The sequence below is a fragment of the Triticum urartu genome, chromosome 7A (genome assembly GCF_056163025.1).
Source record: "Triticum urartu cultivar PI428250 chromosome 7A, HENAU_Tu73, whole genome shotgun sequence".
NCBI classification, from domain to species: domain Eukaryota; kingdom Viridiplantae; phylum Streptophyta; class Magnoliopsida; order Poales; family Poaceae; genus Triticum; species Triticum urartu.
Genome location: NC_141879.1, coordinates 720,881,307 through 720,953,395, shown reverse-complemented (window position 1 = coordinate 720,953,395; position 72,089 = coordinate 720,881,307). Strand labels below are relative to the sequence as shown.

Here is a 72,089-nt window from a genome sequence, read left to right as displayed (position 1 = left end):
TCTAAACAAAGCGTTATGGCGGGATCTACATGTGAAGAGGAGTACATAGCTGCTTCAGAAGCAACAAACGAAGGAGTCTAGATGAAGGAGTTCATATCCGATCTAGGTGTCATACCTAGTGCATGGGGTCCAATGAAAATCTTTTGTGACAATACTGGTGCAATTGCCTTGGCAAAGGAATCCAGATTTCACAAGAGAACCAAGCACATCAAGAGACGCTTCAATTCCATCCGGGATCTAGTCCAGGTGGGAGACAAAAGAGATTTGCAAGATACATACGGATCTGAATGTTGCAGACCCGTTGACTAAGCCTCTTCCACGAGCAAAACATGATCAACACCAAAGCACCATGGGTGTTAGAATCATTACTATGTAATCTAGATTATTGACTCTATTGCAAGTGGGAGACTGAAGGAAATATGCCCTAGAGGCAATAATAGTGTCATTATTATATTTCCTTATATCATGATAAATGTTTATTATTCATGCTAGAATTGTATTATCCAGAAACATAATACTCGTGTGAATACATAGACAAACTAAAAGTCACTAGTATGCCTCTACTTGACTAGCTCGTTAATCAAAGATGGTTATGTTTCCTAACCATAGACATGTGTTGTTATTTGATTAACGCGATCACATCATTAGGAGAATGATATGATTGACATGACCCATTCCGTTAGCTTAGTACCCGATCGTTTAGTATGTTGCTATTGCTTTCTTCATGACTTATACATGTTCCTATGACTATGAGATTATGCAACTCCCGTTTGTCGGAGGAACACTTTGTGTGCTACCAAATGTCACAACGTAACTGGGTGATTATAAAGGTGCTCTACAGGTGTCTCCAAAGGTACATGTTGGGTTGACGTATTTCGAGATTAGGATTTGTCACTCCGATTGTCGGAGAGGTATCTCTGGGCCCTCTCGGTAATGCACATCACCTAAGCCTTGCAAGCAATGCAACTAATGAGTTAGTTGCGAGATGATGTATTATGGAACGAGTAAAGAGACTTGCCGGTAACGAGATTGAACTAGGTATTGAGATACCAACGATCGAATCTCGGGCAAGTAACATACCGATGACAAAGGGAACAAAGTATGTTGTTATGCGGTCTAACCGATAAAAGATCTTCGTAGAATATGTAGGAGTCAATATGAGCATCCAGGTTCCGCTATTGGTTATTGACCAGAGACGTGTCTCGGTCATGTCTACATTGTTCTTGAACCCGTAGGGTCCGCACGCTTAAGGTTTCGATGACAGTTATATTATGAATTTATTGATTTTGATGTACCGAAGTTAGTTAGGAGTCCCGGATGTGATCACGGACATGACGAGGAGTCTCGAAATGGTCGAAACATAAAGATTGATATATTGGACGACTATATTCGGACACTGGAAGTGTTCCGGGTGATTTCGAAGAAAACCGGAGTGCCGGAGGGTTACCGGAACCCCCTTGGGAGAAGTAATGGGCCATATGGGCCTTAGTGGAGAGAGAGAAGGGTAGCCAGGGTGGGCCGCGCGCCTCCTCCCCCCTGGTCCGAATTGGACTAGAAGAGGGGGGGCGGCGCCCCCCTTTCCTTCTCCCTCCCCACTTCCTCCCCCCTCCTAGTAGGAGCCCTACTCCTACTAGGAGGAGGACTCCTCCTTGGCGTGCCATAGGGCCGGCCGGCCTCCTACCCTAGCTCCTTTATATACGGGGGCAGGGGGCACCCCTAGACACAAGTTGATCCACGTGATCGTTTTCTTAGCCGTGTGCGGTGCCCCCTTCCACCATAATCCTCGATAATATTGTAGCGGTGCTTAGGCGAAGCCCTACGACGGTAGAACATCAAGATCGTCACCACGCCGTCGTGCTGACGGAACTCTTCCCCGACACTTTGCTGGATCGGAGTCCGGGGATCATGATCGAGATGAACGTGTGCTAAAACTTGGAGGTGCCGTAGTTTCGGTGCTTGATTGGTCGGGCCGTGAAGACGTACGACTACATCAACCGCGTTGTCATAACGCTTCCGCTGTCGGTCTACAAGGGTACGTAGATCACACTCTCCCCTCTCATTGCTATGCGTCACCATGATCTTGCATGTGCTAGGATTTTTTTTGAAATTACTGCGTTCCCCAACAGTGGCATCCGAGCCTAGGTTTTATGTGTTGATGTTATATGCACGAGTAGAACACAAGTGAGTTGTGGGCGATATAAGTCATACTGCTTACCAGCATGTCATACTTTGGTTCGGCGGTATTGTTGGACGAAGCGGCCCGGACTGACATTACGCGTACGCTTACGCGAGACCGGTTCTCCCGATGTGCTTTGCACAAAGGTGGCTAGCGGGTGTCAGTTTCTCCAACTTTAGTTGAACCGAGTGTGGCTACGCCCGGTCCTTGCGAAGGTTAAAACAGCACCAACTTGACAAACTATCATTGTGGTTTTGATGCGTAGGTAAGATTAGTTCTTGCTTAAGCCCGTAGCAGCCACGTAAAACTTGCAACAACAAAGTAGAGGACGTCTAACTTGTTTTTGCAGGGCATGTTGTGATGTGATATGGTCAAGACATGATGCTAAATTTTATTGTATGAGATGATCATGTGTTGTAACCAAGTTATCGGCAATTGGCAGGAGCCATATGGTTGTTGCTTTATTGTATGCAATACAATTGCGCTGTAATACTTTACTTTATCACTAAGCGGTAGCGATGGTCGTGGAAGCATAAGATTGGCGAGACGACAACGATGCTACGATGGTGATCAAGGTGTCGCGTCGGTGACGATGGTGATCATGACGATGCTTCGGAGATGGAGATCACAAGCACAAGATGATGATGACCATATCATATCACTTATATTGATTGCATGTGATGTTTATCTTTTATGCATCTTATCTTGCTTTGATTGACGGTAGCATTATAAGATGATCTCTCACTAAATTTCAAGATAAAAGTGTTCTCCCTGAGTATGCACCGTTGCCAACCACGTGATGATCGGGTGTGATAAGCTCTACGTCCATCTACAACGGGTGCAAGCCAGTTCTGCACACGCAGAATACTCAGGTTAAACTTGAAGAGCCTAGCATACGCAGATATGGCCTCGGAACACTGAGACCGAAAGGTCAAGCGTGAATCATATAGTAGATATGATCAACATAGCGATGTTCACCATTGAAAACCACTCCATTTCACGTGATGATCGGTTATGGTTTAGTTGGTTTGGATGACGTAATCACTTAGAAGATTAGAGGGATGTCTTTCTAAGTGGGAGTTCTTAAGTAATATGATTAATTGAACTTAAATTTATCATGAACTTAGTATCTGATAGTATCTTGCTTGTTTATGTTTGATTGTAGATAGATGGCCCGTGTTGTTGTTCCATTGAATTTTAATGCGTTCCTTGAGAAAGCAAAGTTGAAAGATGATGGTAGCAATTACACGAACTTGGTCCGTAACTTGAGGATTATCCTCATTGCTGCATAGAAGAATTACGTCCTGGAAGCACCGCTGGGTGCCAGGCCTGCTGCTGGAGCAACACCAGATGTTATGAACGTCTGGCAGAGCAAAACTGATGACTACTCGATAGTTCAGTGTGCCATGCTTTACGGCTTAGAATCGGGACTTCAACGACGTTTTTAACGTCATGGAGCATATGAGATGTTCCAGGAGTTGAAGTTAATATTTCAAGCAAATGCCCGGATTGAGAGATATGAAGTCTCCAATAAATTCTTTAGCTGCAAGATGGAGGAGAACAGTTCTGTCAGTGAGCATATACTCAAAATGTCTGCGTATAATAATCACTTGATTCAATTGGGAGTTAATCTTCCAGATGATTGTGTCATTGACAGAATTCTCCAATCACTGCCACCTAGCTACAAGAGCTTCGTGATGAACTATAATATGCAAGGGATGAATAAGACTATTCCCGAGCTCTTCGCAATGCTAAAAGCTGCAGAGGTAGAAATCAAAAAGGAGCATCAAGTGTTGATGGTCAACAAGACCACTAGTTTCAAGAAGAAGGGCAAAGGGAAGAAGAAGGGGAACTTCAAAAAGAACAGCAAGCACGTTGCTGCTCAAGAGAAGAAACCCAAATCTGGACCTAAGCCTGAAACTGAGTGCTTCTACTACAAGCAGACTGGTCACTGGAAACGGAACTGCCCGAAGTATTTGGCGGATAAGAAGGATGGCAAGGTGAACAAAGGTATATGTGATATACATGTTATTGATGTGTACCTTACTAGAGCTCGCAGTAGCACCTGGGTATTTGATACTGGTTCTGTTGCTAATATTTGCAACTCGAAACAGGGACTACGGATTAAGCGAACACTGGCGAAGGACGAGGTGACGATGCGCGTGGGAAATGGTTCCAAAGTCGATGTGATCGCGGTCAGCACGCTACCTCTACATCTACCATCGGGATTAGTATTAGACCTAAATAATTGTTATTTGGTGCCAGCGTTGAGCATGAACATTATATCTGGATCTTGTTTGATGCGAGACGGTTATTCATTTAAATCAGAGAATAATGGTTGTTCTATTTACATGAGTCATATCTTTTATGGTCATGCACCCTTAAAGAATGGTCTATTTTTGATGAATCTCGATAGTAGTGATACACATATTCATATTGTTGAAGAAAAAAGATGCAGAGTTGATAATGATAGTGCAACTTATTTGTGGCACTACCGTTTAGGTCATATCGGTGTAAAACGCATGAAGAAACTCCATACTGATGGACTTCTGGAACCACTTGATTATGAATCACTTGGTACTTGCGAACCGTGCCTCATGGGTAAGATGACTAAAACACCGTTCTCCGGTACTATGGAGAGAGCAACAGATTTGTTGGAAATCATACATACAGATGTATGTGGTCCAATGAATGTTGAAGCTCGTGGCGAATATCGTTATTTTCTCACCTTCACAAATGATTTAAGTAGATATGGGTATATCTACTTAATGAAACATAAGTCTGAAACATTTGAAAAGTTCAAAGAATTTCAGAGTGAAGTTGAAAATCATCGTAACAAGAAAATAAAGTTTCTACGATCTGATCGTGGAGGAGAATATTTGAGTTACGAGTTTGGTCTACATTTGAAACAATGCGGAATAGTTTCGCAACTCATGCCACCCGGAACACCACAGCGTAATGGTGTGTCCGAACGTCGTAATCGTACTTTACTTGATATGGTACGATCTATGATGTCTCTTACAGATTTACCGCTATCGTTTTGGGGTTATGCTCTAGAGACAGCCGCATTCACGTTAAATAGGGCACCATCAAAATCCGTTGAGACGACGCCTTATGAACTGTGGTTTGGCAAGAAACCAAAGTTGTCATTTCTAAAAGTTTGGGGCTGCGATGCTTATGTGAACAAACTTCAACCTGATAAGCTCGAACCCAAATCGGAGAAATGTGTCTTCATAGGATACCCAAAAGAGACTGTTGGGTACACCTTCTATCACAGATCCGAAGGCAAGACATTTGTCGCTAAGAATGGATCCTTTCTAGAGAAGGAGTTTCTCTCGAAAGAAGTGAGTGGGAGGAAAGTAGAACTTGATGAGGTAACTGTACCTGCTCCCTTATTGGAGAGTAGTACATCGCAAAAACAGGTTTCTGTGACACCTACACCAATTAGTGAGGAAGCTAATGATAATGATCATGAAACTTCAGAACAAGTTACTACTGAACCTCGTAGATCAACCAGAGTAAGATCCGTACCAGAGTGGTACGGTAATCCTGTTCTGGAAGTCATGCTACTAGATCATGATGAACCTGTGAACTATCAAGAAGCGATGGTGAGCCCAGATTCCACAAAATGGCTCGAAGCCATGAAATCTGAGATGGGATCCATGTATGAAAACAAAGTATGGGCTTTGGTTGACTTTCCCAATGATCGGCAAGCAATTGAGAATAAATGGATCTTCAAGAAGAAGACTGACGCTGACGGTAATGTTACTGTCTACAAAGCTCGACTTGTCGCAAAAGGTTTTCAACAAGTTCAAGGGATTGACTACGATGAGACCTTCTCACCCGTAGCGATGCTTAAGTCTGTCCGAATCATGTTAGCAATTGCCGCATTTTATGATTATGAAATTTGGCAGATGGATGTCAAAACTGCATTCCTGAATGGATTTCTTGAAGAAGAGTTGTATATGATGCAGCCGGAAGGTTTTGTCGATCCAAAGGGAGCTAACAAAGTGTGCAAGCTCCAGCGATCCATTTACGAACTGGTGCAAGCATCTCGGAGTTGGAATAAACGCTTTGATAGTGTGATCAAAGCATTTGGTTTTGTACAGACTTTTGGAAAAGCCTGTATTTACAATAAAGTGAGTGGGAGCTCTGTAGCATTTCTGATATTATATGTAGATGACATATTACAAATCGGAAATGATATAGAATTTCTGGATAGCATAAAGGGATACTTGAATAAGAGTTTTTCAATGAAAGACCTCGGTGAAGCTGCTTACATATTAGGCATTAAGATCTATAGAGATAGATCAAGACGCTTAATTGGACTTTCACAAGCACATTCCTTGACAAAATTTTGAAGAAGTTCAAAATGGATCAAGCAAAGAAAGGATTCTTGCCTGTGTTACAAGGTGTGAAATTGAGTAAGACTCAATGCCCGACCAATGCAGAAGATAGAGAGAAAATGAAAGATGTTCCCTATGCTTCAGCCATAGGCTCTATCATGTATGCAATGTTGTGTACCAGACCTGATGTGTGTCTTGCTATAAGCCTAGCAGGGAGGTACCAAAGTAATCCAGGAGTGGATCACTGGACAGCGGTCAAGAACATCCTGAAATACCTGAAAAGGACTAAGGATATGTTTCTCATATATGGAGGTGACAAAGAGCTCATACTAAATGGTTACGTTGATGCAAGCTTTCACACTGATTTGGACGATTCTAAATCGCAAACCGGATAAGTGTTTACATTAAACGGTGGAGCTGTAAGTTGGTGTAGTTCTAAACAAAGCGTTGTGGCGGGATCTACATGTGAAGCGGAGTACATAGCTGCTTCAGAAGCAACAAACGAAGGAGTCTGGATGAAGGAGTTCATATCCGATCTAGGTGTCATACCTAGTGCATCGGGTCCAATGAAAATCTTTTGTGACAATACTGGTGCAATTGCCTTGGCAAAGGAATCCAGATTTCACAAGAGAACCAAGCACATCAAGAGACGCTTCAATTCCATCCGGGATCTAGTCCAGGTGGGAGACATAGAGATTTACAAGATACATACGGATATGAATGTTGCAGACCCGTTGACTAAGCCTCTTCCACGAGCAAAAAATGATCAGCACCAAAGCACCATGGGTGTTAGAATCATTACTGTGTAATCTAGATTATTGACTCTATTGCAAGTGGGAGACTGAAAGAAATATGCCCTAGAGGCAATAATAGTGTCATTATTATATTTCCTTATATCATGATAAATGTTTATTATTCCTGCTAGAATTGTATTATCCGGAAACATAATACTTGTGTGAATACATAGACAAACTAAAAGTCACTAGTATGCCTCTACTTAACTAGCTCGTTAATCAAAGATGGTTATGTTTCCTAACCATAGACATGTGTTGTTATTTGATTAACGAGATCACATCATTAGGAGAATGATATGATTGACATGACCCATTCATTAGCTTAGCACCCGATCGTTTAGTATGTTGCTATTGCTTTCTTCATGACTTATACATGTTCCTGTGACTATGAGATTATGCAACTCCCGTTTGCCGGAGGAACACTTTGTGTGCTACCAAATGTCACAACGTAACTGGGTGATTATAAAGGTGCTCTACAGGTGTCTCCAAAGGTACATGTTGGGTTGACGTATTTCGAGATTAGGATTTGTCACTCCGATTGTTGGAGAGGTATCTCTGGGCCCTCTCGGTAATGCACATCACCTAAGCCTTGCAAGCAATGCAACTAATGAGTTAGTTGCGAGATGATGCATTACGGAACGAGTAAAGAGACTTGCCGGTAACGAGATTGAACTAGGTATTGAGATACCAACGATCGAATCTCGGGCAAGTAACATACCGATGACAAAGGGAACAAAGTATGTTGTTATGCGTTCTGACCGATAAAAGATCTTCGTAGAATATGTAGGAGCCAATATGAGCATCCAGGTTCCGCTATTGGTTATTGATCGGAGACGTGTCTCGGTCATGTCTACATTGTTCTCGAACCCGTAGGGTCCGCACGCTTAAGGTTTCGATGACAGTTATATTATGAGTTTATTGGTTTTGATGTACAGAAGTTAGTTAGGAGTCCTGGATGTGATCATGGACATGACAAGGAGTCTCGAAATGGTCGAGACATAAAGATTGATATATTGGACGACTATATTCGGACACCGGAAGTGTTCCGGGTGATTTCGGAGAAAACCGGAGTGCCGGAGGGTTACCGGAACCCCCCCGGGAGAAGTAATGGGCCATATGGGCCTTAGTGGAGAGAGAAGGGTAGCCAGGGTGGGCCGCGCGCCTCGTCCCCCTGGTCCGAATTGGACTAGGAGAGGGGGGGCGCCCCCCTTTCCTTCTCCCTCCCCACTTCCATCCCGCTCCTAGTAGGAGTCCTACTCCTACTAGGAGGAGGACTCCTCCTTGGCGCGCCATAGGGCCGGCCGGCCTCCTCCCCTTGCTCCTTTATATACGGGGGCAGGGGGCACCCCTAGACACAAGTTGATCCACGTGATCATTTTCTTAGCCGTGTGCGGTGCCCCCTTCCACCATAATCCTCGATAATATTGTAGCGGTGCTTAGGCGAAGCCCTATTATGGTAGAACATCAAGATCGTCACCACGCCGTCGTGCTGATGGAACTCTTCCCCGACACTTTGCTGGATCGGAGTCCGGGGATCGTCATCGAGATGAACGTGTGCTAAAACTTGGAGGTGACGTAGTTTCGGTGCTTGATCGGTCGGACCGTGAAGACGTATGACTACATCAACCACGTCGTCATAACGCTTCCGCTGTCGGTCTACAAGGGTACGTAGATCACACTCTCCCCTCTCGTTGCTATGCGTCACCATGATCTTGCACGTGCGTAGGAATTTTTTTGAAATTACTGCGTTCCCCAAAAGTGGCATCCGAGCCTAGGTTTTATGTGTTGATGTTATATGCACGAGTAGAACACAAGTGAGTTGTGGGCGATATAAGTCATACTGCTTACCAGCATGTCTAACTTTGGTTCGGCGGTATTGTTGGACGAAGCAGCCCGGACCGACATTACGCGTACGCTTACGCGAGACCGGTTCTCCCGACGTGCTTTGCACAAAGGTGGCTAGCGGGTGTCAGTTTCTCCAACTTTAGTTGAACCGAGTGTGGCTACGCCCGGTCCTTGCGAAGGTTAAAACAGCACCAACCTGACAAACTATCGTTGTGGTTTTGATGCGTAGGTAAGATTAGTTCTTGCTTAAGCCCGTAGCAGCCACGTAAAACTTGCAACAACAAAGTAGAGGACGTCTAACTTGTTTTTGCAGGGCATGTTGTGATGTGATATGGTCAAGACATGATGCTAAATTTTATTGTATGAGATGATCATGTTTTGTAACCAAGTTATCAGCAATTGGCAGGAGCCATATGGTTGTCGCTTTATTGTATGCAATGCAATTGCGTTGTAATGCTTTACTTCATCACTAAGCGGTAGTGATAGTCGTGGAAGCATAAGATTGGCGAGATGACAATGATGCTACGATGGTGATCAAGGTGTCGCGTCGGTGACGATGGTGATCATGACGATGCTTCAGAGATGGAGATCACAAGCACAAGATGATGATGACCATATCATATCACTTATATTGATTGCATGTGATGCTTATCTTTTATGCATCTTATCTTGCTTTGATTGACGGTAGCATTATAAGATGATCTCTCTCTAAATTTCAAGATAAAAGTGTTCTCCCTGAGTATGCACCGTTGCCAAAGTTCGTCGTGCCCAGACACCATGTGATGATTGGGTGTGATAAGCTCTACGTCCATCTACAACGGGTGCAAGCCAGTTTTGCACATGCAGAATACTCAGGTTAAACATGACGAGCCTAGCATATGCATATATGGCCTCGGAACACTGAGACCGAAAGGTCAAGCATGAATCATATAGTAGATATGATCAACATAGCGATGTTCACCATTGAAAACTACTCCATTTCACGTGATGATCGGTTATGGTTTAGTTGATTTGGATCACGTAACCACTTAGAAGATTAGAGGGATGTCTTTCTAAGTGGGAGTTCTTAAGTAATATGATTAATTGAACTTAAATTTATCATGAACTTAGTACCTGATAGTATCTTTCTTGTTTATGTTTGATTGTAGATAGATGGCCCGTGTTGTTGTTCCATTGAATTTTAATGCGTTCCTTGAGAAAGCAAAGTTGAAAGATGATGGTAGCAATTACACGGACTGGGTCCGTAACTTGAGGATTATCCTCATTGCTGCACAGAAGAATTACGTCCTGGAAGCACTGCTGGGTGCCAGGCCTGCTGCTGGAGCAACTCCAGATGTTATGAACGTCTGGCAGAGCAAAGCTGATGACTACTCGATAGTTCAGTGTGCCATGCTTTACGGCTTAGAATCGGGACTTCAACGATGTTTTGAACGTCATGGGGCATATGAGATGTTCCAGGAGTTGAAGTTAATATTTCAAGCAAGTGCCCGGATTGAGAGATATGAAGTCTCCAATAAATTCTATAGCAAATGCCCGGATTGAGAGATATGAAGTCTCCAATAAATTCTATAGCTGCAAGATGGAGGAGAACAGTTCTGTCAGTGAGCATATACTCAAATTGTCTGGATATAATAATCACTTGATTCAATTGGGAGTTAATCTTCCAGATGATTGCGTCATTGACAGAATTCTCCAATCACTGCCACCTAGCTACAAGAGCTTCTTGATGAACTATAATATGCAAGGGATGAATAAGACTATTCCCGAGCTCTTCGCAATGCTAAAAGCTGCGGAGGTAGAAATCAAAAAGGAGCATCAAGTGTTGATGGTCAACAAGACCACTAGTTTCAAGAAGAAGGGCAAAGGGAAGCAGAAGGGGAACTTCAAAAAGAACAGCAAGAAAGTTGCTGCTCAAGAGAAGAAACCCAAATCTGGACCTAAGCCTGAAACTGAGTGCTTCTACTGCAAGCAGACTGGTCACTGGAAGCGGAACTGCCCGAAGTATTTGGCGGATAAGAAGGAGGGCAAGGTGAACAAAGGTATATGTGATATACATGTTATTGATGTGTACCTTACTAGAGCTCGTAGTAGCACCTGGGTATTTGATACTGGTTCTGTTGCTAATATTTGCAACTCGAAACAGGGACTAAGGATTAAGCGAACACTGGCGAAGGACGAGGTGACGATGCGCGTGGGAAATGGTTCCAAAGTCGATGTGATCGCGGTCAGCACGCTACCTCTACATCTACCATCGGGATTATTATTAGACCTAAATAATTGTTATTTGGTGCCAGTCTTGAGCATGAACATTATATCTGGATCTTGTTTGATGCGATACGGTTATTCATTTAAATCAGAGAATAATGGTTGTTCTATTTACATGAGTAATATCTTTTATGGTCATGCACCCTTAAAGAGTGGTCTATTTTTGATGAATCTCTATAGTAGTGATACACATATTCATAATGTTGAAGCCAAAAGATGCATTGTTGATAATGATAGTGCAACTTATTTGTGGCACTGCCGTTTAGGTCATATCGGTGTAAAACGCATGAAGAAACTCCATACTGATGGACTTTTGGAACCACTTGATTATGAATCACTTGGTACTTGCGAACCGTGCCTCATGGGCAAGATGACTAAAACACCGTTCTCCGGTACTATGGAGAGAGCAACACATTTATTGGAAATCATACATACAGATGTATGTGGTCCAATGAATGTTGAAGCTCGTGGCGGATATCGTTATTTTCTCACCTTCACAGATGATTTAAGTAGATATGGGTATATCTACTTCATGAAACATAAGTCTGAAACATTTGAAAAGTTCAAAGAATTTCAGAGTGAAGTTGAAAATCATCGTAACAAGAAAATAAAGTTTCTACGATCTGATCGTGGAGGAGAATATTTGAGTTACGAGTTTGGTCTACATTTGAAACAATGCGGAACAGTTTCGCAACTCACGCCACCCGGAACACCACAGCGTAATGGTGTGTCCGAACGTCGTAATTGTACTTTACTTGATATGGTACGATCTATGATGTCCCTTACAGATTTACCGCTATCGTTTTGGGGTTATGCTCTAGAGACAGCCGCATTCACGTTAAATAGGGCACCATCAAAATCCGTTGAGACGACGCCTTATGAACTGTGGTTTGGCAAGAAACCAAAGTTGTCGTTTCTAAAAGTTTGGGGCTGCGATGCTTATGTGAAGAAACTTCATCCTGATAAGCTCGAACCCAAATCGGAGAAATGTGTCTTCATAGGATACCCAAAAGAGACTGTTGGGTACACCTTCTGTCACAGATCCGAAGGCAAGACATTTGTCGCTAAGAATGGATCCTTTCTAGAGAAGGAGTTTCTCTTGAAAGAAGTGAGTGGGAGGAAAGTAGAACTTGATGAGGTAACTGTACCTGCTCCCTTATTGGAGAGTATTACATCGCAGAAACAGGTTTCTGTGACACCTACACCAATTAGTGAGGAAGCTAATGATAATGATCATGAAACTTCAGAAGAAGTTACTACTGAACCTCGTAGATCAACCAGAGTAAGATCCGCACCAGAGTGGTACAGTAATCCTGTTTTGGAAGTCATGCTACTAGATCATGATGAACCTGCGAACTATGAAGAAGCGATGGTGAGCCCAGATTCCACAAAATGGCTCGAAGCCATGAAATCTGAGATGGGATCCATGTGTGAAAACAAAGTATGGACTTTGGTTGACTTCCCCAATGATCGGCAAGCAATTGAGAATAAATGGATCTTCAAGAAGAAGACTGACGCCGACTGAGGGAGTCCTGGATTAGGGGGTGTTTAGGTAGCCGGACTATACCTTCAGCCGGACTCCCGGACTATGAAGATACAAGATTGAAGACTTCGTCCCGTGTCCGGATGGGACTTTCCTTGGCGTGGAAGGCAAGCTTGGTGATGCGGATATTCAAGATCTCCTACCATTGTAACCGACTCTATGTAACCCTAACCCTATCCGGTGTCTATATAAACCGGAGGGTTGTAGTCCGTAGGCAATCAACTCCATATACAACAATCATACCATAGGCTAGCTTCTAGGGTTTAGCCTCCTTGATCTCGTGGTAGATCTACTCTTGTACTACCCATATCATCAATATTAATCAAGCAGGACGTAGGGTTTTACCTCCATCAAGAGGGCCCGAACCTGGGTAAAACATCATGTTCCCTGCCTCCTGTTACCATCCGGCCTAGACACACAGTTCGGGACCCACTACCCGAGATCTGCCGGTTTTGACACCGACATTGGTGCTTTCATTGAGAGTTCCTCTGTGCCGTCACAATCAGGAAGGATGCCTCCTACCGTCTTTAAAGACGGCGCCATTGCTAAGGGAGCCTTGGCTATCGGCCAAACCCTCCGGCTAGGTGGTTTCCTCATGACCGCCTGTTCGGCTGTTGCGCCGACGGTGACCTCTCGGGTCATCAAAAGCAACCTACACGTCAGCTCGGAGCTCGTCGAGCAGCTAGATCCAATGGAGCTCTCTTCCGTAAACGAGCTCTTGGATCGCATCACCGCCCTGGGGGGCGCTACGGATTACGACCAGGTTGGGCTTAAACCCGATCTAAGAGAAATTCACTCTCCCCAAGTCACCCACCACGTTGCCGTGGTAGAGACGCAGTGCGGCGACCCTTCATCTATTTTAAGGACTAGCTACGTCCAAATTCCCGACCCCTCCAAGCCGGATACCCGCGGAGGGGATGATGTAACTCAAGACCTGAGCTTAGGATCAGGAAACAGGCCAGATTCACTGGACAACATCCAAGAATCCGAACTTCAGAGTTCGGAAACTCTTCGGCCTCCGAATCTTGGATTGGGTGAGGTTTCGGATTCAACGACACCCGCCCACCCGATCATAAGCGATCTCTCCCAAATCAGGCAGAGGCCCGAGGAAACAGTACATCATTACTGAGCCAGATTCCTCCTGGTCATGAACAGGATAAAGGATTGCCGCGAGGAAGACGCAATCTCAATTTTCTGCAGTAATTGCACGGACAAGGGAATCCTTAACGCTGTAAGTCGTCGTGATATCACACGCTTCGCTGACTTGGCGTCCATAGTACAAAAATACTGTGCGATGGAAAGCGCCTGGAAAACCGAAATAAATTTTTCGGATAATCCGGCCTTGAATAGTAATCTCGTCCGAACTAAGAGGGTGCATCATCACAGGACACCCGGGATAAACACCAAAAAGCCAAAACCCTCTACAGGACATGGAACCGTACTGGAAATATGGCTTGATGGCCCTGTAGAATTCACAGTACAGAGGACGCCACACCAACTCACAGCCTTAGAGCATGTTGGATACTCCGGCAGGTGGCCAAAATCGGCGAGGACCTCTTAATTCCGGAGGCTGTAGAAAGCCAGCCCAAGGACACCAGTACCGTTCTCACAGTCTTCGAGACTTTCGCATCAAACAATGTGCGAAAAAGAACACTCCGCAGCCTCGCCGAAGTCTATCAAGTTGCAACAATAAATCCATGGAGCGACACTGCCATTACCTTCAACGCAAGTGATGAACCTAGATTCCGAACAGCCCGAGCACCAGCCGCATTGGTCCTCAATCCCATAGTGGACGGCTTTCGCCTCACCAAGGTGCTCATGGATGGAGGCAGCGGACTGAACCTCATTTATGAGGAAACCCTTCAAAAAATGGAAATAGACTGGAACCGCGTCGAGCGAAGCAGCACAACCTTTAGAGGAATAATCCCCAGTGGGGAAGCGCGCTGCACAGGAAAAATCACACTAGATGTGGTGTTCGGCATGCCGGATAATTACAGGTCCGAAGAAGTCACATTTCAGGTGGCCCCGTTTAAGAGCGGATATCATGCTTTACTAGGGCAGGAAGCATTCACAATCTTCCAAGCAATACCCCATTACGGGTACATGAAGCTTAAGATGCCCGGGCCGTATGGAATTATCACTCTAGCTAGTGATCCGGACATAGCACTCCGCGCCGAAAACAAGACGGCCGCATTAGCCCTTGAGGCGCTATCCGAAGCCTTAGCGGCCGAGGAACTGACTGCGCTGCGCTCCACGGTTAACAGGGATGATGTGATACTCGATAAGAGATCCAAATCCACGTCCTTCAAGCCAGCTGACGAAATAGTCAAATTCTAGGTCCATCCAACGGACCCCAATAAAACAGCTTCCATCGGGGCACGACTGAACCCTGATGCAGATGCCGCACTGCGCGAGTTCCTATGAGAGAACTGGGACATCTTCGCCTGGCACCCTTCAGACATGCCAGGGATCCCACGCAGGCTGGCCGAACACAGCTTAAATATCCTAAAAGGATTTAAACCTGTCAAACAAGCCCTTAGGCGTTTTTCCGAACCCAAGAGACAGGCTATGGGAGAGGAGCTAGCCAAGCTATTAGAGGCCAGATTCATCAGAGACATAAAACATCCGGACTAGCTAGCAAACCTGGTGATGGTACCAAAGAAGGACAAATCCTGGCGCCTGTGTGTCGATTTTAAAGACCTTAACAAGGCTTGCCCAAACGATCCTTTCCCCCTCCCCCATATCGATCAAATTATCGATGCCACCGCAGGACACGATTTGTTGTGTTTCCTCGATGCATACTCCGGTTACCATCAAATCAAGATGGCAGAATTAGACCAAGCTGCAACAACATTCATCACACCATACGGCCCATTCTGCTTCAACACAATGCCCTTCGGGCTGAAAAATGCCGGCGCAACATATCAGCGCATGATCCAGACATGTCTGGCAAACCAGATCAGCAAAACAGTGGAGGCGTATGTGGATGTTGTGGTCGTCAAATCAAGACATGTCGAATCCCTAGTAAACGACTTGAGGCTTACATTCGATAACCTCCGAAAATATGACATCAAGCTCAACCCAGAAAAATGCGTCTTTGGCGTTCCAGCCGGAAAGCTCTTGGGCTTCATTGTATCCGGTAGAGGAATTGAAGCAAACTCAGCCAAGATCCGAGCTTTGTCACAATTGGATGTCCCAAAGGACCTTAAACAAATACAAAAATTAACCGGATGCGTGGCGGCTTTAAGCCGCTTCATCTCCCGCTTGGGAGAAAAGGCACTACCCCTCTATCACCTCCTTCGGCGCACCGAACACTTCGAGTGGACGGATGCCGCCACGACCGGACATGATGAAATAAAAGCCATATTGGCAACAAACCTAGTCCTGGCCGCGCCAAACACTGGCGAACCAATGTTATTGTACATTGCAGCAACACATCAAGTTGTCAGCGCAGTGCTCGTTGTCGAGCGGGAAACGGATGGACACAAATTCCCCCTTGAAAGGCCGGTCTACTACGTATCCACTATCCTCACTCCATGCAAATCACGGTACCCGCATTATCAAAAGATTGCATACACGGTATTCATGGCATCCCGGAAGCTACGACACTACTTTCAAGAGTGTTCCATAACAGTAGCCTCGTAAGTACCACTCAACGATATTATCAACAACCGCGATGCAATGGGCCGGATTGCAAAATGGGCCATCGAGCTTCTCCCGTTCGATATAACCTATAAGCCACGGCGAGCTATTAAATCGCAAGTTTTGGCCGACTTCGTCGCAGAATGGACGGAGGCCGAGCTCCCTAAAGAGTACGGCACATATTCAAACTGGATTATGCATTTCGACGGCTCCAAAATGTTGGCTGGACTGGGGGCTGGCGTCGTCCTGACGTCCCCCATAGGAGACACAGTCCAATATGTGCTCCAGATCATATACACGGATTCCAACAATGCAGCCGAATATGAGGCCCTCCTACATGGTCTCTGGATAGCAGTATCCATGGGTATCCAGTGCCTAGAGGTACGCGGGGATTCAAACCTCGCGATATCCCAAATAAATGGAGACTTCGACGCCAAGGACCCAAAAATGGCAGCTTACCGCAACGCCGTCCTAAAAATGTCAGCTCGGTTCGAAGGGCTGGAGTTTCACCATATATCCCGAGAAAATAATCAAGCAGCGGACATCCTGGAACACATCGGAGCAAAATGCGATGCAGTCCCCCCCCAACATCTTTTTGGAAAGATTGTTCAAGCCATCCGTAGCATGGGAGGGGGAACCCGCAAATAACAGCCCGGACCCAGCCGCACCACTCGATGCCGAACAATCTGACACAATTGGAGGCTCTGCCAATGAAATTACACCTTCAGCCCACGTAATAATGACGGTTATCGCCCCGTGGACAGAACCATTCCTGGCCTACCTTACTAGGCAGGAACTCCCGGAGGACCAAAACGAGGCCCGCTGCATAGTGCGGCGATCTAAAGCCTATAGAGTCCATGAGGGAGAGCTTTATAATAAAAGCACTACCGGAGTCCTTCAAAGGTGCATCTCCGAAGAGGAAGGGCGGAACCTTCTGGCTGAAATTCATGCCGGACTCGGTGGTCACCACGCCGCTGCTCGGTCCCTTGTTAGCAAGGCTTTCCGTACAGGCTTTTATTGGCCGACGGCCCGGGCAGACGCTCAGGACCTAGTCCAACGATGCGCTGGTTGCCAACTTTTTTCCAACCAAAGCCATATGCCACCCACCGCACTCCAAACTATACCCATCACCTGGCCTTTTGCGGTCTGGGGGCTTGACATGGTCGGACCCCTTAAAGGTGGGACCGATAGGAAAAAATACTTACTGGTCATGGTGGATAAATTCACCAAATGGATAGAAGCCAAGCCTGTTAAAACGGCCGAATCCGGACCTGTGATAGACTTCATATCCGGGGTTGTACACCGCTATGGCGTCCCCCACAGCATCATAACCGATAACGGTACAAACTTTACCGCCGACGAGGTAAAACTCTGGTGCAAAATCATGGGCATCAAGCTCGATTATGCTTCCGTCTATCACCCACAAACCAACGGCCAGGTCGAACGTGCAAATGGTCTTATCATGAGCGGCATTAAACCCAGGCTGGTGCGGTCCCTCAAGGAATCTAACACGCACTGGGTAGAGGAGCTCGACTCCGTGCTATGGGGGCTGCGGACCACGCCAAATCGCACCACCGGATACACACCATTTTTTATGGTGTACGGCGCAGAGGCAGTTCTGCCCTGCGACATAATTCATGACTCACCTAGAGTGCGCATGTATGAAGAAAGAGAAGCCAAGCTCGATCGGCAGGACAACTTGGACGCCTTGGAGGAGGAGCGTGACGTGGCAAAAGCCTGTTCCGCATTTTATCAACAGCAGGCCCGAAGATATCAAAGCAGAGAAGTACGGGCCAAAAATTACAATGTTGGCGAACTAGTTCTACGCCTGCCGGATAAGAAAAAGGAAAAACTCAAGCCCAAGTGGGAAGGTCCATTCATAATCGACCAAGTCCTGACTGGTGGGGCGTACCGCCTGCGAGATGCATCGGATAACTGACTCGAGACGAACCCGTGGAACGCCACCCGTCTCCGAAGATTCTATGCCTAGCGCCGGACCCTGTGTTCGTCTCCTTCCTCTGTCCATTTTTTGCATTTTTTTGTCTTACATTTCTCTCCTTCCCCTCTTTTCTTTTATTGCCCTTAAAGGCTCATCTAGTGACGCACCACTCGCGCTCATTAAACCTGGGGGCTTCTTTAACAGAAGCTTATTTATACGGGCTTCACGCCCAACACATGCGTCAAACTTCCGCATGTACCTTTTTCTTCACCATTATATGCATCGATATGACTTAAGTTTTGGCCAAGCTGGGTTGCCTAGCTCCTGTGCTTACCCCTACGTTCCCGATTGTTCGGCTAGGCGGTAAAGGGAGCACCTCTGCGATTGTTACTGCCGGGTCAGCCGGATGTGTACCTCAGACTGGGTGAAGCTGAAAGCTAGCGTTCTTAAGCGAATATTCGGTCGGTGAAATAAAAGATGATCTTTTTACTCATTTTATGCGCCCCAGATGCTTTTTTTTTCTGCGTCTCTTCACGCAGTCCGGACATGCACCTTAGGGCATGCCTCCCAGCGAAAGGAACCCTTAACGGAACTATTCTCTCTGGAAGATGTTTCTTACTAACCATGTAATATAACATAACTAGTTGGGCACTTGTCTGATAAAGCACTGATGACCCCTACGCCTGGTCTCCACGCATACCCCGGTTCTTATATAACCGCTAGGGTATTCGGACACACTCCGGACCGTCAGGTCCCGAGGTTGAAGCAAAAAGGTCGGCAACGACAAACGATCTACAATCCGGCTAGAAGGCATTACACATGTCAATTCAAAATTACACAGTCATTCTGACTGATTGTATTCCTCTTCTATACCATCTAACAGGCTGTCTAATTTATAGTCCTGCTGGGAATACTTCGCGGCCAATTCTACTTGGCCGTATACTAAGCTCACAGGGATCTCCTTCCCGTCAGACCCCACTGGTCCGACCTCGGCCATGTGGTTTGGGTCAGACTTCGTAAAACGGGTCTTCACCATGGCCCAGGCCTCCCTAGCGCCTTGTCGGCAGGCCGATATCTTCCACAACCGGAAGCGCCACCGAGCTCCCTTCAGCTTCTCCCCAAGCTATCCAAGGCCCTCGGGCACGGAGTGGGCAGGCCATAAGGCTTGGGAAATACCCCGCATCGCCTGCCGAATTCGCTCGTGCAGTTACAAGAGTTCGGGAAGAAGGTTACCCGTAGAACCGGGCATCTCCTCTGCAGGACGACCTGTGAGCATACCTACAGACATTACTCTGTTAGTCGACTTCCTTGCCGAACTTTTTTTTCGAAGTTTGTTCAAGCACTTACTAAAAATGCCGTGTCGAAGCCGCTGATTCTCCTTCGTGGAGTCCGAAAGCTGGCCACGAACATCTTTAAGTTCGACGTCCAGCTTGGTGTTGGCACCCTGAAGATCATTCTTCTCTCGCCTCACCTTTGTCAACGTACTCTCACCGGCCTTTAGCCGGTGTAAGAGTTGTTGCTTGTCTGGATCGAGTCTGGCGCCATCTGCAATATGATTTGTCAGATTTGCACCCACACCGCACAATACTAATCTTTCGAAGTGTATCTTACCTGAGGGGGTCTCTTTGGGCTCCCCTGCTGCGGCTAGTGCGGCCTCTAGTTGGGCCTTGCACTTTTCCAGCTCCTGGGACAGTACGGTATTCTTCTCTGTAAGAACCTGCATATTAAATGATCCTTAAATAAGTTGCTCTAACTGCTTCAAGTCTCGGGGGCTACTGGCATATATATGTTTAACCAAAATTTTCTTACCCGTATGTCTTTTACATACTGCTCCGTGGCTCTGGCTAAACCATTTTGAGCGGCACGGAGGTACACATCTCCCGAATTAAAGGCATCTAAAACCTCTTGGGAGAAACAAGCGTCGCGTAGAACTGTCCGGCGACGCCTGTGGTTCATGGCACTCTCCACTTCAGAATTTGTGGCAGACAGCCTGTCCGCATCCTCTGTCGGAGGAGCGTCCGGTGCGCGCCTTGTGCTCGCCTCTGCTTCCTGGCCAGACGTTGGAGCCTGGCTGGTGGAGGCGCGATTGGCAACCTCTCCGGATGTAGTCCGGCGAGGTCTCTTCATTCTGAAGATAGCACGAACGTTAATATGCCCTGACAGAATAACATCAGGGAAACAGAGGGTGCGCTATACCTTTGCGCCAGCATCTCAGTCCGGACTGCATTCCTTTTTGTCCCACGGGGCCCTGCGGCCCCTCTTGGCTAGCCGCCGCAGGTTCGGCCTCCTGCCTCGGAGATCTCCCCTGCAAAACACGGTTGTCGTCAGAAACACTGGAATACGTGAGAGTGGAATCTCTCTCAAGGGAATGAGACTCCGGTTTCTGTCACCTGGGAGGCCGGGATTAACCCTGGGTAATCAGTCGTGATGGCTACCAAGGTATTGTCCTTGCTTAGCTGATGGAACACCCCGTCGATAAGCTCCATCGATATGTCCGGATTCTCTTCGGAGTCCAGATCGAGGGACCGTTCTGGGTCCTCGGGCTGTGGAGGGCGGCTGTTTATATCCTTTACCTCTTGTCACAGTTCCTGCACTGAAGTCGTTAGACTACATATCTAACAGTGGGAGTATAAAACAAACGGGCAAGCGCAATTGTTCACTTACCCAACTTGGAGGATCGTACATAGTAAATCCGGCCTGCGGGTTGACGCGGAGGAATTCCTCCTTTTCTCCCTTGTACAAAGAGGATAAGATCTTTACTAGAGCGGCAGCTGAGGCCGGCCCCTTACGACTGTAACGGGTGGCGTCATCCTCCCTGTTGAAATCCCACATGGGGTGGCCTCTATATTGAAGCGGCTGCACCCCCCGCATAATGCATGCGGCCATGACTCCAATCATGGTTAGTCCGGAATGAGCCAACAGTCTTATCCGGCCCATCGGGTAAAGGACGTCTCTGCCGCTTTCTCTCTGAGAGCTCCGCGGACGCCAGCTCAAGTGTTTCTTTAATGGAGCACTGTTGAACTCAGGGAGACCGGCCCGGATAGGGTCCGGTAGCGGGACGTCATCTATGTAAAACCATTCCGAAGGCCAGTCCTCGGACGCCTTCTTTGGGGTTCTGGATAGGTATCTGGTCCCGGCGATGCGGCATACTTCGGCTCCGCCCACTTGGTATATAGACCCCTCTCGAGAACGAGGCACTAGGCAGAATAACCTCTTCCACAGCGCGAAATGGGCCTCAACGCCTAAAAATAGCTCGCAAAGGGCGACGAAACCCGCAATATGTAATACGGAGGCGGGCGTGAGATTGTGCAGCTGGAGGCCGTAGAACTCCAGAAGCCCGCGGAGAAATGGATGAATTGGAAACCCCAGTCCCCTTATTAGATAGGGGACGAGGCACACCCGCTCTCCTTTAGAAGGATTGGGGGTGCTCTCCGCTTGTTTTCCGCCATTATAGGTGGCGAGATCGGCTCGGACTAGGACCATGTATGCCTGAGGGAGAAATCCTTTGGCCAGGAGCGACACTAACTCGCTATGCGGGATGGTGCAACTCTCCCAGTCCCCGTGTTTGGGACCGGAGGGGCGAGGGGAGGAGCTGCGACGGTTGGTCATGTTGGAATGGACCTTTGCTGGAAGCGCTCTGATGATAACTCGCGGAGAGGAGAAGATGTGGTTTGGACCTAAATCCCCATCCCGTTAAATAGGCGGCTTGTTTATACGGCTAGGGGTGTGGATGTAAAAACGCCCTGGCTTTTCGCATTCGTTTGACACGTGGAAGACGGCCATTATTGGGCGTGGGAGCCGAGGAGCGCTACATTACAAAAATCGGACATTATTCCTACAGGTACATAGGATTTGGAGAAGAACCCGACTTGCAATGCCGAACAATCTGCGCGCCGGACTCATCGTCATTGAAGCCTAGTTCGGGGGCTACTGAGGGAGTCCTGGATTAGGGGGTGTTCGGGTAGCCGGACTATACCTTCAGCCGGACTCCCGGACTATGAAGATACAAGATTGAAGACTTCGTCCCGTGTCCGGATGGGACTTTCCTTGGCGTGGAAGGCAAGCTTGGCGATGCGGATATTCAAGATCTCCTACCATTGTAACCGACTCTATGTAACCCTAACCCTATCCGGTGTCTATATAAACCGGAGGGTTGTAGTACGTAGGCAATCAACTCCATATACAACAATCATACCATAGGCTAGCTTCTAGGGTTTAGCCTCCTTGATCTCGTGGTAGATCTACTCTTGTACTACTCTTGTACTACCCATATCATCAATATTAATCAAGCAGGACGTAGGGTTTTACCTCCATCAAGAGGGCCCGAACCTGGGTAAAACATCGTGTTCCCTGCCTCCTGTTACCATCCGGCCTAGACGCACAGTTCGGGACCCACTACCCGAGATCCACCGGTTTTGACACCGACACCGACGGTAATGTTACTGTCTACAAAGCTCGACTTGTCACAAAAGGTTTTCGACAAGTTCAAGGGATTGACTACGATGAGACCTTCTCACCCGTAGCGATGCTTAAGTCTGTCCGAATCATGTTAGCAATTGCCGCATTTTATGATTATGAAATTTGGCAGATGGATGTCAAAACTGCATTCCTGAATGGATTTCTGGAAGAAGAGTTGTATATGATGCAGCCGGAAGGTTTTGTCGATCCAAAGGGAGCTAACAAAGTGTGCAAGCTCCAGCGATCCATTTATGGACTGGTGCAAGCATCTCGGAGTTGGAATAAATGCTTTGATAGTGTGATCAAAGCATTTGGTTTTGTACAGACTTTTGGAGAAGCCTGTATTTACAATAAAGTGAGTGGGAGCTCTGTAGCATTTCTGATATTATATGTTGATGACATATTACTAATCGGAAATGATATAGAATTTCTGGATAGCATAAAGGGATACTTGAATAAGAGTTTTTCAATGAAAGACCTCGGTGAAGCTGCTTACATATTAGGCATTGAGATCTATAGAGATAGATCAAGACGCTTAATTGGACTTTCACAATCACATACCTTGACAAAATTTTGAAGAAGTTCAAAATGGATCAAGCAAAGAAAGGATTCTTGCCTGTGTTACAAGGTGTGAAATTGAGTAAGACTCAATGCCCGACCAATGCAGAAGATAGAGTGAAAATGAAAGATGTTCCCTATGCTTCAGCCATAGGCTCTATCATGTATGCAATGCTATGTACCAGACCTAATGTGTGTCTTGCTATAAGTCTAGCAGGGAGGTACCAAAGTAATCCCGGAGTGGATCACTGGACAGCGGTCAAGGACATCCTGAAATACCTGAAAAGGACTAAGGATATGTTTCTCATATATGGAGGTGACAAAGAGCTCATAGTAAATGGTTACGTTGATACAAGCTTTGACACTGATCCGGACGATTCTAAATCGCAAACCGGATATGTGTTTACATTAAACGGTGGAGCTGTAAGTTGGCGCAGTTCTAAACAAAGCGTTGTGGTGGGATCTACATGTGAAGCGGAGTACATAGCTGCTTCAGAAGCAGCAAACGAAGGAGTCTGGATGAAGGATTTCATATCCGATCTAGGTGTCATACCTAGTGCATCGGGTCCAATGAAAATCTTTTGTGACAATACTGGTGCAATTGCCTTGGCAAAGGAATCCAGATTTCACAAGAGAACCAAGCACATCAAGAGACACTTCAATTCCATTCGGGATCTAGTCCAGGTGGGAGACATAGAGATTTGCAAGATACATACAGATCTGAATGTTGCAGACCCGTTGACTAAGCCTCTTCCACGAGCAAAACATGATCAGCACCAAAGCACCATGGGTGTTAGAATCATTACTGTGTAATCTAGATTATTGACTCTATTGCAAGTGGGAGACTGAAGGAAATACGCCCTAGAGGCAATAATATTGTCATTATTATATTTCCTTATATCATGATAAATGTTTATTATTCATGCTAGAATTGTATTATCCGGAAACATAATACTTGTGTGAATACATAGACAAACTAAAAGTCACTAGTATGCCTCTACTTGACTAGCTCATTAATCAAAGATGGTTATGTTTCCTAACCATAGACATGTGTTGTTATTTGATTAACGAGATCACATCATTAGGAGAATGATATGATTGACATGACCCATTCCATTAGCTTAGTACCCGATCGTTTAGTATGTTGCTATTGCTTTATTCATGACTTATACATGTTCCTATGACTATGAGATTATGCAACTCCCGTTTGCCGGAGGAACACTTTGTGTGCTACCAAACGTCACAACGTAACTGGGTGATTATAAAGGTGCTCTACAGGTGTCTCCAAAGGTACATGTTGGGTTGACGTATTTCGAGATTAGGATTTGTCACTTCGATTGTCGGAGAGGTATCTCTGGGCCCTCTCGGTAATGCACAGCACCTAAGCCTTGCAAGCAATGCAACTAATGAGTTAGTTGCGAGATGATGTATTACGGAACGAGTAAAGAGACTTGCCGGTAACGAGATTGAACTAGGTATTGAGATACCAACGATCGAATCTCGGGCAAGTAACATACCGATGACAAAGGGAACAAAGTATGTTGTTATGCGGTCTGACCGATAAAAGATCTTCGTAGAATATGTAGGAGCCAATATGAGCATCCAGGTTCCGCTATTGGTTATTGACCAGAGACGTGTCTCGGCCATGTCTACAATGTTCTCGAACCCGTAGGGTCCGCACGCTTAAGGTTTCGATGACAGTTATATTATGAGTTTATTGGTTTTGATGTACCAAAGTTAGTTCGGAGTCCCGGATGTGATCACGGACATGACGAGGAGTCTCAAAATGGTCGAGACATAAAGATTGATATATTGGACGACTATATTCGGACACCGGAAGTGTTCCGGGTGATTTCGGAGAAAACCGGAGTGCTGGAGGGTTACCGGAACCCCCCCCCCCGGGAGAAGTAATGGGCCATATGGGCCTTAGTGGAGAGAGAGAAGGGTAGCCAGGGTGGGCCGCGCGCCTCCTCCCCCCTGGTCCGAATTGGACTAGGAGAGGGGGGGCGACGCCCCCCTTTCCTTCTCCCTCCCCACTTCCTTCCCCCCCCCCTAGTAGGAGTCCTACTCCTACTAGGAGGAGGACTCCTCCTTGGCGCGCCATAGGGCCGGCCGGCCTCCTCCCCTTGCTCCTTTATATACGGGGGCAGGGGGCACCCCTAGACACAAGTTGATCCACGTGATCGTTTTCTTAGCCGTGTGCGGTGCCCCCTTCCACCATAATCCTCGATAATATTGTAGCGGTGCTTAGGCGAAGCCCTGCGACGGTAGAACATCAAGATCGTCACCACGCCGTCGTGTTGACGGAACTCTTCCCTGACACTTTGCTGGATCGGAGTCCGGGGATCGTCATCGAGCTGAACGTGTGCTAAAACTCGGAGGTGCCGTAGTTTCAGTGCTTGATCGGTCGGGCCGTGAAGACGTACGACTACATCAACCGCGTTGTCATAACGCTTCCGCTGTCGGTCTACAAGGGTACGTAGATCACACTCTCCCCTCTCGTTGCTATGCATCACCATGATCTTGCATGTGCGTAGGAAATTTTTTGAAATTACTGCGTTCCCCAACAACTACACCCTCCATCACATGCGGGCGATCGTACGGGACCATCATCACCTTCTGCTACTAGGTAATCTCAAAGATTGGGCCGCGAGCTTGTCGGCAATCCAGGACGCGGACATCAGACAAGAATTCTTTCGCATCCAGTCGGAGTTAGCGAAAATCATCCATCAAGATGTCCTTCATACCTCGGGGCAGTTCTACCTCAGATATCAACCGTCCAACAGTGAGATAGACACAACGCTACAAATGCAGGCTGACAACGCCCACGATTTCATGGCCATCACGACAGACGGCGGCTTCATCCACGCTCCGGTCCCATGAGTCGAGTCGAAAGTAGTGATGCTATGTGTAGTTCTGAAACATTGATTGACTCATGTTGTATTTAAACTTTAATGAATTGTATGTCTCTTTGGTTTGGACAGTCGTTCAACTTAGATGTAATCGATGCTATTTATTAGTAGGACCATGAATCGTGTTATTAATGTCTTGCTTTTCTCTTCCGATCCTTTTGTTGCATACTTATATATTGCTTATGTATTGTCTGTTGTTTGGCTTGTGCATAGAGATGCTGTCGTATGTCGTGTACAAGGGTAAGGTTCCCGGAGTCTACGACAACTGGGAGGAGTGTCAGAGACAGGTTCACCGTTTCAGAGGTAACAGTTACAAAGGGTACACCACTAGGCGAAGGCGGAATCTAGATACGCCCGCTATCTAGTGGGAGAGAGGAAGGAGCGTTGGAGGAACCGGATGAAGACTAGTTTCATCGCGATGATGCTCATCGTGATGACCGCAGCTCTCTTCTATGTGATGGTAGTTTAGATGATCGATATCGACTTGTAATGTAAAGACAAACTCGCTACTCGCGGTCTCGAGACCTGTAATGTTTTATCTGTGTTCGGTCTTTGGAATTCGGAGACTAATCTTCTATTGTATTCGATGAATCTGCTATTGCTGTGTGCTGCTGTCTATATTCTGTCCAATAAAATATTTTGTAACCTGTGCAAAAATCAGAAAAGTAAAAAAAATAAAATAAAACCTAATATTCATACTAATGGCGCATCACCTCAAAGTGCGCCATTAGTATGCCAAAGGATACTAATGGCGCATCACTATAGAGTGCGCCATTAGTATGCCAAAGGATACTAATGGCGCATCACCCCACAGTGCGCCATTAGTATGCCAAAGCACATGGTTAAGTATGGCCCCTCTGGGAGGCATACTAATGGCGCATGGTGTTCTATACTAATGGCGCACGGCGTGGTGCGCCATTAGTAAAAAATACTAGTGGCGTGATACTAATGGTGCACCAGTAGTGCGCCATTAGTAGGCAAAACTGGTGCGCCATTAGTAGGCCTTTTCCTAGTAGTGTGTATTTCGATTTAGAGTTGAGATCCCACGGGAATCAATCATATATGTCTGAATCTAGTAATCCATATGGATATGTAATCACTACATCTATCAACTGCAGAGATAGATGATTTTTTACTACCAATGATATAAGTTATCGGAATGAGATTCCACCTCTGGAGAATAGTTGGGTATCTGCGTGAACCCTTGTGCTACAATACTTGCTGTTTGTTTCACCACCTCATTGTTCTCAATTATGTTTCCAGAAGAAAACTGGTGTAGGTATTTCTTATGAATACCTTCTCATTATTGAGGAAGATTATGTCTACCTAGATTATACCCTTTGCTTGAGTTCAGTCCGAGTGTTGTTCACACTTTGCCATGGCCATGGTCTTTGGATCTGAATCACTTGAAAGGTTTTTTCAATCTAGTTGTGAAATGTATGTCGAAAATTGTAGACTTACGGTTGTATGTTTCTCCAAAATCTATATATCAATATATAGTTGATGGAAACATCGTTACCCATAGTGACTGCTCGCAATTTCCCAATGCGATTGAGTCGGGTATTCCGATGTCCCGGTCATTTTGCACACTATGACCTGGGTTGGTGGAGGTTTCCCGTCCACTGGGTGTATACTACACATCAGGTGTCTGTCAACGTGAAGTTGACTTGCATTTACTGATTCACAGGCCTTGATATCCTTGCTTGCGAGAAGCTGAATCCTGATGTACTATTGCCGTACTTCTCCCCCTGTTGCTTTGAACGGAGAGTTGAGTGGTTTCAGTTGGTACCTCCACTCTTTCCGACATATTTTTCAGGATTGCAGGATTGTGTGACACCTTTATAGTCAGTAAATGAATCTGGCAGGTTATTTGTAATGTGTTGCAAATCTCCTGAACGCATGGTTCAGATCTTTGAGTATGTGGATTTGAGGCAGAAATGTGTTGAATATTCCACTAATTTCCTGGCATTCTTTATGGTACTTGAAATCTCCCCCTAATGCCTGGAAATGTTCCTCATTGAATTAGCATACTGGCCTTGAATAACTCCCCATGCGAGGGGCTTGAGGTATTGACGGAAATACAGTTATTCCTCACATAGATCCCAACTATATGTTGAGGGGCCAATAATGTATGCCGGGTGGTGATATCGGTATGCAACCGAATTACCGCATATAGGAAATACTTAGTAGATATCCACATATCAAAGATAGAGGGGAATAATATTGTGCAGTTCTGTCATGAGCGTGTAAAAACTGCATGACTCCAACGTAAAGTTGGCAACTTGCAATTCCAAAGTAAAGATAATGCAATTAGCTTAACTCTTTGGATAGTATTCTATCAAACCATTTTGAGTCTAGACATTAGGAAAAATTGCTAAACTTCAATCCAAAAGCCATAGAGAAGGCCCTCAAGGAGAATTCTACAATGTTATCCATTCGATTTGCTTGAAATCGATGTCAGGATAATGAGCCAATGGTTTCGTGTGAATAAAGCACACACTTAAGACCATCATGTAGATATGTCTTTCAAAACCATGGAATACCTGAATAGTCTACTCAATGGTTGGGAAGAGCCACTTACCTCGACTTGATGCATTCAAGGAGTCTGAGTGGTTCAGTGTAGACTTTAAGGTGTGCGAGCCTTAAAATTATCTTCCCTGTGTCACCTGTAGTGCACACAAAATCCAAATATTGTTAGAATTTAGCATCATAATAATCATAAACCATTGGAATTGCTGATAGTTTCGGTTTCAACCGAATGTCTCGATGACCAAGGCGAGTATGCCAAGTTTGTCATGTACAAGACACTCTAGAAAACTATCTCGTACGCAACATGTGCTACGGGTTGTGTGTATGTGTAGTACAATCCAAATGATACACAGAGAATGTGCTTGCCATATCCGTTGCATATGATAAAGAGAAGTTATTTCTCTTTGTTGTCATCATTAGTTTCGGTATGGAAACAATTTTGACGGATACCTCCATAGTTTAGTAGGGTACGAGTTAAACCTGGGAAGCAATAAAACATCCCGACATTACTCGAGTACCCCAGGGATAGTAAATATGACTCGAGTTGAGCCAACAAATACCTCATCGCGTCTAGCGATTTTAAAATATCTCCTTTCTCTTAATGAGAATGGAAACATTTCACTACCCCGAGTATAGAGTTCGTGGTGCATATGTCCACATGGCACAAATCATCTTTCATCAGATTGACCCCCATAGAAATCTATATATAGACATGAAGATTCTCAATATGAAAATCACTCAGATATATAGAATACATACAAATGTATTTGTACCAAAGTGCTGATACAATATATTGTGATATACAATATATGATGACAACATTAATCATGTTCATATTAGAACATCATAAATGGACATAAATAAACAGATCACTAAGGAGATTGAGGGACTAAATGCAGTCTCCAAACATGTCGGTTGAGGCATATTCAACCATCACATTCTCCGTGCCCATAGGGTCCCGTCACAGCTGGTGATGTCGGATTGAAGGTTGAAGTAAGATTCAAACCTTTGCCCTTCAGGTTCATTGTATCCCAGGAATTGCTGATACAGAATAACCAGATGTTGGGATCTGAATCTAATGCCTTATGATATATAAGACACCATTTTTCTGTTAGCGTTGTGATCCTGACCAGAGGTAAATCCAGGATTGCACACATTATCTCACGAGACACAAGAGCGATCATGATGTCCATGGCGCAGATAGGGCAGTGGTGGCTATTGAGGGCGAATGCCTCAAACTCTATAGCCATATGTTATCTCTGTGGGTAAAACAGAGATAATTAATTTACAACCAGTAAATTAAAGACCATCATGGTTGATGTTGTAATGAACTTAGCAAAATCAATGAGTATTTCAAGAAGTTATCTTGAAACCATTAGTGTGAATTTCAAATTGCTAAATATGACGCCTTGAAGATAATCTCCAAAATGGAGTAGATCTTGCAGTACTAGAGAGTATAATCTGATGAAATCAGTAGATACTCACTCGTAATGCCTTATGTCATGACTTAGTAAAATGTGTGGGAGAGCATTTTTAAAGCAATCATAATGTCAAAATGACAAAATATAGGATTTAACAGTAGTCATTGATAATCTGCGAAGGCAGTAGATCTATACGACTACCTTGTGATCCCAATACATCAATTTGAAGATATCTCTTTGAATTTTGCATTTTTGTTTGCAAGAAATTAAAAATCTCAATTGCAAATAGACGTATTAATCTCGACATGTAGCGAACATGGAGATACATACATTCCGGAATACATCATACTCAACAAAAATACACCACTATTATAATGAATAGTAATGATGTTGCAAACTTGATGTTCAAGCGAAAAACTTGAATTGTATATACCTCAAATTAAGTGAGATGATCTTGTATCAAGTTGCAAGACAATTCAGTAGGATTTATTAATATTTTGTGAGAGAAGAAAATCTCAATCGCTATGAGATTGTTTTGCGAGAGAAGAAAATCTCGATCGCAAATTAATATTGTTGTGCGAGAAAACTTAATCTCAATCACAAAACAATGTTGTTGTACTAATAAGACATGTTATAGGGATTGCTAAAAAGCAAACACAATGAACATGCCACATATAATAACTACATATTTTCTGGAATTTTGAACTCAACAGAAAATACAGTAATTAACAGGGTTCGCAGGACGAATTTGCAAATTCCCAAAAATAGAAGGGCATTGTGCAAAATTAGCCTGGACCACTGTTTTGCCCTGTTCTGCGAATTCCTGCAACTGCAAAGACTGTGATGCAAAACAGACAAAGCGATAAGGTTCCATATCCCTTGTCTCTCTCGCGTCTTTCCCCACGGAAGCAACCGCCGCTGCCGCTATGGCTGGGAGAATTGATTTTAACCCCCCCAGTTCACTCGCTTTGGATCTTATGCCCCTTTCTTTGTTTGCCTTGCTCTGAAGCCCCCCAGTTCTGTCTAGCTCTTCCTGATGCCCCCCTTTGATGTTTAACAAATTTGTTAGTAGATATAACCATCAAATAAAAATGCGAATAGACAGAAATCCCCATGTGAAACTCCCTCAGCACCTAGGGTTTCTAGGATTTAGACAACCATATAAGAGGAACCAAGCAAAATCCATGGAAACGGAAGGGGAGAAGCTTTGCCTTGCCAGCAATGGAGGGCGGCGGGAGGGGAGAGGGGAGGGGGGGACGCAGCGCATAAGGGGAGACGGACGGCAAGGCGCGGCGGCTCTGGCGGCAGGGGCGAAGAACGAACGTGCTAGCCCTCCTCGCATCGCGTGGTGCTGGGTCATCAGGAAACTGCACGAGGGCAAATTAGTCAAATTAGTCAAATCGCAAATCTGAAGTCGTACTGGGGGGCTTCAGAGCTAGGCAAACGAAGAAAGGGACATAAGATCCAAGGCGAGCGAACTGGGGGGGTTAAAATCAATTCTCCCGCTATGGCTCGCTGCCGGCCATGCCGCCGCTTGGGAGGTTCCTCGCCGGTGGAGGAGACCACCGCATGTACGTAGAGTACGCGGGCGCCGGGTCCGCGCTCCGGCCGTAGCGAGCCGGCGGAGGTCGGGGAAGATGCTGCGGGCAAGGCCAAGACGCCACGCTGCCGCTGCGCTCTTGCGCCGCGCTGGACGGATCAGTGGCTCCAAGCACCAGTTGTGCGTGGCGAGGCCAAGGCCAAGCCGCATCAGTAGGGGAGCAAGCGTGTAGCATGTCCCCGTCGTGCATCAAGGCTGCAGCATAAGCCGTGCGCAGCGAAACGGCGTCCCGTGGCCAAGCAAAGGGCCGATAGCCGTGGCCGTGGCCGCGCCCACGCCGCAAAGAGCACTGTCGGTCCTTGGGCCGCCGCGTGCTCCGCGTAGGGAGCCGCGACAGTGGGCGCCGCCGTCGAGGTCCACAGAGCGGCATGCGCCAGTGCCACCCGAGAGTCACCTTTGCTCGCGCTCGAGCGTTGGGCCACGCCGGAGCCGAGGGCTGTGCGCTGCACGCGCGGGGTGCTCCGTATAACATCGCCTTGTCGAGTCGAATTGGAATTCACGAGAAGATAGGCCGAGGGCTGTGCTTGATGGATGCAACGGCCGCATCATTCCGCGCAAGGTAAATAGAAAACAATTGTACCTTCTTCCCTTTGCATCGTTGGGTTTGTTAATTTGCCTTCAATCCTTGAATCGATGGAAATCCATTGGTTCTGCCCTGATCTGGCAGCAATCGATCCATCTCCATGTGCACATGCTCGTATACAGTGATTTGCATATGCAGATAACACAACCATTCATTAGATCTTGAATTTGATGGTAGGAAGGCAAAATCATGGATAGTCTCCTGATCCGGTTTTCCATTTTACAGATGATGCATGTCAAAAGCCGTGAGAGGCCGGTGGGCAGATCTGTATGGCTGCGTTCCCGATCTGGTTGTCATCGCTGCCGCTGAAGAGATGTTGCCGTCCGCGCCGGCCACCGGGCGAGTCGCTCAGGGAAGAGCGTGCTGATAACATGTTTGAGAGAGAGATTTAAAGTGAAATCCATTCCTTTATTGATGATTGTCACAGATTATATACAAGTTGAGGAGACGCCTCTAGGAGGCGTCGGTTTGTAGGGACACGATCAGGAAGTAACCGCCGTGCGGCTGAGCGCAACTGCACGTGGGGGAACGGGGATTCCTCTAATTAATCGCATGGATTAATTAGTCTTAACACATCCATCCTTCATCTAGCTACATGTAGGATGTATATAAATTGGTATTATTGTATGTAAAGGTGCAATGTGGGACTATTCAAAAATAATTACCTTGAATTTGTGAACACTTCACTAAAAGAAGAATAATTTTTGAATTCAGCACATTTGATTAAAAATCTCAAACTATTTTGGAAGACACAGAAATATTTTTAAATGGAGATATTTTTTAAATTTTGAATTTCGTTGGAATGAGAACAAAAATTTGAACTTTCGAACATTTTTTAAGTGCGAACAAAGCTCTAGAATTCTGAACATTTTTCAAAAAAATGTTTTATTTTTTGAAATTATGAAAGTTTTTTTAAAATATTAAATTGATGAAAAAGGAAAATAAAGTAAAATAATCTTGGAAGGGAAAATAAAAAATAAACTTAAGGATAAAAGAAACAAACAGAAAAAACTGAAACAGAACAAAGAAAAATGTAAACTGGGCAAGACATGATTCACCGCTACAAACGGCAAATAAGGTTATCGCAGCTGGGGTGGGGGGCTGGGGCTGGGGCTGGAAAATAAGTGGGCTAACTTCGCTGGCCAGAGCGCGCACACCACGTATGAAATTCTAGACAATTTATTTTACCTTTCTAGATTTAGTACCAAGTTGGATAGAAAAATCTTGTCGATAATGAATGGATGAAAAATCGGAGAAAACATTTCTCCAATATGGATTGTTTTTAAGTGCAAGTTTTGTTTTGGTCAATCAATTTTGGAAACACAAACATTTTCATAAAAACAGGAACTTTATTGATTTTTGCAAAATGTTTGGAATGAGAAAAAAGTTCTGAAAGATTTTTAAAAATGAGAACAAAATTTTGGAATTATGAACACTTTCCAAAAAAATGAGGATTTTTTTTAATTATGAATGTGTTTTGAATTTTTTTATTTATGAAATATGTTAAACAAGAAAAATAAACTTGGAAGGAAAATGAAAACAATAAACAAGAAAGATAAAAATAAACGAACAGAAAATGAAAATAGAAACATAAGACAGGAAAAAGGAAAATGGGCCGGCCAGTTTTTGCCGGAAAATAAGTGGGTTGGCTTCGCTCGGCCACAACGCTCGTCCCACGTATGAAATTCTGGATTCTTTTTTACTTTTCAAGATTTAGTACCACCTTGGATAGCAATTATTTCGGTGATGAACGGATGAAAAAAATTGATGAAACATTATGTGAATTTTGTTATACTTGGCAATGCATGTGTTTATGTTACTTTTATATTACCCTACCTTGTACGTAATTTTTATATTGCTATGGAGATTGGTATATGACTTTGTTATATGAAACTGATCATCCACAAGTATAGAGGGTTAATTGTAGTATTTTTGATAAATAAAAATGTCAAACCCAACGTGGAGCTAAAGGTAGAATTTATATTCTCTTCAAGTTCGATCGACCACCGACACAAATCTACGCGCACTAACATTTGCTTTACCTAAAACAAATCTCTACTCCTAATGTCTCAGTTGGTAGTCTCCGTTCCAGATTTATTTTCGTCCCACCTCTCCTGGGTTTTTTTCGTCCTCCCTCCCACCTCCCAATTTCGTTGATTTTTTTCGTCGGTTTTTTACTCGCCCCCCTCCCACCTCCCAATTTCGTTCGGTTTTTCTTCGTCCCACCTCCCACCACCCCCTCGTACTGGTTCTTTTTCTCTTCACTCTTTCCTTGCAAACCAGTAATTTCCTAACATACAAAAGATCACGAATGTATCTTTCCTTACCCGAATCAATCGGTCCCTACATCAGTGCATTTCTTTATTAAGAAAACTAACACGTAAATCTTAACGCATTATAAACAAATCCCGTTATGAACCTAATTAATTTATTATGGAATCTGTACGTGGTCGCGTTGGTTCTTTTTCTCTCCACTCTTTCCTTGCAAACCAGTAATTTCCTAACATACAAAAGATCACGAATCTATCTTTCCTTACCCGAATCAATCGATCCCTACATCAGTGCATTTTTTATTAAGAAAACTAACACGTAAATCTTAACGCATTGTAAACAAATCCCGTTGTGGACCTAATTAATTTATTATGGAATCTGTACGTGGTCGCATATCTCCCCTCGTGAAAAAATCGCATCCATCTCCCGTTAAAAAGGAAAAGAGAACATGAACGATCAATCCCACACCCTGCATCTTAGTAGCAAAAAATCTCCCCCGCCTCTACTACTGCGCCTCGCCGTGTGCCCGTCTTGACCCATGCCTCACCTGCATGGCTGGACGCCGCCGTCTCCACCGCCACGTACAAGAAACCGGTGGGCAGAACCATCCATTAAAATCGCACACCCCCACCCTCCTCCGCAATCCCTAGCCCCGCATCACCCTATCGCTTTCTCGCCTCTCTTTCCCCTCGATGTAGATGGTGCCGAGCGGCGGCCTCGAGCACCGGCAGCGCCGCCCTCTCTATCTTCGCCGCCTCGAGAGATGGGCCAAGGCTATCGTGGTTCACCGCCCACGATTGGGCCGCCTTCGGTTGTCGCGCACCACCGGCTCCACCTAACGTGCCCGACCCTCTCCGCTTTCGACCTTTCGGCCACCACATCCTTCTGCACCTCCATCCATCATCCACAAGGCCACTCCCTGCACCCACCCTCCTAAATTCTCCATACCGGGGGACAATCACCGAAGATCCAAGTTGGCCCGATATCAATTTTCTTACGTGCTTTCTTTATCAGTTGGTGATGGGAATGGGTTCCAATTTCTCTATCTGACTGTGGATTCGCAGGCAAGAAGCGCTTCTACATGCATCCTCCTGTCGGTCCCTAAAGAACCAAGGTAAATGGTTGATACTGCGTTTGTCTAGGATGATATATGTTGGCTCTGTTCCGATCGAGCAGTTTGGTGACTAATTTACTAGTAATTTAATTATATTAATTAAATGAGTCAGGTGTATCGTCGTGCATTTATCTTGCCAGTAATGTTCTATGATGCTCTGATGCTCTTTGGGAATTGTTTATCTTGTCTTGAGTGCAAAACATTTGTTTATTAATGCATTGGAAGAATCCTTGTTACTACCTTGAACCTGTTTTATTACTGAAGTAAGTACCCAAACTCTAAATTGCTACATTACCTTGTAGATTGTATACGCTCATTCTCTTATGATTTTGTGGTTGTATATACAGTGTTCTGAAAACTTTATTTGCTAACATTATGAAACGCCTGCTTTTGGCAAGATATTAACTTGCATTTCGTGAGATTGATAGTGGATGCATCCGAAAATCAATTGGCAACCCGATGCATGTTATTTTTACGATTGAGAGATATTAACTTCAAATTTATGAGATTGATAGTTGGAGTTATGTTCTGAGGAGTTCTGAACATGTGATTTTTGGAGTTATTAACTTCAAATTACTACTCCAGTTTAGACAGGAAGCCCCATTGTTCAGTATAGATGGCAGTTTATATGTGTTTTTAAAAGCAAGAGCACCACCTCATGCTATGGAAACCTAAAGAGCAGACAACAAAAATGCCCATTTACATAATCTAACAAACTTTAAGCTAGTAGTCCTATGACCACAAGTTTATTACTATGGACATTTACATTTGTCTACTTGTAGTATAATCATATAATGGGCAAGCACAAGTTCCAGTATATAGGATAGCATACGTACACATAAATGTAGACCAAATTTCATCGGCTAGAATTGTGAACCGAATCAATTAGAAGAATACAAACGGACCATATCCCCACAGAATAAGAGATGGCCAACTGCTCATCATACAATATGATGATCAGAAGTGTGGAACAATTCACACGACAAATAAATAAACTTGTTTAGCAGCCTCCCCAGCACTCGGCAACGACACCGGCAGCCTCCCCAGCACTCTATCACTGCACGAGCTACCATTACCCCTTGTCTATCTCTCGATCTTGATCTGGAAAAATAACAGTGAGAAAAGAATTATTTACCTGATACAAAAAATATAATTCTCTGGTGCATGAAAAGAAACTATTGTGGCAATCATTAAACATGCAACAGGAGTTTATAGGAACAGCATATTGTCATGGGTAAATCTGAAAGCATCTTTGCTCGATATTCTCTTTATATGATCTGCCAAAATTAGGTGTGCTTCTTCTGCCATTATGCTTGGCAAACTCAACAATTCGCTTGCTATAGTTCCTTCGTACTATATTTGGCAACCTAAAAATAATGTGTAGGGGAGGGCATAAGTGTATGTCAAAGGATCATAACCCAAAGTATGTTTAGTAAATTACCACAGAAAAGCACAAACCTGAGTGTGCAAAAGAATTGTTAGCAATTGGGATGGGCATCGATGAAGAACATTTCTGATCTACAATGTTTGATCACCGGGAAACTTGCTCTTTTTAGAAGAAAAAAGTGGCCAGGAGAAATCACAAATTAGTTCCAGCTCCCTCCATGCTTCTTATATAAATACAACCAAAAAGCAGTGATAAAAACTTCCCCCCTTGAGGCAGTATGGACAGCTTACCAAATCTTTAGTCTTTCTCATCTTAAGGTCATCTCCAACTTCAATACTCTAAAAACAAATATGCCAAAGATGGGTTTTACCTTCCCTGGAAGTTTATAGTACTCCAAAGCTTCATCCAACCGTTGTTAACGGAGGGGAATACATATATATATACAGGCAACCACAACCTGCTCTCGCGACCCGTCGTCTTGGACCTTGCCGCCCCGTCCCAGTGCCTCCATCTATCTGCAACACACACACACCTTGCCGCCCCGTCCCAGTGCCTCCATCTATCTGCAACACACACACACCTTGCCGACTTCACCCAGGCCTACCCCTGTCTGCGATGGGCCTGTGCCTCCAGCGTCCGCCGTGGCCTGCAGCTCGTCCATCGTGTGCTAAAACCTGAATCCAGGTTGTACGTTGTCCCGATCCAATCTCTCCTTTTTCCTTTCTCATCATCCGATCTTTTTTCCTCGAGGTGTCTCTCTGTAGACGCAGACTTTTTTCAGTTCTATTTAATCGGCCATAGGCGCAACTCTTTGTCACCCGAGTTGTGTAGTCTCTCCTTTAATTCCTTCCTGCATATATTTATGTCAATGTGCTTACGTCCGTTCTCTCATCAAATGCCCGTATGTTGCAATGGGAGAGCACCGGTTCCTGTGAAGCACGGTTGGTCGAGTTGAGAAACTGTGTCATAGGACAAAAAAAGCAAATAAACTATCCTTCCACTACACAATGATAAAAGCAAATAACTTACTGTGCAAATGGCTCAAGTCAGTTAATCAGGAACTTCTTCATATTAACCAACTCTTCACGTGCAGCAACAGCCATCGTCTCAAATATGCTGAGGCTTGTCTATAAAGGCAAGAACAAAATCAAGTTTAGGAACATCAAAAATTAATTAGAATGAGAATAGTACGTTGATGGCATGTGGCAAGCACAGAATACTCAATCTCATTCTTGTAGGGAACAATCAAATGCAGCAATGTGGCCACCTTTATGACTAACTTTTGTGGGATTAAAAGAGCTACATCTGTTGACATTCAACAGTTATTGGCTTCATTCTTACCCTAATTCTTAGGACATATTTGTGTTTACAACAACATTCAGGTCAGGTAACAAAGACTAACTCCCACGGTTACATGCTTGAGGTGATGCTATCATTCTGTCAGTATAATAGTAGAAATCCTCATATCATCTTGCAATGAGCAGAAATATAATCTGTATGTACATGTTTATGTTTTTTCTACCAAGAGAAAACTATTATGGACATGAACATAATCAAATCAGGTTGATTTCTTTTTACAGAAAGAATCCCATTTATATGGTCTATCTGTACAATTATATGGCTAATGGTTAGAACGAATGAATTTATTTTGGGGAACAAGAGAACGGATGATTTGAAGTGTATGTGCTCCACCACTACGGTGAGGACACACATATTGATTATTGTGCAGGATAATAGAAACATGCAGAACGTCTTGCCTCAGATTTGCAGGAGTACTACTGGACCAGATCTTATTAGTTCAAGGAACAAATTGGAGTGGTGCGCAGTAATACTTTTCTTACAGAACTTACTTTGCATGTAAACTAATCTCTAACACAAACACATCTTCAGAGCCACCCAATAGCTCAGCCGACTTCGATCTTGACCCCAACTGTACGATACAGGAAAACAAAGTTGACTAAACCACACAAGAAGAGAGGATTCCAATATGATGAAGCCGGTGATGGAGCACCTTTTGGTCCCTGCAGCAAAGCTGGATGCCATGAGGGAGAGGATATGCCGAGCGTCAGGTGGCTAGCATGACAAATGTTCCCAAGATTTTTTCCTGGACACTAAAAAACTAAAAACAGTTGGATTCAACGGCAAGCATACACGATCCTTTAATTCTCCACAAAACAAAAAATTGCAAACATAAAAAACCATACAACTTTACATGTTTTGCCTTTTTTCTCTCAAGATGGAAATCATAATACAGAAGGAGATAGGCCAAAAGATTGACTAAAGGAATAACATAGCAGCTCCTCTCTGTTTTTCCTGAACCACTACACTTTTTTTCCCGGACCTTTGCAAGGGACAACAGCAAGCGTTGGATTCTCCACTGCTACCCATGCAACTTGCAGTACAATTTTGCATATTTATGCAGGTTTATATGAGGCAAGGTCGATTACTTGAAGACAGAGTATACATTGACAGAACTTACAGTATTACTTGAAGACAGTGGGCATTGACAGAATTTCATCCTCCAGCGGTGGAGCTTGGCAGGGGCGGCGACGCTGTGAGGTGCAGCCCATGGGGAAGGTGAGGGGCGGCCAGATCCGCGGGTGCTGGCGACGAACGACGGCCTGGTCGGGCGCGCGGTGAGGCAGAGGCACGGGGGCACAGCTGTGCAGGGAGGCTGCCGGTAGGCTCGATTTGGAAATCAAGGAGAGGACTGGGTGGATGGATTTTTGGATCGGGGGGATCCCGATGGGAGGAGGGTAGGCGGTGGTGGCGCTCGACGGCGGGGTGTGTCCGGCGGCGCGCGGTGAGGGCAGGGTAGGAGGTGGCGTTGCGCTGCCGGTGGAGATGGGATTGGGAGGCCGGGACGTGCGTGGCTGGGCAATTTTTTTTCTAACCTGTACCGGTTCGGCTGACTTATGATGAAGACTGTGGGTGGAATACCTAAACGGAGAGGGACTTTACGACTATTAGTACCACCTCGTTTATATTACGATTTTGTCTATATACGAATTATAAAAGCGTATTATGATATGAGAAGAAAGCGTATTGTGACGATGAACCCACGGAGTCAATCCGTGCTTTATTATTAGGGATAGATTTAACAATCCGCTCTTTAAGTCTCAGCCGTCAATCTTCATGGTTAACTATAAAATCAACGGATGTAAAATGATGACGTATGGAGAACTATGAAAGCCTCCATCATTTAATATTAGGTAAAGATAGTGGACTCATGTGACAAAACTGGTTTAAAGGTTTTTTGGATGCACAAGTAGAGATCATACTTAGTGCAAAATGAAGGCTAGCAAAAGATTGAGAAGCGACCAACTAAGAAACGAATAATCTCATAAGCAAGCATTAAGCATAAATAACATTGAATAATGCATCACAAGTAGGATATAATTTCATTGCACGACTATTAACTTTCGTACTTGCATAGGGAATCACAAACTTTAACACCAATATTCTTACTAAAGCATAATTACTCACCAACATAACTCACACATCACATCATCATATCTCAAAACTGTTACTAAGAATCAAGTTTATTTTGTCCAATGATTTTCATGGAAGTTTTTATTATATCCTTCTTGGATATCTATCACTTTGGGACTAATTTTCATGTATTGCTTTTGACAAGCTCCAACAAATATAAGTGAAGAACATGAGCATAATATTTTTCTTTCTCTCAAATTAATTTAAGTGAAACAAGAGAGAATTTCTTGCAATTTTACTAACTCTCAAATAAATCTAAGCGAAGCAAGAGAGCATTTCTTCAAAAATACTAAGCACACTGTGCTCAAAAAGATATAAGTGAAGCACTAGAGCAAATTCATTGCTCATAAAAATTTAAGTGAAGCATAGAGCAATTCTAAAAGTCATGACATAATTTTGGCTCTCTCAAATAGGTGTGTCCAGCAAGGGATCAAGACTTAAAATACAAAATAAAACAAGCAAAGACTCATATCATACAAGGCGCTCCAAGCAAAACACATATTATGTGGCGAATAAAAATATAGCTTCGAGTAAAATACTGATACGTTTCCAACGTATCTACTTTTCCAATTAGTTTTGCCCTTGTTTTGGATTCTAATTCGCATGATTTGAATGGAACTAACCCAAATTGACGTTGTTTTCAGCAGAACTGCCATGGTGTTATTTTTGTGTAGAAAGAAATGTTCTCGGGATGACCTAAAAATCCACGGAGACACGTTTTGGAATTAATGAAAAATACTGGCGAAAGAATCAGCATCACGGGGCCCACACCCTATCCACGAGGGTGTAGGGCGCCCCCCGGGGCGTGCCCCCTTGCCTCATGGGCCCCCTGGGACTCCACCGACCTCAACCCCAACCCCATATATTCACTTTTGGGGAGAAAAAAATCAGAGAGAAGGATTCATCACGTTTTACGATACGGAGCCACCACCAAGCCCTAATCTTCCTTGGGAGGGCTGATCTGGAGTCCATTTAGGGCTCCGGAGAGCGGAATATGTCACCATAGTCATCGTCAACCATCCTCCATCACCAATTTCATGATGCTCACCGCCGTGCGTGAGTAATCTCATCGTAGGCTTGCTGGACGGTGATGGGTTGGATGAGATTTACCATGTAATCGAGTTAGTTTTGTTAGGGTTTGATCCCTAGTATCCATTATGTTCTAAGATTGATGTTGCTATGACTTTGCTATGCTTAATGCTTGTCGGTAGGGCCCGAGTGCCATGATTTCAGATCTGAACCTATTATGTTTTCATGAATATATGTGAGTTCTTGATCCTATCTTGCAAGTCAATAGTCACCTACTATGTGTTATGATTCGGCAACCCCGAAGTGACAAAAATCAGGACCACTCCCGGTGATGACCGTAGTTTGAGGAGTTCATGTATTCACTAAGTGTTAATGCTTTGGTTCGGTATTCTATTAAAAGGAGGCCTTAATATCCCTTAGTTTCCAATAGGACCCTACTTCCACGGGAGGGTAGGACAAAGGATGTCATGCAAGTTCTTTTCCATAAGCACGTATGACTATATTCAGAATACATGCCTACATTATATTGATGAACTGGAGCTAGTTATGTGTCACCCTATCTTATAACTGTTGCATGAGGAATCGCATCCGACATAATTATCCATCATTGATACATTGCCTACGAGCTTTTCACATATTGATCTTTGCTTAGTTACTTTTTCGTTGCCACTGTTACGATTGCTACAAAAACTACTACTGTTACTTTTGCCACCGTTACCGTTACTTCCATACTACATTGCTACTAAATACTTTGCGGCAGATATTAAGTATTTTAGGTGTGGTTGAATTGACAACTCAACTGCTAATACTTGATAATATTCTTTGGCTCTCCTTGTGTCGAATCAATAAATCTGGGTTGAATACTCTACCCTCGAAAACTGTTGCGATCCCCAATTATTGTTGGTTATCAATACTATTTTCTGGCGCTGTTGCCGGGGAGCATAGCTCTATTCTTTGAGTCACTTGGGATTTATATGTATTGATCACTATAAGGAACTTGAAAGATGAAAGAACCAAGATTTTTCCCTCAACTACGAGGAGAGGTAAGGAACTGCCATCTAGCTTTGCACTTGATTCACCTTTAGTTATGAGTAAATTTGCGACACATACACCTGTTATTGATTCTGATATGTCGCATGTTATTGATGATCCCACTACTACTATGCATGATGCTTATGGTGAAACTACTTCTATGCTTGATAATACCGTGCTATTAGGTGAATTTCTTGATGAACAACTTGCTAGGGTTAGAGAAAATGAAATTATTGAAACAAATAATATTGATGAAAGTGATGATGAAGATTCTCCCCCTAGATATGAATTGCCTGATGTGCTGGAGGGTTATGCTATGGATGAAGAAACTGCTAGAGACCTTTCTGCTTGCAAAGATAGATATGATCTTAAGAAACTGTTAGCTAATCTAAAAGAAAAGTCTTTGAATGCTAGAATGAAATATGACCCTGCTTTTGCTACTTCACCTATCTGTATTTCTGATAAGGATTATGATTTCTCTGTCGATCCTGAGTTGATTACTTTGGTTGAATCTGATCCTTTTTATGGCTATGAATCTGAAACTGGTGTGACACATCTTACTAAATTGAATGATATAGCCACCCTATTCACTCATGAGGAAAAAATCGTTGCCACTATATCCTTAAGTTATTTCCGTTCTCATTAAAGGGTGATGCTAAAACATGGTTTAATTCTCTTGCTCCTGGTTGTGTGTGTAGTCCCCAGGATATGATTTATTACTTCTCTGCTAAATATTTCCCCGCTCATAAGAAACAAGCTGCCTTAAGGGAAATATATAATTTTGTGCAAATTGAAGAAGAGAGTCTCCCACAAGCTTGGGGGAGTCTTCTCCGATTACTTAATGCTTTGCCCGATCATCCTCTCAAGAAAAATGAAATAGTTGATATCTTTTATAATGGACTAACTGATGCTTCCAGAGACCACCTGGATAGTTGTGCCGGTTGTGTTTTCATGGAAATAACTGTTGAGCAAGCTGAATTGCTATTGAATAATATATTGAGTAATGATAATGATTGGACACTTCCTGAACCAACTCCTAAGCCAACTCAAAAGAAAAGGGGTATTCTATTTCTCAGTCCTGAAGATGTATGAAAGAAAAGGGTATTAAAGCTGAAGATGTTAAGAATTTACCACCTATTGATGAAATACATGCTCTTAATAACCCGACATAGGTAGTAAAGGTAAATTCTCTATAGATTTGATGAAGGTGATTTCCTCGTAATAAGTCTGCTAGCCAATGCTTGGATGAGTTTGATAATTTATTGTTAAACAAGAAAACTTCAATGCTTATGTTGGTAGACAATTGAAACGTAATGCTTATATGGTTGAACACTTGAGTGATTATATGTCTCGAGTTAAAGGTGACCTTAAACTTATTAGTAACATGCTTCTATGGTTACCACTCAGGTAGAACAAGTGCTTAAAGCACAAGATGATTTGCTTAATGAATTAAATAATAAGAAAAATGATAATGTTGTTAGAGTTATGATTAGAGGGGGTAAAATGACTCAGGAACCTTTGTATCCCGAGGGCCACCCTTAGAGAGTTGAGCAAGATTATCAGAGAACTAATGTTGATGCACCTAGTCCTTCTAAGAAGAAGAAAAGGAAAAATGATAGGACTTTGCATGCTTCTAGTGAACCTGTTGTTGACACACTTGAGAATCCCAATGATATTTCTATTTCTGATGCTGAAACACAATCTGGTAATGAACATGAACATAGTGATAATGATGATGTTCATGTTGATGCTCAACCTAGCAATAACAATGCTTTAGAGATTGAACTAGCTGTTGATCTTGATAACCCACAATCAAACAACCAACATTATGATAAGAGAGACTTCGTTGCTAGGCAGCACGGTAAAGAAAGAGAACCATGGGTTCAGAAACCCATGCCTTTTCCTCCTAAACCATCCAATAATAAGGATGATGAGGATTTTGAGCGCTTTACTGAAATGATTAGACCTATCTTTTTGTGTATGCATTTGACTGATATGCTTAAAATGAATCCTTATGCTAAGTATATGAAAGATATTGTTACAAATAAAAGAAAGATACCGGAAGCTGAAATTTCCACCATGCTTGCCAATTATACTTTTAAAGGTGGAATACCAAAGAAACTAGGAGATCCCGGAGTACCAACTATACCATGCTCCATTAATAGAAACTATGTTAAAACTGCTTTATGTGATCTTGGAGCCGGTGTTAGTGTTATGCCTCTGTATTTATATCGTAGACTTGATTTGAATAAATTGACACCTACTGAAATATCTTTGTAAATGGCCGATAAATCAACTGCTATACCTGTCGGTATCTGTGAGGATGTGCCTATTGTGGTTGCAAACATTACTATTTTAACGGACTTTGTTATTCTTGATATTCCCGAGGACGATAGTATGTCAATTATCCTTGGTAGACCCTTTTTGAATACCACAGGGGCTGTTATTGATTGCAACAAAGGCAATGTCACTTTTCATGTTAATGGTAATGAGCATACGGTACACTTTCCGCGGAAACAACCTCAAGTCCACAGTATCAATTCTATTGGAAAAATTTCAATGATTACTATTGGAGGTTTTGAATTCCCTCTTCCTACTGTCAAGAAGAAATATGTTATTCTTATTGTTGGGGATATGCATATCCTCGTTGAGGTAACATAGTGTTATTCGAAAATTCTCCGGTTTCATGTTATTCGGAAAGAGTTTGTTAACAAGACTTGATCAACCTTGTTAGTGGATTCCTGTTGATGAGCACGAGATGGATGAAGTTAGAAAGAACGACTCTCTGTACCCTCCTTTTACTTTCTGTTATTTAGATTAAATAAAGCAAAAATAGTATTTTTGTATTTTTCTGAATTATCCTTGCAATAAAAATACCTTGAAAATAAAGTTCTCCAAATGTCCTCAAAATGAAATATGATTTTTTGCAGAATATTTAAGAATTTCTGGCATTGAGAACTCACCAGGGGCCCCCACCATTTGGCCACAAGGGCACAGGGCGTGCCACCCCCCCTGGGGCGCGCCCCCTGCCTCGTGGGCCCCACGTGGACCCCTGCCACTTATTCCAGCACCCACTCACTTCGTCTTCAAAAAAAATCCTCCCATAGCTCAAACCCGTGTTCTAGCTCATCTTGCTGCAATTTTCGGTCTCTTTGCTCAAAGCTCCATTCACAAAATTGTTTTGGGGGATTGTTCTTCAGTATGTGACTCCTCCAATGGTCCAATTAGTTTTTCGTCTAGTGTTTTATTTATTGAAATTTTTTGCTTCCAAGGTGACCCTGTTCTTGAGCTTGCATGTCAAATTTATATGGTCAAAAGTAGTTTTAATGCATGATATAGCTTCTAGGCACTTGTGAGAGTAGTTGCTATCAATCTCGTTGAGTTTGGTTCACTTTTATTTTGAGTCACTAAAATTTCAGAAATTTTTCAGATAAAGAAAAGTGCATAGGAAAATGTACCAAGGTGGTTCCTCAAGGAAGCAAGAACCAAGGCTCGCGATACGTGAACCGGACAATGAACTACCGAGGGAAGCTCAAGTGCGGCCTTGTGAATGGCCGTCAGAGGAGTTTGTGGTCTAGGAAGACATCAATGATGAATTTGGCGCGTATGTGTGTAATGCTGATCTTGAGGACTTCGTGTCAGATAAGTGCCTACAGTACCACTACCTAACTGATTCCTTTGTGAGGAGGTTTAAATTTACATGCTCGCGCAATTCTCACACTATTTTATTTGATCTTTATCATAAATCATATACCATGGACCTAGAAGATTTTAATACTGCAGATAAACTCCCGCAGTGGGGCAATGTTAGTGAACCTTGCAAATCTGAATATAAAGACTTTCTTGGTAGTATCACTGTGGGGGAATCTAGGGAAATCACACAAGCTACCATAGGGAGCATTCATTTCCCTTCCATACATTATTTTGCTCTCTTTATAGGTAGATGCATTAACGGTAAAGATGAGGCTTGTCACATGTGCGTTCTAGATCTTAGTATCCTCAAGAGTGCGGTATTAGGTGATAAACAATATAACTTAGGGGCCATTGTTGCACGAACGTTGCATCTTAATGGAACAAGTGGAGATTTGTTTGGTGGAATTTATGGAACTCGTGTAGCTAATTATCTTGGTGTACCCATACATGGAAATGATATGGAGTTGCCTCCTGCTTATCTAGATTATAGTGCTATGATTCACCATCAGTTTCTTGAGAGGAATGAACTGTTCCTCCAGTACTGACTAATCTTTGATAGACAATGCACTGTCCATGTTGCCCTCCCTGATCCTACTTTCTTTAACTTTCGGGAAAAAAGGAGATATGTTATAACCAGGGAGGAGGCGAACGAGTATGAGAGGAGGACGGAGGCAGCTCGCCTCCAAGCTGCGGCTCTTCAGGTAGTAGCTGCTACATCTCAGTACAACCTCAGCTACGACTTTGGATATTCCCCAGGCCAACAGTGGCCATAGACCAACTTAGGCCAAAAGCCTAAGCTTGGGGGAGTACGTATTTCTCACCGATATTACATTCTTGTCCACACACTCATTCTAGTTGTCGGTGCTCATACTTTTTCATTGTACTATCCATGCTAGTTTATTTTCTTTTCTAAGCCTTCTTCTTGTGTGTTTGAAAAACCTTAATAAAAATAAAAAAATTAGTTGTAGCTTTTAGCTAGTTTACTTTCCATGCCTGTAGTAGTAGTAACTAAAAGAAAACCCAAAAAATTTCTCGTTCTTGTTTTGCTTGTTGGGAGCTTTCCCGTGTAAATAGTTTTATTTCCTTTCTTATTATTTGGGGGTCGAGAGGAGAAGACCATGATGAAAATATTGAGTGGCTCTCATATGCATTATTGTTGATTTAACCAAGATCCCATATTACCTTGTCTTCTCCCTTGTATATAATGCTTGCAGATTCCAGCTTAGTCCAATGCACGTGCACTACTATTATTATTATCCACACCGTCCGGTCATGCGAGTGAAAGGCAATAATGACGATATATGATGGACTGAGTGAGACGAGAGAAGCTGGTATGACCTCGACCTATCTAGTTTTTGTAAATATGATTAGTTCATTGTTCCTGATTCAGCCTATTATGAAGGAAACATGTTCGCAATGACAATTAGAAATTATAGTTGCCCATGCCATGCTTAATTATCTAGGAGTTTATAATGGTTTACCTTGCGTGCCAACATACTATTAAAATGGTTGTGATGTGGTATGATAGGGTGGTATCCTTCTTTGAACGATTCGAGTGGCTTGACTTGGCACATGTTCACGCATGTAGTTGAAACAAAATCAACATAGCCTCCACGATATTTATGTTCATGGTGGTTTATATCCTACTCATGCTTGCACTCATTTATGATTAATCTTAATGCATGTTCATGAGTGTTGTCGCTCTCTAGTTGGTCGCGTCCCAGTCTCTTTCTAGCCTTCACTTGTACTAAGCGGGAATACTGCTTGTGCATCCACTTCCATAAACCCCAAAGTTATTCCATATGAGTCCACCATACCTTCCTATATACGGTATTTACCTGCCGTTCCAAGTAAATTTGTATGTGCCAAACTCTAAACCTTCAAATGAAATTCCGTTTTGTATGCTCGAATAGCTCATGTATCAAATAGGGCTGTCTATATCTTCCATGCTAGGTGGGTTATTCTCACGATGAGTGGACTCCGCTCATCATTCACGAGAAAATGGCCGGTAACCGGGATGCCCATTCCCATGCTCAAATCAAATCAAAATAATTGCAAACAAAACTCCCCCAGGATTGTTGTTAGTTGGACGGCACCCGTTGTTTCGGACAAGCCATGGATTGATGTTTGTTGGTGGTGAGGGAGTATAAACTTTACCATTCTGTTTGAGAACCGCCTATAATGTGTGTAGCATGGAAGATATCAAGATCTCTTGGTTGTTATGTTGACAATAAAAGTATGCCACTCAAAATATTATTTATCTCTGTTTCAAAACTCGAGCTCTGGCACCTCTGCAAATCCCTGCTTCCCTCTGCGAAGGGCCTATCTATTTACTTTTATGTTGAGTCATCATCCTCTTATTAAAAAGCACCAGTTGGAGAGCACCGTTGTCATTCGCATGCATTGCTATTAATTTACATTGAGTATGACTGTGAGTGGATCTCTTTTACCATGAATTACGATGTCTAGTCAGTCCTTGATCTTTAGGGGTGCTCTGCATTTATATTTTGCGGTCTCAGAAAGGGCTAGCGAGATACCATCTTGTTATATCATGTTATGATTGTTTTGAGAAAGTATTTTCATCCGAGATTTATTATTATTGCTCGCTAGTTGATTATGCCATTGATATGAGTAAACATGAGACCTAAATGTTATTGTGAATATGGTTAGTTCATAATATTTGCTAAAAACTTGAATGTTGGCTTTACATATTTGCAACAACAAGATCAAATAGAGTTTGTAAAAGTTTTTCTTTATCACTTTCAGTTTGTCAACTAAATTGCTTGAGGACAAGCAAAGGTTTAAGCTTGGGGGAGTTGATACGTCTCCAATGTATCTACTTTTCCAAACACTTTTGCCCTTGTTTTGGACTCTAACTTGCATGATTTGAATGGAACTAACCCGGATTGGCGCTGCTTTCAGCAGAACTGCCATGGTGTTATTTTTGTGCAGAAATAAAAGTTCTCAGGATGACCTGAAAATCCATGGAGACACGTTTTGGAATTAATGAAAAATACTGGCGAAAGAATCAGCATCAGGGGGCCCACACCCTGTCCATGAGAGTGCAGGGCGCACCCCCGGGGAGCGCCCCCTTGCCTCATGGGCCCCCTGGGACTCCATCGACCTTAACCCCAACTCCATATATTCACTTTCGGGGAGAAAAAAAAATCAGAGAGAAGGATTCATCGCGTTTTACGATACAGAGCCACCGCCAAGCCCTAATCTTCCTCGGAAGGGCTGATCCAGAGTCCGTTCGGGGCTCCGGAGAGTGGAATCTGTCACCATTGTCATCGTCAACCGTCCTCCATCACCAATTTCATGATGCTCACCGCCGTGCGTGAGTAATCTCATCGTAGGCTTGCTGGACGGTGATGGGTTGGATGAGATTTACCATGTAATCAAGTTATTTTTCTTAGGGTTTGATCCCTAGTATCCATTATGTTCTAAGATTGATGTTGTTATGACTTTCCTATGCTTAATGCTTGTCACTAGGGCCTGGGTGCCATGATTTCAGTTCTGAACCTATTATGTTTTCATGAATATATGTGAATTCTTGATCCTATCTTGCAAGTTAATAGTCACCTACTATGTGTTATGATCCGGCAACCCCAAAGTGACAAAAATTGGGACCACTCCCGGTGATGACCGTAGTTTGAGGAGTTCATGTATTCACTAAGTGTTAATGCTTTGGTCCGGTACTCTATTAAAAGGAGGCCTTAATATCCCTTAGTTTCCAATAGGACCCCGCTGCCACGGGAGGGTAGGACAAAACATGTTATGCAAGTTCTTTTCTATAAGCATGTATGACTATATTCGAAATACATGCCTACATTACATTGATGATCTAGAGCTAGTTCTGTGTCACCCTATGTTATAATTGTTGCATGAGGAATCGCATCCGACATAATTATCCATCATTGATCCATTGCCTACGAGCTTTTCACATATTGATTTTTTCTTAGTTACTTTTCCGTTGCCACTATTACGATTGCTACAAAAACTACTACTGTTACTTTTGCCACCGTTATCATTACATCCATACTACTTTGCTAGTAAATACTTTGCTGCAGATATTAAGTCTTTCAGGTGTGGTTGAATTGACAACTCAACTGCTAATACTTGAGAATATTCGTTGGCTCCCCTTGTGTCGAATCAATAAATTTGGGTTGAATAATCTACCCTCAAAAACTGTTGCGATCCCCTATACTTGTGGGTTATCAAATACCGATGGTCGTTAGAAGAAAGAGGGGATGCCACTCGGGGACATCCCCAAGCTTAGTTGGTTGCTCATTTTTGGATAATAGATTGGGATGCCGGGGGCCGGGGCATTTCCAATTAGGTTCTTTTATACTTTATTCCTTCATCCATCTTAAGATAACCCAAAACTTGAAAACTCCAATCACTCAAAACTCAACAAAACATTCGTGAGATCCATTAGTGTAACAAAGAAAATCACTACTATAAGTACTGTACCAAACCAATTCATATTTTGTTTTTGCATTATATCTACTGTATTCCAACTTTTCTATGGCAAAAACTCATCAAAGAAAACCATAGAGCCATCAAAATAAGCACACAACACAAAGAAAACAGATTCTATCAAAACAGAACAGTATGTAGCAATCTGACTATTTCAAAAACTTCTGGAAATCCAAAAATTCTGAAAAATTAGGACGACCTGAGAAATTTGCATATTGATGTACTGCAATTGGAATTGGTATTTTATCACGCTCTGGTAAAAAATGAGAATTGTTTTCGTGAGCGCAAAAGTTTTTGTTTTTCAGCAAGATCAAACAACTATAACTCAAGAAGATCGTAAAGGCTTTACTTGGCACAAACACTAATTAAAACACAAAAAACACAATCATAACAGATGCATAATTGTGCAAACACTCAAGAACAGAAAGCAAAAAGCCAAAATAAATTTTATTCATTGGGTTGCCTCCCAACAAGTGCTATAGTTTTACGCCCTTAGCTAGGCATAAAGCAAGGATCTAAGTTCTGTCATCTTTCTTCCTAACTTTCTTAGAGGTATTTCCATCATGGGGTTTTGTGAACATAACATAAAACATGTTATCCATGGAAATCTTAGCGTTCCTAAGTTGGTGTTCATCATAACCTTTTTGATTCCCCGCAATAATCCAAGAATAATGTTGATTAACATTATTGAAAACCTGTTGGATTATATCTAAAACGGGGACTTCCTTTTTAAGATTCTCATCAAAGATTTTATTATCCCCAAGAAAATGTCTTAAAGCATACTCACTATTGTAAAGAATTTCATCTATCACTGATTTTTCACGATTCATACCATAAAAGTCAAAGATCTCCCTAGCTTCCCGTATTATGTAGTGAAACTCATTCGTAAGAACGAGAGTGGCCAACTTTTTAGTCCTAGGATTCTTTATTATGGGAAGCTCAAAAAACAATCTTTGCAAAGTAGGATGGGTACGAATAAATTTACTTTCAAGTTTCAGAACTATTGCTAAAATAGCATCCACATAAGATCTAGTAGTTTTAAGTATAGGAGCATCATCAATACTCAAATTTTCCACACAATTGAAAAATTCTTGGATACGTTCTTTTCCCATAACGTTCCCTTGCCCCAAGATAAAAGTTTTAGCATCCAGATTGCCTGTACGTCCAATCTTACAAGTTAGGCCATCATCTATTGGTGCCATACCGAAATCACTCATGATTGCAAGCAAAGGATAGATCCGACAAGAAAACGGTGAACGGGAAAGAGAGAGGCGAATAAAACGGTAAATTTTTGTGAAGTTGGGGAGAGGAAAACGAGAGGCAAATGGAAAATAATGTAAATTGCAAGGAGATGAGATTTGTGATTAGGAACCTAGTATATGCTGAAGATCCTCCCCGACAACGGCGCCAGAAATTCCTTTTGATGTCGCTTGAAGCTATGTCGGTATTTCCCCAAAGAGGGAGGGATGATGCAGTACAGCGGCAGTAGGTATTTCCCTCAGATATGAAACAAGGTTATCGAACCAGTAGGAGAAGCAAGCAACACAACGTAAACAACTCCTGCACACAGATAACAAATCCTCGCAACCCGACGTGTTAAAGGGGTTGTCAATCCCTTCCGGGGTACGGCGCCTCAAGATAGGCAAACTGACGTGAGATAATTTTTTTGTAAATTGATAGATCGAACACCAAATAAAATAAATAAGGAAAAATTGCAGCAAGGTATTTTTGTATTTTTTCTTTCATAGATCTGAAAATAAATGCAAAGGAAAATAGATCGCAAAGGCAAATAATATAAGAAAGAGACCCGGGGGCCGTAGGTTTCACTAGTGGCTTCTCTTGAGAAAAATAGCAAACAGTGGGTGAAGAAATTACTATCGGGCAATTGTTAGAACTTCAAATACTCATGACGATATCCATGCAATGATCATTATATAGGCATCACGTCCAAGATTAGTAGACCGACTCCTGCCTGCATCTACTACTATTACTCCACACATCGACCGCTATCCAGCATGCATCTAGTGTATTAAGTTCATGGAAAAACATAGTAATACAATAAGAACGATGACATGATGCAGACAAGATCTATTTATTTGGAGACAGACCCCATCGTGTTATCCTTAGTAGCAGCCATACAAATGTTTTGGTTCCCTTTCTGTCACTGGGATCAAGCACCGTAAGATCGAACCCACTACAAAGCGCCTCTTCTCGTTGCAAGATAAAAGATCAAGTTGGCCAAACAAAACCCAAATATCGGAGAAGAAATATGAGGCTATAAGAGATCATGCATAAAAGAGATCAAAGAAACTCAAATACTTTCATGGATATAAAATGATAGATCGGATCATAAACTCAAAGTTCGTCGATCCCAACAAACACACCGCAAAAGAGATACATCATATGGATCTCCAAGAGACCATTGTATTGAGAATTCAGAGAGAGAGAGAGATGAAGCCATCTAGCTTCTAACTACGGACCCGAAGGTCTACAAAGAACTACTCACGCATCATCGGAGAGGCACCAATGGAGGTGGTGAACCCCATCCGAGATGGTGTCTAGATTGTATCTGGTGGTTCTGGACTCTGCGGTGGCTGGATGAATATTTCGTCGACTCTCATAGGGTTCTGGAAATATTGGGGTATTTATAGAGCAAAGAGGCATTTCGGGGGGCACCCGAGGTGGGCACAACCCACCAGGGCGAGCCTGGGCCTCCTAGCATGCCCTGGTGGGTTGTGCCTCCCTAGGGGCACCCCCAGGCACAGCCAGGGCCCGTTGTGTTCCTTCTGGCCCATAAAAATTCTCTGTAAAGTTTCAGGGCATTTGGACTCCGTCTGATATTGATTTTCTGCGATGTAAAAAGCATGGAAAAAACAGCAACTGGCACTTGGCACTATGTCAATAGGTTAGTACCAAAAAATGATATAAAATGATTATAAAACATCCAAGATTGATAATATAACAGCATGGAACAATAAAAAAATATAGATACGTTGGAGATGTATCAGCGGCATGAAGGGCACCATAGGACAACACCATATCAACATACAACTCATATCAATCACACCATACCACATTTAAGCCGTAGGACAAAAGAAATTTACTCAAACATCACATGATGGCTACACATCATTGGATAATAATATGTGTCATAAAGCACCATGTTTAAGTAGAGATTACAATGAAAGAAAGGTTGCACTGCTACATAAAGGGGGAAAGAGTTTGGGTTGATGGCGGGAAGTTGTTCGATAGTTCCCCGGCAGCGCTCCGATGCTGCCAGAAGAAATGGGGAGAGAGCCCCCTCCTCCTTCTTCTTCCTTTCCCTTCTCTCTAGATGGGAGGAGGGTTTCACCTCTGGTCCTTGGTCGCTATGGCTCCCGGAGGGCAGGACCCCTCCGAGATTGGATCTCTCTATGTTTCTCTTCTATTTTCACGTCTTTGTTTCTGGCCGAAAACCATTTCTTATATTCTCGGAGACCCATAACTCTGATTGGGCTAAAATTCTGAGGGGAATTTTATCTGGATATTATCTTCCTTTGAAGGAAATATGCCCTAGAGGCAATAATAAAGTTGTTATTTATATCTTCTTATATCATGATAAATGTTTATTCTTCATGCTAGAATTGTATTAACCGGAAACTCAGTACATGTGTGAATACATAGAAAAACAGAGTGTCCCTAGTATGCCTCTACTTGACTAGCTCGTTAATCAAGGATGGTTAAGTTTCCTAACCATAGACATGTGTTGTCGTTTGATGAACGGGATCACATCATTAGGAGAATGATGTGATGGACAATACCCATCCATTAGCTTAGCATTATGATCGTTTAGTTTCATTGCTATTGCTTTCTTCATGACTTATACATATTCCTCTGACTATGAGATTATGCAGCTCCCGAATACCGAAGGAACACCTTGTGTGCTATCACACGTCACAACGTAACTGGGTGATTATAAAGATGCTCTATAGGTGTCTCTGAAGGTGTTTGTTGGGTTGGCATAGATCAAGATTATGATTTGTCACTTCGTGTATCGGAGAGGTATCTTTGGGCCCTCTCAGTAATGCACATCACTATAAGCCTTGCAAGCAATGTGACTAATGAGTTAGTTACGGGATGATGCATTACGGAACGAGTGAAGAGACTTGCCGGTAACGAGATTGAATTAGGTATGATGATACCGATGATCAAATCTCGGGCAAGTAACATACCGATGACAAAGGGAACAACGTATGTTGTTATGCGATTTGACCGATAAAGATCTTCATAGAATATGTAGGAGCCAATATGAGCATCCAGGTTCCGCTATTGGTTATTGACCAGAGATGTGTCTCGGTCATGTCTACATAGTTCTCGAACCCGTATGGTCCGCACGCTTAACGTTCGATGATGGTTTGTATTATGAGTTATGTGTTTTGATGAACCAAAGTTTGTTCGGAGTCCCGGATGAGATCACAGACATGACGAGGAGTCTCAAAATGGTCGAGACATAAAGATTGATATATTGGGAGGTTATTTTTGGACACCAGAATGGTTTCAGATAGGTTCGTGCATCTTCCGGAGTACTGGGGGTTATCGGAATCCGCCGCGGGTTTAGTGGGCCTTCATGGGCCCTAGTGGAATAGAGGAGGCAGCGGCCAGATGGAGGCGCGCCCCCCCCAAGCCCAATCCTAATTGTACTAGGGTTGGGGGGGCGTCCCCCTTTTCCTTCTTATCTTCCCTCTCTTTCCCCCTTCTCCTTCTTGGAATAGGAAGGGGGGGGGGCGAATCCTACTTAGACCGGGAGTCCAAGTAGGACTCCCCCCTTAGCGCACCACACCTTGGACGGCCTCCTCCTCTCCCATCCTTTATGTACGTGGGAAGGGGTCACCCCAAAGGCACACAAGTTGATCTTTTAGCCGTGTGCAGTGCCCCCCTCCACAGTTACACACCTCGGTCATATCATTGTAATGCTTAGGCAGCCCCCCTTTCCTTCTTATCCTCCCAGTCTTTCCCCCTTCTCCTTCTTGGAATAGGAAAGGGGGGTGAATCTTACTTGGACCGGGAGTCCAATTAGGACTCCCCCCCTTGGCGCACCACACCTTGTCCGGCCTCCTCCTCCCCCCTCCTTTATATACGTGGGAAAGGGGCACCCCAAAGGCACACAAGTTGATCTTTTAGCCATGTGCGGTGCCCTCCTGCACAGTTACACACCTCGATCATATCGTTGTAGTGCTTAGGAGAAGCCCTGCGTCGGTAACTTCATCATCACCGTCACCACGCCGTCGTGCCGACGGAAGTCTCCCTCGGCCTCAACTGGATGAAGAGTTCGAGGGACGTCATCGAGCTAAACATATGCTGATCGTGGAGGTGCCGTGCGTTCGGTACATGGATCAGTTGGATCGCGAAGACGTTCGACTACATCAACCACGTTACGAAATGCTTCCGCTTTTGGTCTACGAGGGTACATAGACACACTCTCCCCTATCGTTGCTATGCATCTCCTAGATAGATCTTGCGTGATTGTAGGTAAAATTTATGAAATACCGTGTTCCCCAACAGTGGCATCCGAGCCAGGTCTATGCATAGATGTTATATGCATGAGTAGAACACAATGAGTTCTGGGCGATAATAGTCATACTGCTTACCACCAACGTCTTACTTTGATTCGGTGGTATTGTTGGATGAAGCGGCTCGGACCAACATTACATGGCCACATTCATGAGACTGGTTCTACCAACGTGCTTTGCACACAGGTGGCTGGCGGGTGTTTGTTTCTCCAACTTTAGTTGAATCGAGTTTGACTACGGTTGGTCCTGGTTGAAGGTTAAAACAACACACTTGACAAAAAATCATTGTGGTTTGATGCCTAGGTAAGAAAGGTTCTTGCTTGAAACCCGTAGCAGCCACGTAAAACTTGCAACAACAAAGTAGAGGACGTCTAACTTGTTTTTGCAGGGCATGTTGTGATGTGATATGGTCAAGATGTGATGAGATATAAATTATTGTATGACATGATCATGTTTTGTAAAAGTTATCGGCAATTGGCAGAAGCCTTATGGTTGTCTCTTTATTGCATAAGATGTAAGCACCATATAATTGATTTACTTTATCGCAATGCGATAGAAATATTTGCAAAAGCAATATTTGGTGAGACGACCATGTGATGACACGTTGATAGAGATCAAGATGATGGAGATCATGGTGTCATGCCGGTGACGATGGAGATCATGACGGTACTTTGGAGATGGAGATCAAAGGCACAAGATGATGATGGCCATATCATGTCACATATTTTTGATTGCATGTGATGTTTATCTTTTATGCATCTTATTTTGCTTAGTACGATGGTAGTGTCGGTGTCAAAACTGGCAGATCTCGGGGTAGGGGGTCCCGAGCTGTGGATTCTTGGATCAATGGTAATAGGAACGAATGAGATGATGTTTTACCCAGGTTCGGGCCCTCTTAATGGAGGTAAAAACCCTACGTCATGGTCTTGTTTTTATTGATGGAGTATCAAGTACATAGTTGATCTACCTCGAGATCATATGTTGTGGTCTAAAACCTGAGGGTATGATGAATAATGTCATAATAATCTAGCGACTAGCCTGGCCTCGGCTTATATAATGTACCGGAGGCCTAGGATAACAAGAGTCCTAGTCGAATACGTTGGTGGAGAGGAGTCCTTGTCTTCATCATCAAGTCTTGTGGAATCTTCCTCGTGTGCGACATGGGCTGCTCGAAGTGGCCCATGAGTGAACCGCCATGGGGGTCCTCGGCCCGATCTAGCTGGTCGGGAGATGACGTGGTGAGTACCCCCTAGTCCAGGACACCATCAGTAGCCCCCTGAACCGGTCTTCAAGTTGGGGACGCTCCTCGATTCTTACAAACTATTCTTCATCTTCAGTCGTGTCGAGGGTGATGAAATTGATCCAAGTATATGCTGCTGGTGGATCCGAAAAAGAGTCTTGTCGAGGGTGATGATGTTTGGCCGAGGCCACAACACATGCTGAGAGGGTAGCACTGGCTCGGATAGCGTTGGGTGAACCACTTGAGATGCGAATTTACGAGCCTCACGATAAGTTTCCTTGACAACTCGCACCGCATTGTTGTCCAAGGTTCTAAATTCGGCAAGCATCCTTGAAATCATCATCCCCTGGGCAGTGATATATTGCACCAGGCGAGAGATTGCGGGGTCATCTCCTTGGATAGAGGGAGAAGGCTGAATTCCTGATGCTGTCATGATGGGGAAGAAGTAGAACTCCCTCCGATCTGCCACTTGTGGGAACTTGGTTCGAAGGTATAGGATCGCCTCCACAGTAGCGACTTGAATGGCCAAATCAGTGGTAGGCATGGCTCTACCCTAAAAAACCAACGGCTGACCGTCTGCTGCAGGACCTGGGCTGATGTAAACCCTTGCATCATAGCAATGAAGGTGAGGAACGGGTGTTGACTGGAACACCAGGTAGTCGGGGCTAGCATCATAGCCAAAGGCTTGGGTGAGCATCTCAGCAAGAAGGGGTGGAAAGCTAGCATGGTTGACGGCTCTTGTGAGGCTGTGAAACTTAGTAGTTTTGAGGGTGCTAGCCATGGCTGGAGTGTTACTAGCTAGGCTTCTCTGCAGGGACATGGCTGAATGAGGAGTGAGCGATACGGCTAGCGGAAAGGGGGCTTTTATAGGCAGCTATGCGGGACATGCCCGCATGGTGTGGCCCCTTTCCCTTAATGGCGAAGGGCAAGTGGTGCGGCCGACCAGAAAGGATATGGTTGCTACTTGCTCCACGGATAACTAGGCGGGGACAGCGGGGTGAGGACGTGTCGGTCCCGACTGCGCCACCTGTGGATTAATAGTGGCCATGCCGGATGCCAGGGATGAGTCAAATCCCTTAGGGTTATTACGGTTTAATGGTAGCGGTGATATAATACTAGGATAACCTATGCTAGCCTGGCTGCTCTGATACCATGTCCTGTGGCACCCCGATCCGCATGGAGCATGGGACCTTCGTACGTCAGCCCAGGATAACACTTGACGCATGACAGGTCCATAATACAACATTCCAAGTACAAGAATATTCATCAAATACATGTATAGAAGATTACATCATTGATGAATACAATTATCTGGCATAGCCCTAAGGCTATTTAAATGGCAGCGGAAACTTATTTAAATGGCGGCAGAAGTCTTGGTTTGGCAGCATAACAACTCAGGCTGGGCTCCACACTCACAGGACTGGCAAGGTTACGACCTAGCACGACAGGTCAAGCGAACACTTCGGGTATGACCTACAAAACTGGCATGACACGCTAGGTCAGTACATTGAATGTACTTGCAAGACAACCAAATACATAGCATCCAAACAGGCAGAAGACAAAGCAAGAACCAAGTGCATACAACCATCTATCTCATATCAATTATTAAACATGGCATGATAAAAATATCAACTAAGCATGAACAACATCATAGCATCTACTAATCATGGTAATCACATGGCATATCCAAAACATTCTTCTAATAGGGCAATAGCAAAACATGGCATATCATCTCAATCGTGGCATAATCAATTCACGCATGGCATGGCATCAAGAAACTATGCTGAAAAATAAACTACCAATCATATTCAATGCATACATAACATGTTAACTTTATGCAAACATCTTCTGTTCTGACATGGTTCTTTAAATGCAAATAACAACATATTACTCATGCAATGCAACCAAACTTGTGCACTGAGTCCCTCGGACTCTCTTACCAACGGGTTGCCTCGCAACCAAATAGTGATCTTTCCGGCGATTCCAACCACGACCAACACTTGGTCTCCAACACTCACTGAGACCTCGTCTCGTGATCATATGAAAACATCGCCATGACTTCTCACGACTATCTCATAGTCCAAGTCACCACATTCTTGTTATCACATTAATTACTTAATTATTTCAGGTTTATCCTCCATTTTGACCAAGACCTGATAGTGTGACCTACTACGAACTGTGTTGCTATCGATAGACTTTATAGACACTCTGCAGAGGTAGCACATTGTACCAACACCACAGAACCCATGGCCTCGTCATCCCATTCGGGTGGACCAACGACATTCCGGCTAAACCGACCTACTGCCATGACACTCTCCCGGCCACTCTAACTTACTCCCCACTGGGCTAGTCCTGGGTGGCCCCGTGTCTACCAAAGACACAACAACCACCGTCGTGGCCCAAACGTCCCTCACAGGGACCGGTACCAAAAATCTCAACAACGGGCACACAAGGTTATGTCCGCCTACCTGATCAGGGTAGCGCGCGCCCATAACCTTCCCTCTTTGGAGGCACCGGCGAGAGGCACGACAATAGATCGCATTAAGGCCTTCCCCTAAAGGCAAAATGTGGTTGCACTGACAAAGTTTAATTTGGTGGCACTATGACTCGATCCCATAGATGATGGAGGAGGTTGTTGTTATTATGTCATTTTATTTCCTTCTCCATCATCATGAACATAGATGCAAAAATGAACATGCATCATACAAATGCTTTGATAAAATCCTAAACTTCTCAAGTGAACAACGACAGCCTAAAGAACATGACAATACCAAGTACTAGCATATCCACGGTGCATTACAATAATCATAGCTATCATAATAGCCACTAAGAATCCAAAGGCAACATGATATCCAAAGTAATACTCCAAAGCATAATACCATCATGAACATAATCATACTAGCCACTAAGAATCAAAGACAACATGTCATCCACATAATCATCCAAATATAATTTCTAAAACTCCAAGCAATATTGATACTAACATTCTAATTAGCATGGCAAAAGATATCATGACAACATAAGCATGCATGATAATCATAACAGAATAACTTCGGATGAAAACGGTAAATAGCAACTGTAACTACACACATACAAGGTGCAAGCAAAGTCAACATGCAAGTTCGGGGCTCATGATAAGAGGTTGGCTTGCCTGGGGTCGACAAATACTCCGAGAAAAAGGTGTAGAATGATCGCGGAAAGATTTGCCGGAAACAGTTCTCTCCCGGAGGGGGCTGTTTACGAGCAAGGGCAAAAGGGTAATTTTCACTGTGTGAAAGTATTATGAAAATGATACCAACTGAACGGGTTCGATGAAACGAATACGTGGGCTTTAGAATCACCTGATTTGGAGCTACGGGTAAAAAGATATGATTGTTTAACTACCAGGGACCTATCTATAAAGAAAATCATTACAAACTGGCCCATGGTAGAAAAACAGATCGCGTCTTTCTCAGAAATGCGCTTTCCAAAGAGGAAAGCACATTCTGGCCCAAAGAAGAGGAGGAATACGCTTTTGGCTGAGGGAAAGCGCACTCCAGGGAATACGCCTTCGGGGTTCCAAAAACATAAAACAGCCCGAGGCGTCGGCACTTAACTGACGTGGCGAGGTGGGGTCAACATGGGGACGCTGGCGAGGGGGACCCGCGAGGGGTGGGGCCAGCCTGGCTGGCTTCTTCTTCCTCCCGCTCGACGCACACTTGGCAGAGGGGAGACGCCCGCCCCGACGGCGCTCGACGGCGCGTTTGGCCACGACAGCGGACGGGCGACCTACCGAAATGCTCAGGACAGCGAGGGGTGATACGTCTCCAACGTATCTATAATTTTTGATTGTTCCATGCTATTATATTATAAACCTTGGATGTTTTTATATGCATTTATATGCTATTTTATATGATTTTTGTGACTAACCTATTAACCTAGAGCCCAGTGCCAGTTTCTATTTTTTCCTTGTTTTAGAGTATCGCAGAAAAGGAAAATCAAACGGAGTCCAATTGACCTGAAACTTCACGGAACTTATTTTTGGAACGAAAGAAACCCGGGAGACTTGGAGTCCACGTAAGGGAAGCAACAAGGAAGCCACGAGGCAGGGGGCCGCGCCCTCCATCCTCGTGGGCCCCTTGTGGCTCCCCTGACATACTTCTTCCTCCTATATATCTCCATATACCCTAAAACGATCGGGGAGCACAATAGATCGGGAGTTCCACCGCCAGAAGCCTCCGTAGCCACCAAAAGCCAATCTAGACCCATTCCGGCACCCTGCCGGTGGGGGAATCCCTCTCCGGTGGCCATCTTCATCATCCCGGTGCTCTCCATGATGAGGAGGGAGTAGTTCTCCCTCAGGGCCGAGGGTATGTTCCAGTAGCTATGTGTTTGATCTCTCTCTCTCTCTCTCTCTCTCGTGTTCTTGAGGTGATACGATCTTGATGTATCACAAGCTTTGCTATTATATTTGGATCCTATGATGTTTTCTCCCCCCCTCTACTCTCTTGTAATGGATTGAGTTCCCCCTTTGAAGTTATCTTATCGGATTGAGTCTTTAAAGATTTGAGAACACTTCATGTATGTCTTGCCGTGCGTGTCTGTGGTGACAATGGGATATCACATGATTCACTTGATGTATGTTTTGGTGATCAACTTGCGGGTTCCGCCCATGAACCTATGCATAGGGGTTGGCACATGTTTTCGTCGTGATTCTTCGGTAGAAACTTTGGGGCACTCTTTGAGGTTCTATGTGTTGGTCGAATAGATGAATCTGAGATTGTGTGATGCATATCGTATAATCATGCCCATGGATACTTGAGGTGACATTGGAATATCTAGGTGACATTAGGGTTTTGGTTGATTTGTGTCTTAAGGTGTTATTCTAGTACGAACTCTAGGGCTGTTTGTGACACTTATAGGAATAGCCCAACGAATTGATTGGAAAGAATAACTGGGAGGTGGTTTCGTACCCTACCATAATCTATTCGTTTGTTCTCCGCTATTAGTGACTTTGGAGTGACTCTTTGTTGCATGTTGAGGGATAGTTGTGTGATCCAATTATGCTATTATTGTTGCGAGAACTTGCACTAGTGAAAGTATGAACCCTAGGCTTTGTTTCCTAGCATTGCAATACCGTTTGTGCTCACTTTTACCATTCTTTACCTTGCTGTTTTTATGTTCTCAGATTACAAAAACTATTATCTACCATCCATATACCACTTGTATCACCATCTCTTCGCCGAACTAGTGCACCTATACAATTTACCATTGTATTGGGTGTGTTGGGGACACAAGAGACTCTTTGTTATTTGGTTGCAGGGTTGCTTGAGAGAGACCATCTTCATCCTACGCCTCCTACGGATTGATAAACCTTAGGTCATCCACTTGAGGGAAATTTGCTACTGTCCTACAAACCTCTGCACTTGGAGACCCAACAACGTCTACAAGAAGAAGGTAGTGTAGTAGACATCAAGCTCTTTTCTGGCGCCGTTGCCGGGGAGGTGAGTGCTTGAAGGTATATCTTTAGATCTTGCAATCGAATCTTTTTGTTTCTTGCTTTAGCACTAGTTTAGTTTACAAAAGAAAACTATTAAAAAATATGGAATTGAGTTTGCCTCATATGCTTCATCTTTTTAATATCTTTCATGAGTATGATGGAAAGGAAAATTGTGCCAAAGTGTTAGAAGAAGAATGCATTAAAATGTTTGGCACTAAATATTTGAATGATGAGCATGATTGCAATGTTGTTAGTACGAATTCCTTGAATATCCATGATTATAATAATATGCAAAGCCACAAGCTTGGGGAGGCTATGTTTGATGAAGATGATATTTTTTGTCCCCCAAGTTTTGATGAGCAAATTTATTATGATGAAAGCATGCCTCCTATTTATGATGATTATATTGATGAAAGTGGATTTGGAGAGGTCATGACTTTATTTAGTGATGAATCCACTATTCCGAAAGAGGTTCCAATTGATTATGAGAACAAAGTTGCTATCTATGATGATTATTTTGATGACTTGTATGCTATAAAGGATAATGATAGCCATGAAACTTGTCATCATGATTTTAGTTTTCAATTGGATTATGCCTCACATGATAATTATTTTGTTGAGTTTGCTCCCACTATTATTCATGTGAAGAATTTTGCTTATGTGGAGTGTAGTAAATTTTCTATGCTTGTAGATCAGGAAAAGAATGCTTTATGTGATGGTTATATTGTTGAATTCATTCATGATGCTATTGAAAATTATTATGAGGGAGGAACATATGCTTGTAGGAATTGCAATAATATCAAGTTTCCTCTCTATGTGCTTAAAGTTTCAAGGTTATGCTTGTTTTACCTTCCTATGCAAGTTGATTCTTGTTCCCACAAGTTGTTTGCTCACAAAACCCCTATGCATAGGAAGTGGGTTAGACTTAGATCTGCTAGTCATATTCTTCATGATGCTCTCTTTATGTTACAATTCTTATCTTTTATGTGAGCATCAGAAATTATCATGCCTAGCTAGGGGCGTTAAACGATAGCGCTTGTTGGGAGGCAACCCAATTTGATTTTTGTTACTTGATTTTTGCTCCTGTTTAGCAATAAATAATTTATCTAGCTTCTGTTATTATTGAGTTTTTATGTTTTAATTAGTGTTTGTGCCAAGTAGAACCGTTGGGAAGACTTGGGGAAAGTCTTTTTGATCTTGCTGTAAAAAACAGAAACTTTAGCGCTCACGAGAATTGCTGAAATTTTTATTGGAGAGTGATATTTACTTAATTCTTTCTAAAGATGATAAATAGATAAATTCCTCACGCCCAGCGATTTATTTTAGAATTTTTGGGGTTCCAGAAATTTGCGTTTGATCCAGATTACTACAGACTGTTCTGTTTTTGACAGATTCGGTTTTTCATGTGTTGTTTACTTATTTTGATGAATCTATGGCTAGTAAAAGAGTTTATAAACCATAGAGAAGTTGGAATACAGTAGGTTTAACACAAATATAAATAAAGAATGAGTTCATTACAGTACCTTGAAGTGGTTTTTTATTTTCTTTCGCTAACGGAGCTCACGAGTTTTTTGTTAAGTTTTGTGTTGTGAAGTTTTCAAGTTTTGGGTAAAGATTCGATGGACTATGGAATAAGGAGTGGCAAGAGCCTAAGCTTGGGGATGCCCAAGGAACCCCAAGGTAATATTCAAGGACAACCAAGAGCCTAAGCTTGGCGATGCCCCGGAAGGCATCCCCTCTTTCGTCTTCGTTCATCGGTAACTTTACTTGGAGCTATATTTTTATTTACCACATGATATGTGATTTTGCTTGGAGTGTCATTTTTTTCTTTTTTTTTCTTGCTGTTTGAATAAAATTCCAAGATCTGAAATTCTTAAATGTTAGAGAGTCTTCACATAGTTGCATAATTATTCAACTACTCATTGATCTTCACTTATATCTTTCGGAGTAGTTTGTTGTTTGCTCTAGTGCTTCACTTATATCTTTTAGAGCATGGTGGTAGTTTTATTTTGTAGAAATAGATGAACTCTCATACTTCACTTATATTATTTTGAGAGTCCTAAACATCATGGTAATTTGCTTTGGTTATGAAATTAGTCCTAATATGATGGGCATCCAAGAGAGATATAATAAAAACTTTCATATAGAGTGCATTGAATACTATGAGAAGTTTGATACTTGATGATTGTTTTGAGATATGAGGATGGTAATATTAGAGTCATGCTAGTGAGTAGTTGTGAATTTGAGATATACTTTTGTTAAATTTTGTGATTCCCGTAGCATGCACGTATGGTGAATCGTTATGTGATGAAATCGGAGCATGATTTATTTATTGATTGTCTTCCTTATGAGTGGCGGTCGGGGATGAGCGATGGTCTTTTCCTACCAATCTATCCCCCTAGCAGCATGCACGTAGTACTTTGTTTCGATAACTAATAGATTTTTGCAATAAGTATGTGAGTTCTTTATGACTAATGTTGAGTCCATGGATTATACGCACTCTCACCCTTCCACTATTGCTAGCCTCTCTAGTACCACACAACTTTCGCCGGTACCATAAACCCACCATTTACCTTCCTCAAAATAGCCACCATACCTACCTATTATGGCATTTCCATAGCCATTCTGAGATATATTGCCATGCAACTTTCCACCATTCCGTTTATCATGACACATTCATCATTGTCATATTGCTTAGCATGATCATGTAGTTGACATACTATTTGTGGCAAAGCCACCGTTCATAATTCTTTCATACATCTCACTCTTGGTTCATTGCATATCCCGGTACACCGCCGGAGGCATTCATATAGAGTCATATCTTGTTTTAAGTATCGAGTTGTAATTCTTGAGTTGTAAGTAAATAAAAGTGTGATGATCATCATTATTAGAGCATTGCCCCGGTGAGGAAAGGACGATGGAGACTATGATTCCCCCACAAGTCGGGATAAGACTCCGGACGAAAATAAAAAAATAATAGAGGCCAAAGAAGCCCAAATAAAAAAATAGAAAAGAGGCCATAAAAAAGGAGAAGGCGCAAATAAAATAAATAAAAAAATGAGAGAAAAAGAGAGAAGGGGAAATGCTACTATCCTCTTACCACACTTGTGCTTCAAAGTAGCACCATGATCTTCATAATAGAGGGTCTCCTATGTTATCACTTCCATATACTAGTGGGAATTTTTTTATTATAGAACTTGGCTTGCATATTCCAATGATGGGCTTCCTCAGAATGCCTTAGGTATTCATGAGCAAGCAAGTTGGATGCACACCCACTTAGTTTATTTTGTTGAGCTTTCATATACTTATAGCTCTAGTGCATCCGTTGCATGGCAATCCCTACTCACTCACATTTATATCTATTGATGGGCATCTCCATAGCCCGTTGATACGCCTAGTTGATGTGAGACTATCTTCTCCTTTTTGTCTTCTCCACAACCACCCTTCTATTCCACCTATAGTGTTATATCCATGGCTCACGCTCATATATTGCGTGAAGATTGAAAATGTTTGAGAACATCAAAAGTATGAAACAATTGCTTGGCTTGTCATCGGGGTTGTGAATGATTTAAATATGTTGTGTGGTGAAGATGGAGCATAGCCAGACTATATGATTTTGTAGGGATAGCTTTCTTTGGCCATGTTATTTTGAGAAGACATGATTGCTTAGTTAGTATGCTTGAAGTATTATTTTTTTATGTCAATATTAAACTTTTGTCTTGAATCTTATGGATCTGAACATTCATGCCACAATAAAAAGAATTACTTAGAGAAATATGTTAGGTAGCATTCCACATCAAAAATTCTGTTTTTATCATTTACCTACTCGAGGACGAGCACGAATTAAGCTTGGGGATGCTGATACGTCTCCAATGTATCTATAATTTTTGATTGTTCCATGCTATTATATTATCAACCTTGGATGTTTTATATGCTATTTTATATGATTTTTGGGACAAACCTATTAACCTAGAGCCTGTTTTAGAGTACCGCAAAAAAGGAAAATCAAACAGAGTCCAATTGACCTGAAACTTCACGGAACTTACTTTTGGAAGCAAAGCAACCCGGGAGACTTGGAGTCCACGTAAGGGAAGCAACGAGGACGCCATGAGGCAGGGGGCGCACCCTCCACCCCCGTGGGCCCCTCGTGGCTCCCCTGACGTACTTCTTCCTCCTATGTATCTCCATACACTAGTGCAGAACCGGGCAATAGCACCGGTTCGTAAGGCCCTTTAGTGCCGGTTTGGTAACCGGTGCTAAAGTGTAGGCACTAAAGGCCCCCCTTTAGTACCGGTTCAGCATGAACCGGTGCTAAAGGGCAACCACGTGGCACGAGCCATCTTCGGGGGCAGGGAGCCCTTTAGTACCGGTTGGTGTCACCAACCGGTATTAAAAGGTTGTAGGGGTTTTGGGTTTATGATTTCTTTTTCATTTAATTTTGTGTTTTCCATTTAATTATTTTTCATTTGCTGGTATTTTATGATACTACATATTTTACACGTTATGCATATATATAAATAGAATTTCTAGTAGAACCGATCATAATATATATATATCATCGAATGTCTCACAACCACCATTAATTAATTCACACATATATACACACATGTATATATATACAATTTCTCCTAATTGGTGCCTTCGGAGCCAGTGGCATTAGCCTAGCTAATTGGTGCCTTCGGAGCACGATAACAATTGGAAGTGGTTCATGGGGGCGGTAGCGGGTAATAGTATTCTCCTTTGGGATCTATGACCTGGTCGAGCAAAAATCCCGCTATTTCCTCTTGAATTGCTTCTAGACGGTCCTATGCTAGGAGCTTGTCCAGCACCTCTTTGAACTGTTAAGAAGGACATCAGTATGCATGTGTATTAGTTGTGTGACTAGATATTGATAATGGTGTAAAAATTATGAATAGTGTTCTGACTATCGATATCGTACCCACTCCTGTCTTTGAGATTTGCTCCTTTCGGACGCCATCATGCGAATGTTCTCGCAAACGTAGTATGCACATAGATCATTCCCCGATGCCTGCTTCAGGGCCTTTACGAGAATGGAATTTGATCAGATAATAATTAATCAAGCATGATAATTAAAGAGATGGCAGCTAGCTAGTACTACTTAATTACTTACCTTGGGTCTATACCATTTCAGATTTTGTTTCCATGGGCCTGTAGTGGCCCTGATGAACTTTGCCCAAGCCCTGCCTGCCGACAAAGAAAATGAATAAATGGGTTATTAAATAGTTATTAAATAGGCTGAGATATAGTTAATAATGATTGAAATTACCTGTTGACTACCCCTTCACGATGGTGTAGTCACTTGCTTTCTTAAGTAGTGAGTCTAGTACTTCAACTGTTCCTTCATCAACTTTAATGATTAACAAGATCCAGTGAAATCTGCATGCACACACGTTTGCATTTCTTAATTAAGCATGCATATGTAAGCAAAAAAATGTTGCTAGCTAGTAGGGAAAAACAGAATTTGTAGTACAAGACAGTGTGACTCACTGGAAGTTGTAAGGAAGTAGTATATCTTCACTGTATTTGAGTTCCTTGAAGAACTGTACCATGCTTTCCTCTACACTTTTTTCGTGATATGGATCTATTTTCCATGTGTATTCATTAATGGTATTTGGGTCAACGAACCCAATGCCATAGTGTCCACCTTTTTTCATTTCATAAATCTTCATCCTGCATAATACCACAGAAAAGAATATAGTGAGGATAATTATAGGTAATGATTGATCAAAATGATCACTACAGCTAGCTTGAGACTTAAATTATAGAAAGAAATCACTTACAGACAATAGCAACTGACGATAGATTTGTCGAGTGCATCTTTATTGTATAGCTGAAATAGTTCTGAATACTCAACGGTCACAGCTTTCTCATGGTAGTAATGCTCCTTGTTGACACTCACCATGAGGGACTCTCGATTGGAAATCTTGGTAATATCCATGTACCATTGATGCAATTCATACACTCTCGTTGGGAGCTTATTGACCTCCTCTGGCTCGACCAAAGGTTGGCCCCAGGCATATTTCCATTTTATTTCCTCCTCTCTAGTCGGAGACATGGGCTCAATATCGAGGAGTTGTCCAACAGTGATCCCGATCGATTTAGCATGCGCAATATGCTCCTCGGTTATTACCACATCGCCCACACCGGGAACGTTAATGGTTTGCCCACAATAATATTGGGCGCGCCTACTCTCATGTGTTGTTGGCACAACAAGCGGGGGGATTGATTGCGCCGCCTGTTCTCCCGGTTGGGGAACAGTTTTACCGCTCCTTTTGCCAACTGATTTGCTCGAGCTCGAGCTCGCCTCCTTCTGTAGACGTGGTCGATTTAACTTCTTGATGTGGCGCTCATAGTCTGTGTCAACAGGCTTGGGAGCTGGTGCTCTAGCCATACGAATGAAGTGGTCAATCTTTTCCACAGGCACTTTCTCCCTTGGCGGCGGTGGCGGTTTCGGTGCAAAATGGGCTTCCACCTCGGCCTTCGATATGGCTACGTTTTCCTCCCCGGACTTGTCGTAAGGCCTCTGCGGAAGAGGCGCGAGGCTTGGACCATATTGAAATCGCTTGCCTCCGCCTGTACCTCCAGTACTACCTCGACTTGTACCGCTACGCACCATAGCTGAGGCAGCTCTCTTCCATGATTGCTGAGGCGGCGAAGACGGGTGACGTGGCTGAGTTGGAGGAGGAGGAGTGGCCTAAAGCTGTGCCGGACTTGGAGGAGGAGTGGCCTGAAGCTGTGCCGGACTTGGAGGAGGAGTGGCCTGAAGCTGTGCCGGACTTGGAGGAGGAGTGGCCTGACGCTTTGCCGGACTTGGAGGAGGAGGAGTGGCCTGAAGCTGTGCCGGACTTGGAGGAGGAGTGGCCTGATGCGTTGGTGGACTTGGAGGAGCGGGAGTCTGCTGACTCGGTGGCGGACTGCGACGAGGAGTCGGATGACGCGATGTTGGTGGCCTTCGAAAGATGATGCAATCCTTTCTCCATAGGATGATACGATGGTTGGCCTCTCCTAGTGTGTGCTCATCGTCACCTCCAGGAATGTCAAGCTCTAGCCCCGAATATTGGTCCACCACCTCATCAACCAAGACACGAGCATAGCCCGCTGGAATCGGGTTGCAATGGAAGGTTGCCTCGGGGGGATTTGTAAAAGCAAGGGCGTCCGCCACCTTCATGGATATGTTCTTCATTTTGAAGTGTAGCTCGCAGTTAGTGTTCTCCATGATGTCATCCACTGGGTAGCTATCCAGCAATGCGTCGCCCGGGGCGGAACCCACGCTGCTTCTCGGCATGGATGGGACGGTGCTATCCAACGGTGGATCACCTGCTAGCTGCCGAGACCCCATTTGCTGGCTAAGTGAGTCGATCTGCTCCTTCTGCCGCTGGAATTTGACTGCCAAGTCCGTGTGTGCTGATTCTAGGCCTTGAAGGTGTTCATAGTCTAGCTTCCTCTGCTCCTCCTCCATCTTCCTCTTCTTCTCCTCTGCAATCTTCTTTCTCGCACGGGTTCTGTAGTCGGCGTTCCAGTCCGAAAACCCCTCATACCACGGAATAGCGCCCATGCCTCGTGCTCTTCCCGGGTGTTTAGGATTTCCCAGGGCACGCGTAAGCTCGTCGTTCTCTCTGTTGGGCTCGAACAACCCCGATCGAGCCTCTTCTATTGCAACAACTAGCTTATCTTCGGCTCCGTCCAGACATGCCTTCTTCGAAACTTTGCCTGTCTTCGGGTGCAACTCCCCCCATGCGCATAGAACCAAGTACTGCACCTGGGGGCCAGCTCAATGTTTCTGGAGTGACATCTGCATCCAGCATCTCTTTCCCAGACTTATCCCACTTAGGCATTCCCACTGCATAGCCACCTGGCCCCAGCTTATGGAACTTATCTTTTTTTGCGGCATTGGCCTTGTTTATTCTCGACCGTTCCTTAAATATCCGAATCCTTGAATTTCATGAAATCGTCCCAATGAGCACTTTGGTTCTCTAGTGTTCCCTCGAATACTGGAGTCTTCCTTCCTCCGTTGACGTACTTGGCCCATTCACTAATCTTGTGGTTCTTGAATGCAACCGCCATCTTCCTAAGAGCAGCGTCCTTGACTTTTTCCACATCTGCATCTGTGAAATGATCTGGTAGGGTGAAATGTTCCATGAGCGTTTCCCAAAGCAAATGTTTTTGTCTGTCGTCGACAAAAGTAACTCCTGGACGTGGCTTTGCTAGCTCTCTCCATTCTTGAAGGGATATCGGGAGTTGGTCCTTCACAAGAACTCCGCACTGACGAACGAACTTGTCCGCAATCTTCTTAGGCGCTAATGGTTCGCCATTATGTCTGATTGCCTCGATATTGTACTTTGCGCCCTCCTTCAACTTTTTGTTCGGGCCTCGTTTCGTCCTGTTGCCTGAAGATTCGCTCGATCCGGATGGCTGAAAGAAGAAAGATCGATTCGTTAATATATCTTCAAGTCATTTAAAACATGTGATGATCACCAGATGCCTGCTTATATAAATATATATACCTCGCCGGTCTTTGGTGTTTCAAGATCAACATTTTCTTCGTCATGTTCATAGTTCATGACTTCATCAATTCGGTCGTCGCGGTTGAATATCATATCACCCTCCCCGGTGTTGTTTAGATATTCGGAGCCGTCATAATCTTCTTCATTCTGATCATCATCTGGCGCGCGAGGATTGCGTATGATATTGA

The 72,089-nt window shown here is 43.6% G+C and overlaps 1 long non-coding RNA gene across 2 annotated transcripts; it reads right to left on the bottom strand.

Moving 5' to 3' along the window:
* Positions 1-36,841: 36,841 nt before the first annotated feature.
* On the bottom strand, positions 36,842-39,894 carry LOC125524955 (uncharacterized). Of its 2 annotated transcripts, XR_015612048.1 has the most exons (6): positions 39,863-39,894; positions 39,395-39,494; positions 39,234-39,313; positions 38,413-38,510; positions 37,455-38,312; positions 36,842-37,363 (listed from the first exon to the last, which is right to left on the bottom strand). It is a non-coding gene; the product is annotated as an uncharacterized LOC125524955 (long non-coding RNA). The 2 variants fall into 2 exon arrangements; XR_015612047.1 differs by lacking the exons at positions 39,234-39,313; positions 39,395-39,494; positions 39,863-39,894 and having other exon boundaries at positions 38,413-38,844.
* Positions 39,895-72,089: the final 32,195 nt, after the last annotated feature.